Below are 72,089 nucleotides of genomic sequence, written 5' to 3'. Positions count from 1 at the left end.
GCCAAAACTGAACCGGTTTCCAAAAGCAGCCTATCAAACGGCGAGTGCGACCACACGACACGCGCGAAGGCGTTTCGCAATAGAAAGTGAGAAAGTCGGATGAAGAGGAACTGTTACATAAATTGCGTCAAATTGTTACGAAATATCATTTAAGATCATATAGAAGCGATATGGGATTAAATTAGTAATGTTTGTTGCATTTTAAGGTCGTTTTAAGGACATTATTTCGACGTTAGCAGAGCAGAAGTACCTACACTGAAAGCACTAGTTCTACTAATCAATAAGCCAACGTTTGCTAAGTAGGCACTGCCCAATTGCGATTGCCTCCCTTAGGCCTTCTTATTGCAGGTTATTGTCGATTTGCCACAGAATCGATACGTCACGAAAAACTTTGTGGCGAATCGACAGTGACCCATTATTGCATACACATTACATAGAATTAGTTAAGTCCAAGTCTGTGAAAGTAATAAGGCGATAACCACCATTAGGGTTGCTACAGTCCACAAGACAAACGATATGGAAAACAAAATCATACTTTCTATATCTTTTTAAACACCAGTCGACACGGTCAGCAGTGGCTGGCAAACTGATAATTTGTTACAACAAATACACAGACTTGTGAATTCTACAGTTCAATGCTTACGAATGTCATTTTTAGGACGAAAGGCGTGAACACACTCATTGTGTTTCACTCGGTGATTGATCCTCATTCAGTTTTCAGATCTGGTGAGTGATGACTGATGACATTGAAATACGTTTGTGTTGATAAATAAGATGGTTAGATAATATTATTACAGAAAGAAAAACTTTAGAGTCTTGGTATTAAGATTGGATGGGTTAATTTTTCTCTTTAATTTGGTCCTGAAAAACACTACCTATGACCTATTATTGCAAAAAACACGTAGGGGCAGAGCACTTTCTACGAAGAACTGCCTATATTCAGCAGTAGACCTCCTGAGGCTGAAATGATGATAATAACTTGTAGGGAATTAATTAGAGCTTGAAAGTAAACAGTTACATGGGGAACCATAATTTTTCAAGACCAACTTCATTGCAATGTTGGAAATGGAAAAAAATTTTTTTTTGATTTCGACGGCCGTTACATGCATGAGACGATGATCATAGACATTTTGTGAAAGACAGGCAAAGCCGTTGCTGGAAGCTAGTGGTAATATGCTGAAATTACCACGATTGCAGTTTATTTTAAACCGCAGCCAAAGCTAACCGTACCTAAGCCGGTATTCACAAACATTGACGCAGAGGGTGACACACGAACCAATCACAGAGCTTTATTCAACGCTGTGCGTTCGATTTGCTGCTTCACTTAAGCAAGCTTCGTTTGTGAATACGTGCGTCAATATTTAAGTCTAGTATTTATTAAATACATGTCAGTGCGCTTTTACCGTAACACACTCCGGAAGTATGTCATGTTGAAACAATAAATAAATCGAACAACCGATGACACAGTGTACGTAAAATAGATACTAAACCGTTATTTTCACACCTATTCTGTCAAATAACGTGTACATTACCCAGTTCATTGCCTTTTTCGTCCAGTTAAACAAATAAAAAAACGCTAATTTTTTTTACCAGGTTTTGTATATTTGTATACGGGACTTTTGCCTTTGACGTATAAAAATGCCGCAGTAGAGAATACAAGTACTTGACTCATTTTGTGGTCAAGGTTAGAGAAGTTAGATATCTAGGTTACTACTTAGACTTGACTAACTCGACATGGAATAAAACCAATCAAACAATTGTTATTTAAAATGCAAAATAGTATACTTCGTTGGGTTGTGAGATACTGGGTTTATTGCATTAATTTATTTTTGCGTCTAATTTTATTCTATTCTAATAACAGAATCTTGTCTTGCTATGAGAGGAAGCCATGATTAAGCATAGTCTCTAGTTATACATGGTGAAGACAACAACTAACTACTTAATTAAAATAAGCATAATGCATGATAATATAATAACCGATACTTTTAGTCATAATACATTATTATCAGATAATTTAGTTTACACTGCAGGAACACGACCCTCTAATCCATTGGTTCCCAAAGTGGGGGGCGCGCCCCCTAGAGGAGGCGCAAAGACCTTTATAGGGGGGCGCGGGCCATCTGTGTAGGTACTTAAGTATAAAAAAACCTGCGATCGACCGCTGAGAGAATGCATTCCAGACTGCTCGATACGAAAGGGGGCGCGTCTCAAATAAGTTGGGGCACCAGTGCTCTGGTAAAGGTAGCAGGGAAGCGCTGGACGCAGGCCGCTACCAATTGATCAACGTGGAAAGCATTGGGGGAGGCCTATGTTCAGCAGTGGACGTCCTATGGCTGAAATGATGATGATTATGATGACCAATGCTCTAATCTCTCTCCCAGAGGTAAATGGAGGATTTGGTCTACATTATCAGCGCTGGCGATTTGGGGAGGCTTGTTTTTTTAAAATACGGAATATTAAAAAAAAATGTATCTTATAAAGTTCTTATCGTGTCTAATTTTTGTATTTCTCACCCTGTAGAACTATTTTAAATTACAGCTCGTACTCGTACAAATAAATTATGTTTAATTGCCGTTTCCGCAGTCGTTATAGTGATAAAACATAACAATACTGATTGTTTAAACTTTAAAACAATACTGAAACCATATTAAGGTTTCACACACTGCGCCATAAATGCAGCTGTTTTAACTGCTGCAACTGTAGTCGTAGCGCATCGTAGGATTTCAGCAGTTAACCTAACATGAAAAATAAATAACCTAGGTACGTACCATCGGCAACAGTGTTAACTATCCATTGCCTGTCATGTCGTCTCGTTCTATCGCAAAGAATCACCATTTGATGAGAGCGAGAGCAAAAATGGAAATGGATAGTTAACAGTGTGGCCGTGTGTAGTCAGCGTCAAATAGTTTATGACACCCGGTAGCCAAAAAGGTGACAACACAAAAAGACGCGTTGCGAACTTTGTTTGTGGCTACTTTGGGTGTCACGGTAGTCCGTAACTTTGACGCTACTTTGTCTTTGTACTTTGACCCTGACTGTAAATACGTCTATGTCTGCTGGAATTCCAAATCACTGTAAAGCCCCATTTATGAGTCAGTGATGAGTTTAACAGATTTTACAGTACAGTTTACTCATATTGATATTGATCCGTGATTTCTTAATGTTGAATTAAACAATTAGGCAAGTCGCAGACCTCACACAAAATACAAAGAATCGTGAATGATGATGATCGATTGGATGACACATGGAGCTCATTTTCATTTCGTTTATTCCAAAAATGCTCTTTGAGTCATTGATTCTCAGGAGCATTGCTCGTTAAGTCACGCTTGCATGGCACTTTTTTGGGGTTTAACCGTTCAAAACTCAAGTGAATATTTAACGATAAATATTAATTCAAGTGGTAAGATCACTACATCAATAAAAATACCTAGTGTAACAATAATTCAGGTTTACATCATCATCACCAAGCACTTCAATTTATAACTTCTCTACATCACCGTCATCATCAAAATCAGGTCTTAATGTTCACTGCAGGAGAACAACCCATTCTAATTTACCAGAGGCAAAGGGTAGATTTGGCCTACACCGCTCACGATAGCCTGATGTTCGCATATTTGTCGCTTAGTCACCTTTTACGGCATCTAATGTGGATCTTTTGATGTGGATGATTGAACCTACAGTGCTGCTTACTAGGTCAATCAAATTAGATCCAAAAGTTGCGTTTTCAACAATTACCCAATTCTTCAAGAAAAATTAAGGTTTTTTCACTTTATAGTGACACACAACACAAAAATAAGCTGGCGATACTCCTAAAAAGACATACATCAACTGACCTGCATGACTGTGACAGCTCCGTACGTGATTGCGATCCAGTATATGGACCCCAAGAGCACTCCTCCAGCTATGAACGGGCAGATCTTGTGGGTGATCTCCTCCATAGCATCCAGGAGAGCCACGAAGGCCCCCATAGAGGGGAATACCACTATGTATTCCGCCTTGCATTGCGGGCAGAGGACTTTGCGGGTGATATTGCCGCGTTGCTTCTCGTCAACCCATCGTTGGAGGCAGCTTTGATGCACCTGGAACAAGGGACAACAGTAATGTAAGACTTCTGGTGCCTTATCATCTAGTTTTTTTTTAATTCAGCTTTGAAGTTTTCCGAAAAGTTAAAAATGGACTGAACATTTAAGTTTACATGGCTATAATTTTTTTTTCAAAAGAGATAGCGATCTTCGGATTTTATCAAAACTTCTCTAGTCTATCCCCATTCAAACGGTATACTAATCTTGTTTAAATAATAATAACAACTTCACAAATTCCTTAAATTAGTGCATTGACTCTACTCGGACTGATTTGCGAAATTTGTGTTTATAGCCCCTTTTTGTGTGAATAGCACGTTAAATACCTACAGGTAAAAATTATTTATCTTATGCAATGTAAAAACCTTTTCCCTATAGTTTTTCAATGTGGATTTCTTGAAATTAAAGACGCAAATAATTATTTTGATCGTTTTTAATTATTAAAATTTTTTTTCAAAATGTCCGCTTAGGCAACGTATACACTCACGACATCTTCTTCTAATTTCGACTGTTGTCGTATGCAGGCTCATTTCTCTTTTTTTATTACTACAAAGGCGTTTTTTATTCGTTGTTGTAGTTCTTCTATTGTTTGAACTTCCATTAAGTACACCAGTTCTTTAGCTCGTCCCCAGACGTAAAAATCTAACGGAGTTAGGTCTGGGGAACGTGCAGGCATATACAGTGGTATAGGGCCATCTCTGCCAATCCACGAATTGCCGAGGCGGACATTTTGAACAAAATTTGTAATAATTAATAAACGATCAAAATAATTATTTTCGTCTTTAATTTCAAGAAATCCACATTGAAAAACGATAGGGAAAAGGTTTTTACATTGCATAAGATAAATAATTTAACGTGCTATTCACACAAAAAGGGGCTATAAACACAAATTTCGCAAATCAGTCCGAGTAGAGTCAATGCACTAATTTAAGAACTTTGTGAAGTTGTTGTTATTATTTAAACAAGATTAGTATACCGTTTGAATGGGGATAGACTAGAGAAGTTTTGGTAAAATCCGAAGATCGCTATCTCTTTTAAAAATAAAATTATAGCCATGTAAACTTAAATGTTCAGTTCATTTTTAACTTTATGATATTTGCCAGTAAATTTAGATTTGATGCAACCCTACATCAATGCACGTCAAAACAATATATTTACTTTGAGGCTACGTCAAGCAGTTTTTTTTTAAATCGAAATTAAATGATGCGATTTAGGTATTTTGCTGAAATTACTAAAAAATTTAATATAAAAGTAGCCGCCTGGCATGGAACGTGTTATGGGGGCTGAAAATATAGGAAATGACCCATTCTATCCGCCAAATCATTTTGGCACACGATGCGCCAAACACCCTGTAGTTCCAGCATCTAACTAAATGATAAAAGGTACCTTAAGAACAGCTACATAAGACTCACTTTCCAAACGGCAGTATGTAGGACAGCGCGGGCACCTTCGCGCAGTACTTCCTAAGGAACAGCAGTACGGAGTCCTCCCAGTTGTACATCTTGGCGCTGATGAGTGTCACCGGGATCGTGGGCAGGAGGACTAGCAGCACTAGTGGGTCGGCTGACTCCATCATCTCTAGCCCTTCTCTGTGGCCGACCACCTGGAAATAACAATAAAAGTATTCATTCACACGACTCATTTAGGAAACTCAACTTTTCTTATATTCTTCCGATACATCTAGGGTTGCCAGGCGTCCGGATAAAGCCGGACATAGTTAGGCTTTTTGATTGCGTGTCCGGCCAAAATAACCGATGTCCGGCTTTTGTTAGGCTTTTTATTTGGCTGCCGTGCCAGGCGAAAGTCGAGCCACAGAATAAGGCACGCACGCATGCATCAGGACGTTAGGCAACCGATGATGATAGTACTCACTCGTGAGCTCACTAATTGCATGTCCGACTTTAAGTAAAATGTCCGGCCAAATGAAGCACATAGACCGGCTTTTGTGTTTTTGGACCTGGCAACCCTAGATACATCGGAATGGTTATGGTCGCAGGTCTAAACTACTGGACTTCACTAGTTGTTTTTTACGGTCAAGGAAAGCGCTTGTACAATCACCGGTACGTTTTGTTAAAAATCGCTCGTATTAAAATTACATTGGATACCAATGATACCATAGTTATGTCCTAAACTCAAAGGCCGTACTGCTACATCAAAATACCATTTTTATTATAATAACATAATAGCAAGAGTCAATTCCCCTTTTATCAATACGTAGAGCAACCATTCTCTGTTGCTTTTCTTTATGATTCCATAACATGACATGTAGGAGTATGTATATACCAGTGCGAGAATCCAACCAAGATCTTGGGCAAATCGAAAGAATAAATTATCTAACCTAAAGAGCATAAGACGTTAACATTTAAAATTGATTTGGTCCACTTTGTGTTGTAAAAAAGAACCATTGACTCTTTTGTTACATTTAAACATAGTGTGCCTTATTATAAAAAACTTTAACGTGTGATGAACACTGGTTTAAAATGGGACAATATTATTTGATCCTCTAAAAACTACTTGATCTTTTTTGTATGTGCACTTTTAAAAATAAATGATGTATTTTATTATATTTTATCTTTATATTAATTATTGGGTCTATTTTAGTTGATCTACGGATAAATTATGAATGATCTTCATTTAAGGTAACATAATATTTATGTTTAACATACTCTTTTAATATTTGGTAAACAAAAATAATATTTGATCCTCTTTTTTAGTTATTGATCTTTAATTTTGTTAATTTGATGATTTTTATATCAAGTTTGCCTTTTAATATTGATCACCTAATAAATACATTTCAATCTATGTATAACTTAACTTTAAAATATATTTGATCTAACTAAAAATATTATTGGTAAATATTTTTAATTAAAAAATATCTTTTAATTTACGCGGTACTTTGTGGTTGAGTGACAATCGTCCGTCATTGGTCACTGAGTTGGCCAAGGGCTTAGCGGCCAATAAGCAAGCAGAATGGTACATTGCCATGTTTGTTTAAATTACTAGCTTTGCTTAGTTTGGGACTAGAGGCGCTATGTAAAATAATTTCTTACTTCTGTCATCCCTGAACCCGACATCATAATTTTTACCTCTTTATTTTGTTTTCAAATCGCAAGGTTGATTTTCTCTTAGTATACCAGATATATCATTTTTATATAAATGGACAAATGCTAAAGCCTTTTCCAATAAATCAGTATCATTCAAGTTTTGCAAAGTGGCAGGCTGCAAGACACTAAAATTGGAAACAATTTCATTCATTCCAAGGAAACGCGATCTAAGTTGATTAATGATGATGTCTAATACACGATAGAATACGTTCACTTTAAACAAGCTTTCAGGATCTTGGAGACGTTCATCCTCACAAATTTCATCAAAATGACGTTTCACTTTTCTCTGACGAGTTTTAGGAAATTCAGGGTTTATAGACCATTTAACTGCAATACTATTTGCTTCCGTTTTTAAATCTTCAAATTCATGTCGATACTTTTCAAGTTCTTCTAGACAGACTTGCAAACGCTTTGAAGCATTTGAAAGATCGATGGCTTTAGATTGAAGTGCTTTAGAAGCCGCGTCTATGGTTTGTAAGACTTTGCAATGGAAAACCAGCAACATAATAAAATTGTATTTCTCTACCTTCTTCTTTAGCTAGATAGCTTCATTTCTCTCATCTGATTTGGAATTTAATAAAATGGTTTCTGTTAGCGCTTTTTGAACATCAACAAATCGAACCTTTGAAGCAAACATGGCATCAAAGCGTCCTGCCCATCTAGTTGGATTCATTGTTTTTAATGTTAACTATTGCGCTAAATTTTAGCTGTGAATTTTATGAATGGCAATAAGAGAAGATGTGTTTTTATGTGAATTTATTTAACCATTATCTAAAATTTAAATTATTACATTTATCAAAATCAACTGAATTAAATAAATGAATATTTTTCTGGTCATCATTACGTTCGGGTGCGGTTAGTGTGTTCACCAGATGCCGTTTCTTTTTTTACAGTTTTAGTCATTTTCTTTAAACCGTGTTCAGGCAACATAAAAGTATGGCAAATTTTCTTAAGAACTTTCAACGGATGACGTATCATTATAATTGAACTCTGTTAGTAAAATCAGAGACAGTCATAACATAACACTTTAATGTAAAAAAGAGACAAAATAATAAACACATCATTAACATTGTGGTCGGGGAATACTAAATCCTTCGGGGAATTCCCAGATCGTAATTTATGTAACGTTTTACGGCTCTGGCAATTAACTTATTGGCTTAAATTTAAGATCGTCAATATTTTTACAATTTTCTACTAGATTCCAAAAAATATTTTTTAGCGCATTGTATTGAGAAAAAAAGCGCTGAAGAGTTTAGAATTGCGCTATCTAGCGAGAAATGCACTATAACGGCAACACTGATTTTAATGCCGGCAGTATACCTACCTAGTCTCAGCGAAACATGCCCAGTGAATATAAATGTAAACCAATATACATTTTTGAGGTATGTTTGTCCACACATGTTTCCAAAATTATTACGAGTAATTGGATTTTAAACATTCTTTCTAAAACTGGGTTAATTTTTTTTTTACCAATGCATTGAAAGTTTAATACCTAGGTACCTATATTTTTTTTAGTTGTGTATGCAACTAAGAAGGTAACAAATAAATTAAAGACAAAACTTTTTTTTACTTAAGTAAGTAGTATGTGTAATAATAAATGTTGGGAATTGAGATTTCCTCTGACCGGGGGCCCCTTCGGGCTGGGGGCCCGTGGCATTTTGCCGACTTGCCACCTTATAGTTACGCCACTGGAGAGCACTTTCTACGAAGAACTGCCTATGTTCAGCAGTGGACCTCCTGAGGCTGAAATGATGATAATAACTTGTAGGGAATTAATTAGAGCTTGAAAGTAAACAGTTACATGGGGAACCATAATTTTTCAAGACCAACTTCATTGCAATGTTGGAAATGGAAAAAAATTTTTTTTTTATTTCGACGGCCGTTACATGCATGAGACGATGATCATAAAGACATTTTGTGAAAGACAGGCAAAGCCGTTGGTGGAAGCTAGTGGTAATATGCTGAAATTACCACGATTGCAGTTTATTTTAAACCGCAGCCAAAGCTAACCGTACCTAAGCCGGTATTCACAAACATTGACGCAGAGGGTGACACACGAACCAATCACAGAGCTTTATTCAACGCTGTGCGTTCGATTTGCTGCTTCACTTAAGCAAGCTTCGTTTGTGAATACGTGCGTCAATATCTAAGTCTAGTATTTATTAAATACATGTCAGTGCGCTTTTACCGTACACACTCCGGAAGTATGTCATGTTGAAACAATAAATAAATCGAACAACCGATGACACAGTGTACGTAAAATAGATACTAAACCGTTATTTTCACACCTATTCTGTCGAATAACGTGTACATTACCCAGTTCATTGCCTTTTTCGTCCAGTTAAACAAATAAAAAACGCTAATTTTTTAACCAGGTTTTGTATATTTGTATACGGGACTTTTGCCTTTGACGTATAAAAATGCCGCAGTAGAGAATACAAGTACTTGACTCATTTTGTGGTCAAGGTTAGAGAAGTTAGATATCTAGGTTACTACTTAGACTTGACTAACTCGACGTGGAATAAAAACAATCAAACAATTGTTATTTAAAATGCAAAATAGTATACTTCGTTGGGTTGTGAGATACTGGGTTTATTGTATTAATCTATTATTGCGTCTAATTTTATTCTATTCTAATAACAGAATCTTGTCTTGCTATGAGAGGAAGCCATGACGAAGCATTGTCTCTAGTTATACAAGGTGAAGACATAAAAAATTCATAAAACTCATTATTTATGCAAGTAGGCTTTTAAAAAGCACTTTTGTACGTCCCAGTATTAACCCTACCACTGCATCAGGACAATAAATGGGCCAGGTGCTGAGAAAAAGCAGCGCAAGAAACTCAGTCACTATTGTCAGCCTCTTTTTCAAGGCTTTACAGACTTTAATAGTTTACATAGTTACAAATATTTATGCGTGCTAGCTAAAAACAACTAACTACTTAATTAAAATAAGCATAATTAATATCAATCAAACATAACCGATACTTTTAGTCATAATACATTATTATCAGGTAATTTAGTTTCCACTACAGGAGCACTACCCTCTAATCTCTCTCCCAGAGATAGGTAAATGGAGGATTTGGCCTACATTACCAGCGCTGGCGATTTGGGGAGGCATACTTTTAATACATCATCATCATCTCAGCCATAGGACGTCTACTGCTGAACCTAGGCCTCCCCCAATGCTTTCCATGTTGCCCAGTTGGTAGCGGCCTTTTAATACGGAATACTTAAAAAAATGCATCTTTAAAGTATCGAGTCATATTTTTGTATTTCTCACCCTGTATAAGTATTTTAAATTACAGCTAGTACTCGTACAATGAAATTATGTTTAATTGCCGTTTTCGCAGTCGTTATAGTGATAAAACATAACAATACTGATTGTTTAAACTTTAAAACAATACTGAAACCATATTAAGGTTTCACACACTGCGCCATAAATGCAGCTGTTTTAACTGCTGCAGCTATAGTCGTAGCTACCATGAAAAATAACAAGCAACAGTGTTAACTATCTATTGCCTGTCATGTCGTCTCGTTCTATCGCAAAGAATCACCATTTGATGAGAGCGAGAGCAAAAACGGAAATGGATAGTTAAGAGTAGGCGCACACCGTTGATTTTTCGTCGGCCAATAGTTTAGTCGGGCAGTTGATCAGTATGGGCATGTATGGGAGTGCGCACACTACGCCGATTCGATTTGGCCGATTCTTCATACAATTTAAAATCGGACACAACTATCGGCCAACTAAAAATGAAAGGTGTGCGCCTACTCTAACAGTGTGGTCTTGTGTACAGTCAGCGTCAAATAGTTTATGACACCCGGTAGCCAAAAAGGTGACAACACAAAAAGACGCGTTGCGAACTTTGTTTGTGGCTACTTTGGGTGTCTGTCACGGTAGTCCTTGACTTTGACGCTACTTTGTCTTTATACTTTGACCCTGACTGTAAATACGTCTATGTCTGCCGGAATTCTAAATCACTGTAAAGCCCCATTTATGAGTCAGTGATGAGTTTAACAGATTTTACAGTACAGATTACTCATATTGATATTGATCCGTGATTTCTTCACCTATTATGTTGAATTAAACAATTAGGCAAGTCGCAGACCATACACAAAATACAAAGAATCGTGAATGATGATGATCGATTGGATGACACATGCATGAAGCTCATTTTCATTTCGTTTATTCCAAAAATGCTCTTTGAGTCATTGATACTCGAGAGCATTGCTTTTGCATTGTTAAGTCACGCTTGCATGGCACTTTTTTGGGGTTTAACCGTTCAAAACTCAGTGAATATTTATCGATAAATATGAATTCAAGTGGTGATCACTTCATCAATAAAAATGCCTAGTGTAACAATAATTCAGGTAGGTATACATCATCATCACTAAGCACTTCAATTCATAACTTCTCTACATCACTGTCATCATCAAAATCAGGTCATAATGTTCACTGCAGGAGAACAACCCATTCTAATTTACCAGAGGCAAAAGGTAAATTTGGCCTACACCGCTCACGATAGCCTGATGTTCGCAAATTTGTCGCTTAGTCACCTTTTACGGCATCTAATGTGGATCTTTTCTACTTTTTCCTGAACTAAACGATTGAACCTACAGTGCTGCTTACTAGGTTAATCAAATTAGATCCAAAAGTTGCGTTTTCAAGAATTACCCAATTCTTCAAGAAAAATTAAGGTTTTTTCACTTAATTAATAGTGACACACAACACAATGAAAAAGAAATTGAGCTGGCGGGAGATACTCCCAAAAAAACATAGATCCACTGACCTGCATGACTGTGACAGCTCCGTACGTGATTGCGATCCAGTATATGGACCCCAAGAGCACTCCTCCAGCTATAAATGGGCAGATCTTGTGGGTGATCTCCTCCATAGCATCCAGGAGAGCCACGAAGGCCCCCATAGAGGGGAATACCACTATGTATTCCGCCTTGCATTGCGGGCAGAGGACTTTGCGGGTGATGTTGCCGCGTTGCTTCTCGTCAACCCATCGTTGGAGGCAGCTTTGATGTACCTGGAACAAGGGGCAACAGTAATGTAAGACTTCTGGTGCCTTAAGTCGAACCTTAACTTCGATCGACCTCCTCTTATGTTCTTCTGATTAATTTCGTTGCGGGTCCAATGATAGCTTAGTTTAACTTTCCCCCGGGACAAACTTGGCCTTCAATGGTTGGGATTTTATTGGCGGTCAAGCTGAAGATCCAGGCTACACAAGATGCAGCGGTGGGAACGGCTATTAAAACACATTTCCTCTGCGATTTCGTGGAAACCGAGAATAAAGCCCGAGTCTGAACTAGTGTGGTCCTGTGTGGTGACTGGTGATCTCACTTGCTTCAATTCACACAATAAAATAAGTTAGATTATGACCTAGGACAAACAAACAGAGCTGTGTGACGTATTACATACTGCAATCATCTTATCGGTCACCTCATTATTACTGAATTAATGTCATTACGATTAAAGAATTTTAATACGATATTTAAATACCATTATTATCAGCTCGTAACAATTATTTTTGCTATCTCCTTATTCGAGCCATATCCGATGCTTAATGTGCAGGCAAGTGTAACAGTAAGATATTGTATCAATAAAGTCGTATTCATTTGTTTTTGTTAATAAGAAACGTCGCAAATCTATCAAGAAATAAAATATCGTCGCCCATGGGCGTAGCCGCGGCCTTCAACAGACTCTACTATCTTAGAGGCTCTTCGTTTCCACGGAGTACCCTCATACCTGGGGTCCTGGGGAGGCTGTTGGAGTTATCTCCGAGACAGAGTGGTGGCATACATAGACGAAAATGGAACACTGGTTCGTAGGGCGAGGCATTGCGGTGTTCCACAGGGTTCGGTGCTTGGGCCAACTCTGTGGAATATTGGATACGACTTTGTCCTACGTAGCCTCCGTCCTAATACGCGACTGCTCAGCTATGCAGATGATACCCTCATTGTGAGCCACAGCTCGAGGGAGGAGCCTCGCTGAAGTGCTAGGACGATAGACTGCATCCAGGCACTGGGTTTGAAAGTGGCCCCGTCTAAAGCAGAAGCACTGATCTTTCACCGCGGATATAGTTTGCTACATATTATTTTATTTTAGACGGCTGCCCCACCCTGAGCCCATAGCCTGAGACGGCTGCCCCACCCTGTATTACTGTGTTTTTGGCAAATAAACGTTTTGAATTTGAATTTGAAATTTGAATACCTCGGGAATGCATTTTTCTCATATTTATGCATTTCGGTCAATCTTACAAATACCAGTTCTGGATCTTCATCCTGATAAATTGCACACACTTAAGAGGTTTTCACTCTAAGGAAGGCGTCGTAGGTACCTATACTTAAAACTTTTATACTATCGTAGACTTGTTCCTACAGTCCACGCAAATAAATATTAGCAGCCAAATCTTTAAGCGCGAAAAATGATGAAATCGGAACAAATTTCAGTGCAATGTCATGTTTTCATGCACTTCACGCCGTGTTAGAGAGGCACTTCACGGTAAAATTGAGGTTTGCTTTATCAGTAAGTAAGGATATCTCTATAATTTCAGTAATTTATTGGGGTAGGTACATTTAAATAAGTGTGTTTAAAAAAAATATTTATTAATAAACACTTATGAAATGATACTGATTAATAAAGTTATAATAAAATTATTTATCGATATTAAAAAAGTTACGATCACAAAAACTAATTGGGTATAGGTAGGTACGCTTGGAATTCCAATACGCTAATTTTTGGAAATGGGTTCACTTGATAGAATAGAGGTCAAGGGGAAATTCCCCCAACGTCCCTAAGTTCGATTCCCCTGGGGAATCGAACTTAGGGACGTTGGGTTTTGTCGTTACCGTTTTAAACATGACCTAGGGTAGGTAATTCAAATTCTTTGCTAGTATGATGCCTCTACAATTTATAAACTCAAATATCTCAATATTAATCATTAAAATACACAAAACAATACCTTTATCAAATGCGCTAATAAAGTGGAAAAGGTTATTTCTTTATGTAACTGTGTCATAGACAGATTTATTTACTGATTAGTAATTAATGAAAAATGATAAACTCAAAATCGCAAAGTTTATCTCTGACACAGTTAATTTGGTGAATTTTAACAGGTGTATTGTTATGTAAATATTGAATTATCATAAAAAATAACCAATTAACGTTAACATATCTTTGCTAAAAATAGCGCAACCTTTTTGACTAGGGTACAGCTACAGTTTATGCATGAAATTATCAAACTAATCCTGAACTCTGCCCATGAGGACTCGGGGGAGACTTCAGCTAGCAACCTCAAGTAATTTAACATTTATGTGTGCCTGATGTGTTGGCTTTGTCTTACCTGCTTTGAACAGTTTTTAAGGGGCTTGAGGTTTGTCAAATAAGAGGAAAAAACTGTTTAAAAAAAATTGATATTTTTTTTAATGACATTTTGGAAATCCATGTGAAGAAGTGGCAGATTTTTGCACTGCAGGTAGAATACTTACTTATAAGAGAATGCGGATATAATAATATTACTGGGAAATTAAATGTTAGGGACAATAGCCAAACAGTTGGTGTCGGATTGGCTGATTCAATATTCTAGGAACGCGGGTTCAACGCTGCTGGACTATTGTGGTAACCCCACTTGTAACACAAACATAATATTTAACTTACTATGAGAAGTTTAATTTGCGTAAAATTACTTTTATAAAGGGCTTCTATTTTTATTATACATATAGAAATTCTGATGCACATCTCAGAGGTTGTCAAAGATATTGATTTGTTGTATGAGAAAGACATCAACAAAGGGCTATTGTGTGGGATAAGGTTGATAACCTTGAGAGGGCAAACACCTCGATCTTGGGAAATATTCACATTGTAACAAGGATAAAAAAACGCTTGAAATAAGTGATACAAAGTACAAACATTGTCAGAGGAAACTGTTAAGTGGTTGAGACATTGTTTTTAATTATAAACAAAATTTTATAAATTGCTAAAAATAGTAACTTACAGCCATATTAAGTGAAGCAGCAACGCGAAGTCAAATCCAGTACCACTCAAGTCTGTCTATGAACAGGTTTTTGGGACCCTGTGCGTCATCACAGTGTGATCTTAGTAATGTTTGTGAATATGGGTGTAATTTTAAAGTCAAGTCAAGTCAAGTCAAAATTTCTTTATTTGTTTAGACTAATAAATAGTTCTTACAAATCGTCATTTTGCTCTTAAGGAGCCTCTACATGTCTCATAATCTTTTTACCCTACCAGCGCTTCGAGACCAACATTTGGCAAGTGCTGAGAAGAAGCGCCGCAACAAACTCAGTCACCACTGTCTGCCGGTTAATATAAATACATAAATAATTTTACGTGCATAATTGAGGTTTTATTTATGTTGTCGAAAACTATGATCAAAGAGATGGAGCATCATCAAAGATCCTAACTAAAAATTAAGAACTGGCATGGTGTACTTTTTTTTTACTATCTAGCTGTAAATCCTATCTACAAAGGAAGTAGGATAGGAATGGTCTTGTGCTTACTAGGGGAGTCCCCAAACAGTACATATTTGAACCCTGGATCAATTCTTTCTTGATAATGATAAAAAGATAAAGCTTAATAATGCATGATTCATTTGTGTTAATGGGTTATTAGATACTAGATTATTCAGATAAAAATAAAAAATAAATTAGTCACAATTATCTTACTAATCAATTGCTTCAATTTTGTTATTTTAATAAAAAAACATTAACGCTCCTTCTGGCGCAGTTGGGTAAAATATTAACCAAACAATAATCACCAGAATCTGTCAGTTTTTTATTTGATTGTTGTCAATATTTAATAAGTTACATAAAACACAAAATATGTAGGTAGGTGCTACAAAAAATTTTAAATGGTACTTTTCTTATAAGATTTTAAGTAGGTATTTAATATTATGTATTTTGTCATTTACAATATTAACAGTGAAGAATAAGAACTGGAGAAAACCTCCTAAATACATTGGTATATCAAAATTAATTCAATAATCATATTAATTAAAATTCTATCATGTGCCGAGTTTTTTAAATGGAACCTAATCTTAAAACACACTCAGCAATAACATATTTAACTTATTTTATCATAACTATAAAAGTCAATTGAATTTTCATTTTAATAAAACTGATTGTTTTTAAACAAAAACAAGCTTATTTAAAATTGTGTTTGATTTTCCTGTTCATATTACCCTCAACAAAATCAACAAACAAATTAACTTTCTACTACGATGCAAGTACAGGCCAAAAAACAATACACATAATTCAATAACCAAAGCCGGAAGACGTTTTTGCAACAGTTCGCAATACGGTTCAACACACTCACCCATTTTGTAGTGCCAATGCATTTGCAGGGCTGTACCCACGCCGCCAGACGGTCGTCCGCCTCCGTGGCAAAACACACCCAACAAGACTTCAAGTTCTCATCATCAGCAGACTGCAATGCCTGAGAACTGCCCTCACTCGTTCCATTATTCCCACTAGGCTTCTCGCTCGACATATTAACACCTATTGCGTCTTCACAAATCAAAACACACTAAAACTCCAAAACCAAATGCTAAACCGCACAACGCAATAAATAAATGCTAAATGCTCTAGTCACAGTACAAAATAAAAGGAAAACAAATATATTTTTTTATCTAAATGATAAAAATATTTTGTAAATCTACTCCAATACAGCTGTTTCAATGTCCGTGACAGAAATGAATGAAATAGTGGTGCACGCACAGACACTGACAAGCGCAAGCAGCGGTATCGATTATCGTATCGATTCTAACAAAATCAATGCTCGGTTAGTTCGGTAACTCACTGAAATATATATATATTTTTAATTTGTCTATACTTTTGCAAATAAAACTGTACAGTGGTGGACTTAAGGCCAGGTGGCATTCTCTGTCAGTCAACAACAGGTCAATTAAAGAGACAAAGGTGGTGCAAAAAATATGACGGTTTAGTTAGTTAATATACTTAGGTACATAGTATTAGGGGCCGTTCAAGTATTACGTAAGCAGATTTCTTACCATTTTTTACCCCCCCGCCCCCCTTGTCATCAAAAGTAAGCAAAGTACTTACCCCCTCCCCCTATGCTTACGTAAACATTTTGTTATAAATGTTTTTTATATTGTCATTTTTAAAATAGGAAAATAGGTATTAGGTTTAACTTACATAGAGTAAGGAACAAAAAAATATAATCAGAAAAAAAGAACATAACAAGCATCAATTATGCATCNCATTTTTTACCCCCCCCCCCCCCCCGTCATCAAAAATAAACAAAAAACTTACCCCCTCCCCCTATGCTTACGTAAACATTTTGTTATAAATGTTTTTTATATTGTCATTTTTAAAATAGGAAAGTTCATGAAAATAGGTATTAGGTTTAACTTACATAGAGTAAGGAACAAAAAAATATAATCAGAAAAAAAGAACATAACAAACATAATTGCATCAATTATGCATCAACATAAACACAAATGATAACTTTCAATGCGCGGGAGGCCGGCCTCACGTATAATATTTTATGCGGACTACGTGCCTTTTCACACGTTCCGGTTGCCGGCTATCCGGCGCCGGGTACCCGGCAACCGGAACGTGTGAAAAGGCACTTAGACTCTCAAATTTCAATGGGCAGTGTCGGCACGAGAGTTAATTATTAGACAAGTGAATAGCGCACGGTAAATTCCCTAATGTGCGGTAATTCCCCTAATCAGTTCTCAAAGCGAGTGCCTACGCATATGTATTATTTGCGGGAATCCCCGAAAAAACGTAAATAACTAACGATGACGTAATCATCATCTAGANTGGGCAGATAGATAAAAATATATAATCATAAGAATACATTTTATTAGAGCAGACACAGACAGTAGTAGTAAACGTAATAATAATTGGCGTACTACACATAGTATAACACATGCCATGTCAGATATAGGAAAAAAGTATTAGTCCTTAAAATAATTGCACAAAGCCTTTTGAAATGTACATTTGGAGGTTGCTTTTCGCGAACTCGCCGGAAGACTGTTCCAGAGCCGTACTGCTGAGACTGAGAAGGAGTTATACATGAAGCCGGTGGTATGGCGAGGGGTGACAAGCTGAAGAGGTTCAAGAATATTGACCATCATGAATTTTTTTGTGTCAAATTAGTATTTTAAACAGCACTTTGAAACTTGAATAAGGAATGAAGTCGATATGTTGACGTAAAATGTAAATAAAACGACTGAGAGATATGTTTGTCTTTAAATAGATCTAGCAAATAAATTCATCATCATCATTTATCATTTTAGTAATTCTTGGTCTCCCCCAATGAATTCCATCCCCCAATGCTTGTTGGAAATGGCCTGCATTCAGTGCCTTCCTGTCCTGCTACTAATTAAAATAAAGTATCGATAATAAAGTATATCTTTATCGATATTCAACAATAGCTTAGGGTGGTGGTGCGAAGGGTGAACATCCATTTGTCAAAAAACATTACTCTATGGTGATTGTCTGTGGTTTCACGCCCTACTTCTTCAATGTCATGATGACAGCAGAGTTGAGCAGAGTGTATATTACTGCGGAGTGTCGTGTCGTCATTATTGATGCAGGTCAGACAGGTCAACAAGAAGGTGGAAATGGGTACCAAAGAATACTCATACTATGGGTACTCAGCGAAAATAGAGGCGATCATATTCAAATTCAAATTGTTTTTATTGTGAAATCACAGGTAAATACATAAGTCACGTCCTGACTGGTCAGGTACTGTGTTCCGCCGCATGGGCATACAATTTGAAAGATACAGAATAATAATTGGTGAAATGATAGGTAGTACAATTTTTATAAAATAGAAGAGAATAAGAATAAAGAATAAATTTATTACTTAATAAAACTTAGCCTAGATACATTTGATTTCACTTACTTAAATTAAGGTTAGTGTGCGAAGGTAAAATTATTAATACCTAAACTAAGCAAAATTGTTTGCCTGTGTCTTAGGTATTTTACTAAAAGTAGGTTAGTGCATACTAAACATTATCACAATAACAGTGTGTAACTAAATATAAATACATTTCTATTCTTAATTACTAAGCATTATTTTTACCTTGATCTAAATTAAGTTAAAATCTGTAACAGGTTTTCAGTTTCGTCATAGGTTTTATTTTTTAGCTAATCTTGTATGATTTTTTTGCATGCGAATACAATATTAATGATACAATAGTTAGTCAATGATTAATATATTGATAAGTTAGTCATACAGAAAATATTATATAGTTTATAAAAACGATTGAAATGAAATATTAATTAAATCTGCACAATTATTTTCTTCATAAATTACAATATTAAATATGTCAAAATAAAATTTAATAAATGTCAAAATAAAATTTAATAAAGGTCAAAAATTAAATTTAATAAATGTCAAAATTAAATTTAATAAATGTCAAAATTTTTAAATATTCTCACACTAACTAGTGTAATAATTATTTGAATACGGACCTTAATTTTTTCACACTTATTTACATCGACACAAGAAAACCTAAACCAAACAATATCCACCGGAAAGTGGTTTGAAATAATTCTCATCAACCGATCAACAAATTCATAGGTCAGTCAAAATCTAAAAAGAAGACTTTTCTATAATAAAGCAGCCCCGAGACGATCAATTGCGATTGTCAATGTATTTACGTTCCAATTGACGGAAACGATTGTCAATCGCTCAGCGAAACGATCAATACTAGCTTCAATGGCACCCGTCAATTGGCTTCAATTAAAATTATCATCAATTTGCTTCAATCACGTAAATTCAATTGACAATCGCTTCAATGCCTTTTGTAAACGATCAATGTCAATTGACAATCACGTATATTGACAATCGCGATTGATCGTCTCGGCACGGTAATACTATCTATACAGTATTCCAACTCGGCCATATTTTTGAAATAAATGTCAACACTCGCGCGGAACGTCACCGCATGACAACATGCGATAGGGCTACCCACTTGCAGACCATAATTATTTTCATTACATCTGCCTACTTTGAATTTTTATCTAGTACTAGCTTTCCGCCCGCGGCTTCGCCCGCGTGGAATTTTGTCTGTCACAGAAAAACTNCTAATACTTTTAAGTCTAAAGTTAAATTTCCAACCGTCTTAAAAATAAGAGAAGCTCTTTTTGATTGCCGTTCGAAGGGTATAAATATCGTTTTGGCTTGGATCCCTAGTCACAGAGGAATTCCAGGAAACGAATCTGTTGACTCATGCGCAAAACATGCTATATCCTCTGGCTCCCTAGAGCACTACTCACTATTCTCTCATGACGCTGCATCCCTCTCCCTAGCCCATCTTTATAAATCGTGGAGAACTCATTGGGACAATTCAAAAAGGATGGTTGGCAAATACTATGCAGACATTCAAAACGATATTCCCCCTAGACCCTGGTTTTTTAAACACAAATACTTACCAAAAAGTTCTGTATCAATTATATGTCGGTTGCGAATTGGTCATGCGTGTACTCCGGTTCACCTTGCGAAGATGCACATAAAGGATAGTTCCTTATGCGAATGTGGCTTAGACGAAGGCACAACTAATCACATTTTCTTCAATTGTCCAAACGTAGGTTCCTCCTTATTTGATTTCCTTCCTGAAAGCGTTCCTCGCCCTACTAATATTAAATGTTTATTAAATTCTATGGACCCACCGCTTTTGAAACTACTATCAAAATTTATTCAATCCCGCAAAATTCGTTTGTAGGTAACCGAATTTTTTTCTTTCCTCTCCCAATCCTTAGTCCCACCTACCCCCTTCCTTACATTTTAATTTCTATGTTATGTATCTATATGTGGTGTCTCAATTTGTGTTGTCTTTTTTGTTATAGGTACACAAATAATAATTTTGCTTATTATTAGAAACGTTAAATATTTTTGTTTTTTTGTAAACCCTGTTACTTTGTCAAAACTGTTTACGTGACATTGGCGAAATCATGGTTCTCAAAACCAAGCCGTTGCCATAAAAAAAGAAGAAGAAGAAGGGTACGTCAAAGTGAACTTGTATGCCGAACATGCCCGCGGGCAAGTGTTATCGACTTAGGACGGCGGCGCGACACAGCCTATAACTTCATCAAATGTCAAATATGGACATTTCTCCTCTGGGTCCCTTTCTCGGTCGCTGGATGGATTTTGGACGACTTACGAATGGATGAAAAGTTAAATGATTTTTAATGAGATTTATTAACTTATTGCTTAATAAGTGGTGAAGTTGTAGAAAAGATTAATAGACAGCTGTGTTAATTTTTGGGAATTTGCTCCAAGAAGCTAAGTTCTAACCCGTCAGAAAAGAAGAAAGTTTTTGGGTAAGTAACAAGTTATTTGTTATGAAACCACCTTGAAATTTCTCACACAACACTTATTTGATTCACTTTAAATTAGAGAATACACAGTTAATTATATCTTAAAATTTGGCCTTCGATTGAATTCTCGGATCGAAAGTTGGCTAAGTCTAAGTTAGTTTGTACGTGCGTTTCGACATGTTACCTAATTTTACATAACTGTTTTTACTTGTTGATTCCACAAACCACTGATCTTATTGTTTGGTGGTGAGTTGAGCTGTGCTTTAATTATATTATCTAAACTACTATTATTCATCTCATTTGAAAAAACCAAAGTTCTTTGCCACATGGTTGTACTGTTATTTTCATTAATTTTTCAACTGTCGTTGTATGAGCTGTGTAGTATTATGCCCACTGTATTGCCTTAGTTGATGTTATTGTTATTTATGCCAATCATAAAAATTTTTAGTATTGTTATTTAATTCACAAAGTAAGATATTTTTAAGCTGTAATTAAACTTCAACCCCCTTATTAATAAAAAGTTACACCTAGGATGAAGTCTGGATTAAAATGACATTTCCATACTAAATGACAACTTAGGCCAGAATTCAACCAGGGTGTAACTTTTATTAATAAGGCCTAAAGAGAGTGAATGACCTCTCCCCTCCTAAGGCTTAAGTGTCCCTCGGGATTTTGATTAATTTTGGCCACAATCGTATTGTAAGTAATTTCTTTTTAATTACATAATACTTTATCATCACAGGAGGTGAACTTTTTTACTGAATGAAAGTAACCTTTACTTTTCTATTTAGCATATTTGAACAATAAATGGGTTGTAACATCCATATTTATGTGTTGAAAGAAAATTGTTTGAATTAAATAATAGTAAAGTCTCCTACAATGTTTGTTACTTCATAAATTTTCTATTGAACTAGTCAATTAAAAATATATTACTTTATTCTTTTAGTTACCGATAATAATAAAGATCTTAGGATCTAGTGTAGAGAATTTCATACTAAAAACATTTAGATGTAAACTTACATAAATAAGCCAGTTTATTGCTGGAAATCATCATTATTTTTTACTTTCTGGGCAATTTTAATTCTTTTGTAAACTCTTGACTTTTGCCCATTGTGAAATACTGAACTACACAGTTAACATCATAGGCCAGCAAGTAAGTACAGACGAAGTACAGACTTGGAACAATGTTATTGACTGAAATTATAAAATATAATTATTGACAGTTTTACTTTTACAATAGTTACTAAAAGTTAAGAGAACCAAACGCATTCTGTCTTATTTTTGTCTTTTGTGTCCCAGTTTATAATTTGTTGATGTCCCAAAGCAATGGTAGGGTTAATACTGGGACTTGTAAAAGTGCTTTTTAAAAGCCTATTTGCAAAAATAAACGAGTTTTATGAGTTTTTGTGAATTTTATCATAACATTATTTCTTACTGAATTATTTTCAGCTTTATTGAAGTTGCACAGGTTCTTTTAAATAAATAAATAAATAAATATCCTTGGACATTTTACACTGCGCTTCTAGTCCCAAACTAAGCAAAGCTTGTACTATGGGTACTAGACAACGGATATAAACATACTTAAATACTTTTTTTTTTGTAAATACATACATATTATACATAGAAAACACCCAGTCCAATACAAACAAATATGTTCATGCACACAAATGTTTGTACTGTGCGGGAATTGAACCCGCAACCTCCGGAATAGTAGTCCGTTTCGAACCACTACACCAAACGGCCGACAAAACCGGCCGTTTTAGTTTCTCCAGATACTGCTTTTAGAGTACTTTCTATGTAATAGTTTAAAAAAAGCAGTAATTCATTTAAGATTTGCCTATAATCATAATTATCTGAAGCTATTTTTTTTTATTCTGATATAAATCATTCAACATGAGCATGTCTCCCATGTAGTCCACTCAGGAATGTAGTTCAGTAATAAGCATAAATCATCTGACTACATTATTATTCCAAAATATTTTTTATTTATTTTCCAAAGTTATATTTAGCATTTAAGATACCATAGCGTTAAGCTTGAGCTGTCTGTACTTCAGACCAAATCACAGGTCGTAATTAACCTCGGATATGATCGTGCCATAACAATCTATCCTACATTGCGCCTTCAATCACGCCCATTCAACAGGATAGCCTTGAGAACCGCGAGAGGGGACACCGGGAACACAGCCCGGCGACAACAGACAGCTCCGTGCCCACTGTTCTATCTGTAAGCTGTGGCAGGACCGGTTAATAATTACGACGACTAAGAAAGAAGACAAGAGTCGATATCGTGACGCAAATAACAAAGATTTATTTATTTAAAAAAAATAGTATTGGATGTGCTTTGCATGAAGTCAATCGTGTATACCACTGATGTCCAAGAGGTCTACCGGTCGACCGCGAAAACAATTTTGGTAGCCCGCGAAAGTTAAATAAACTGAACAGAATATTTAAAATGAAAAATGTTTTATTTCACTCTTCTGTACCTGAACCTTGCAGTCTACCGCAAGAAATATTATCAAGCATAAGTAGACCTCACAGGTCACAAGTTTGGACACCCCTGGTATATACTATGCATAGCCATATTCACGCTACTCATTATCTTCAGACTTCTAAACTGGTTCCTCCCTAATTCGATTCGAAGAATTCCTGCGATAAATCAAATCTGTCGATTTCTTTCGGCCTATCAGATGGATGGCCACATCGTTCCTCCTTTGGTTAATTCTAATAGGACATTCTCATTAGAAGATAGAGTTATCCCGTCTTCGTTGGATCTCGTAGTTGCACCATCACCTTTGAACCATCCATTTGGGCTAGCTGACTTCCCCAGGCTGTGCTTTCTACGTAATCCGCTGTTGCAAATGCTCGCGATCCTACGTCAGTGCTAACTCGCATCGCGTCGCGTACGCTCGTTCTCCCACGGTAGTTTGTGACCCCCATCGGGTAGTGTAGTGACTTTCACTTCGAATGCTTCTGTGTTGCATCATAACATCCCAGGTGAGCCGGTCGTGTGTTTTGATCTCTATCACGTACGCTTGAACAAGAAAAATACAAGAAATCTACAAGAAAACGTAGAGAAATAAGTTAAAAACTTGATCTAGTGTTGCCGTTAGCTTTGATCTCGAGATAAATTGCTATCTGCGAGTTGATAACGTTCCGGAGTTTGCGTCGATGTCGTTGACTTGAAGTGTGGCGAGTAACCGGCGTGATAGCAACGCGACGGGAACGCGATGTCACGTTACCTTAATTTGTCAGGCTGGCTGTTGATTGGTAAAAGTTTAATCGTACCTAGGGTTGCCAGGTCCAAAAACTTGCTTAATTTGGCCTGACATTTAGCCCTAAAAGCCGAACAATTAGTCCGTAAAAAGCCAAACATGTCCGGCTGCCGGACACCTAGCAACCCTAATGGTACCGGCATCAGTATGATTAGGGGCTTTAGTTCTTTGCCAAAACTCAAAACTACTTAAAAGTTAATAACTAAAACTAGGTAGTTTCATTGTACAAAGATAACTTAAAATAACGCAGAATAAAGAACAATCTACGGTATTTACTCTCATGGTCAGTTGCCTACTTAAAGTTAATTGTAGTTTTGCTTGCTAGTTGCTAGGTAGGATATATTGTATTATTCTGCCTGTTCAATTTTATAGAAAAGACCAATTTTATTCATTGCATAACATAGCAAGTTTTAGACTATATCGTATAGCTTTGACTGTTAGCGAGCTCATCCAGTCAATTTTCAGATAAAGGCCAAAAAATTATCAACAGAATAATGTGGAATATAAATAGGTATGTAAAACTAAAATATTATGTACTAGGTGTTATTGACTTGTACAAGGCCTACATTGTCACTACCTACTATCTATTTGTTCTCGTTTTATCGAGTATTTATTTACTAATACTTAATGGACCTGTGCTTGAAGGTTTTTGCGGATATCTTTTAAACTTCGGAGTAGCAGAGACTTTATAAATTCTCAGATACTTACTCAGACTATAACCCGAAATCGTTATCAATGTCCTTAAAGTTCCGCAAAATATTATCTTTTCTACACAATAATCTAAGATAATCTGATACATACAATGGGCGGCGTATCAAGCCAAACTCTAGCATCTAATTTGGTTATAATAAATTATAATATTTAGCAACCGAAGTGTACAGTGAAGTGCTAACTGTACGTTATGTTTCTCGAAGGCAGCTCGCGTGTTGGACCTTGGATAAGTCATTAAGGCGATGGAACGTCCACTCAGACGGATACCTGCGGCCAGCACGTAATAAAACTTAATTGAGCACCTGTATGGTAAACAACTAGGCATAAAACCGCTGCGTTCCAGCTAAATACGTCATATTAAAACCTTAGCTTTAGTCTGTCTTAAACTTATTTTTATGTGACCCCGGATAAGGAAAACCTAAATTAATCCGGATCATAATCCGCACTCAGTTCAAAATCCTCCCAGTACTTTTGGTTTTGTTAAAAACTTGAAAGTAGACGGTTAGTTTTGGGTACCAAAGTGACGTATTTCATGCTAATCACTGGCATTTTATGATAAAAAACCAAAAAACCGGTGCGTTCCGGCTAAATATGTCAATACCTTTGCTTTGTCTAAAAACCTACGTCTGACCAAAAATCTTAATATCATCCCGGATAAGGAAAAATAAGGAAACCCGAATCATCATGATTCATTACTCTGTCCAAAGTCTTCCCTGTCATTTTGGTCAGTTAGTTTCGCGAATCAAATTGCTGTCTCACCTCTACCTAATCACCAATACTGTGTAATCACTGGCATCTTAAGAGTATTCTAAATTTAAATTGTGCCCGATTTTGTAACAAAATTGTCAAGTCTCATGTGCTCGAGACAACTCCCACCTAGGGTTGCCAGGTCCAAAAACACAAAAGCCCAGACTCTGTGCTTCATTTGGCCGGACATTTTACCCTAAAAGCCGGACATGAGACTGGCGCGCCAGCCAAATAAAAAACCGGACAAGACCGTAAAAAGCCAAACATGTTGCAACTCCTGTGTAGCCAGGATCTACAGCTTGACCGCCAAAAAAAAGTCTCATGAAATGTGCTGTCGACTCTACCAACTCCACCTTTTTATTCCGTGTTACTTCCATTAGGTCAAGTTTAAGGACATTCTTGCAATAAAAACAAGCCAGCAGACATTTTAATTGCACTGGAGTAAACAATTTAATATGTAAATGTCCTCTATATTTGAGTAACCTTTATAAAGACAAACTACTCACTCGAAATGTAACTCAGTTTTCCCTTAACTGTAGCTTGCCTTCAGTAATTTACAGCTTTAACCATCGCAATCATTTAAATTGGAAGAAAACTGCTTACATTATCTTCGTAACACTTCGATACGGACGGAGTGTATACGTAAGTGAGTGTATATTCACATCGATACGGTGTGTATATTTGTTGGCGCATGATGAAATAACAAATATTGGCAGTAATGTTTGTCCAACAAACTTATTTACGCTGAGGTTTTAAATTAACGACAAATAATAATACGAATTATTACAGTTTCTAGTAGATTAGACATCATGACTTAGAATGACTGGCATATTCAATGTGAAACCTTGAATCACTAGTATTTAGCAATGACGATTAGGATTTAGCTCCTTTCGGTGTAGGAGACAAATCAAGATAGGCAGACACGGGGCTATACCTCTCGTTCCCACCGCTGCAACTCCTGTGTAGCCAGGATCTACAGCTTGACCGCCAATAAAAACCCAACCAGTGAAGGTCAAGTTTGTCCCAGGGAAAATTTAAACTGTCATTGGACCCGCAACGAAATAAATCAGAAGAACATAGGATGAGTTCGAAGATAGGCAGACAAAATCTTATGAGATGCATACAGTTATTCAGTTTTCAGTGCGGCTTCAGAAATGAAGACACCAATCATTCTCTATTGCGTTTAAGCTGTACCTTTACTAATATATCACTCAAGTATCTCACATTTTGTATTCGTCATTTTGAGTAAAGGTTCCTCTCCCTGTCGCCCTTTTCAAAAGAACAGAATGTCTAAATAACCCTCCTTCTGGCACAGTCGGGTAAAAAATAAGGCGTCATCATCATCTCAGCCATAGGACGTCCACTGCTGAACATAGGCCTCCCCCAATGCTTTCCATGTTGCCCGGTTGGTAGCGGCCTGCGTCCAGTGCCTTCCTGCTACCTTTATGATGCCGTCGGTCCACCTTGTGGGTGGACGTCTCACGCTGCGTTTTGCGCTTTTAAAAGAAGGCGTACGTGACCTAAATTGAATTCGACTTGATTGACGTAGCTAATCGAAAAAATAATCGCCGTTCCCTATGTTAATTAGGTAGAGGATATTGATTGGGAAAATCCTAGAATTCCTGTTGTAGTTTAATGATAAGAGAAGGAAAATAAAAACCTGCCACTAACCTTTAGGTATTCGCGTGCCGTATTTTGTCGTCTAATTTTTATGTGAAGTGAAGAAGAATAAATAAATAACAAGTTTAAGTCAACGACTAAACTGGTTCCAATATTGCTGACGCACTACTTACGCAAAACTCGTCGTTGAGACATAGTTAATTTTATTGCTTGCATTTAAAAACAACTTCATTTCGTGATAATATGTGACATTAACTGCAAAATGAGTCTGGTTAAGACGTATTCCGGGAAGGATGTGCTAATAAAGATACTGATTAGTCGTTATTAACTGTGATAATATGAAGGATGGGGGATAAGCTCCTTGTAATGATATTAACAATATTATAGCAGTACTTCCCATTTGTGCATTGTTTTTGTTGCACACTTCATTTTTGGAAGCCAAAGTTGTTACAAAGTCATTCGATCTTCATTAGTTTCATCCAAGCTATGATTATGATCATCATCTTCATCATCAACAGCCCTTTACAGTCCACTGCTGGACTATGAGCCTCCTCCACTATAGTGGAGGGTTTTGCCGTAATCCCCACGCTTGGCAGGCGGGTTGGAGATCGCAGTTTAAAAGATTGATGTTTTTATGATGATTATGATAGTTTAATGTAATCAAACGTATTTTGTAACATATTATATGAAATAGAACTAGCTTTGTGACACCAATTTTTAAAACGAGCTCGTTGAACTCTGTTTTTGTTGATCTGGCAAGAACTAGACTGACTTGAAACTGAAGATATTTTTCTAGTCTATTTTTCATACGTTTTATTTGATTGTTACTTAAGTACCGGCCTGTTGTCCTTGCTGTTTGTGATAAATACCAACTGTGTCATCATCATAAAAATAGTGCATATAATACATGATACCGTTTATAATCATATCATCATTTCAGCCTCAGGACGTCCACTGCTGAACATAGGCTGCCCAATGATTTCCATAATGACCGGTTGGTAGCGGCCTGCATCCAGCGCCTTCCTGCTACCTTTATGAGGCTGAGTTGTATCTTTCATTGGGTTGGAAATGGAACCCAGAACCTCTCTCTCTCATAAAAGAGGGTCCAATGACAGTTTAACTTTCCCCTGGGACAAACTTGACCTTCATTGGTTGGGTTTTTATGGCGGTCAAGCTGTAGATGCTGGCTACACAGCAGTTGCAGTAGTGGGAACGAGGGGTGGGAATAGTCCCGTATACAAGAGAGTCAAGTGGAACTCAATCTAATAAGAGATGCCAGCTCTTACCACTGGATCACATACAGGCCTTAATTACATTACATAGTTTCCTTAATACCATATTTAATTCCCACAATCCTGTTATTTTTAACCACTAAAGGTTAAGGTTAAGGAAGTTAGTTCGCGATAACTTATTATTGTACCCACGCATTCCCCAACGCCAATTTTCCGAACAATTTTCCTTATTACTACGTACGTTAACTAACTGTATTTTGCGTATTATTTATTGAATGAACTAAACCTATCTACAGTTTTATCGATGCAAGGTCTGGGTCAACATCTTTGAAAATACCTATCTGGTTGCAATTGCAATATGCACCTACAGCTACATACATAATGTTTAAAGCTATTTTAATTAAAACTAGAATATAAGAATTTAATATCAATATCAAATCAATCAATCAATGAAATCAAAGTTGTTCAAGAAGAAATTGCTGTAGATTTTTATGGGACAGGAGGCAAAAACGGATCACCTGACAGTGTCATTTTACTTTTGATATTTTATGGTCAAATAAAAACCAGACTGCAGCATTATCTTTAGATATTGTTCGCTTCAATATTAAAAGTTATTTTAATAGTAAAAAAAAACCAGACTATTGTTAGATTGGGACATTTGGGACATACATAACTGCTTGGTGTTGTAATACTGCTGCTTTTCTGGTAAAGTTGGTTTTAGTGAAATGCATCTTTTTATGCATCGTTATCGTAATAGCTCTCACGGAAATGAAGTACGGCAAATACTTATGTGGTTTACTAAAGAGTAAACCACATAAGTATTTGCCGTACCGCTAAAGAGCGGTTTCACGCACATAGTTATGTAGTAGGTATTTTTATAGGAGCATGTTTTACCTTACAGCAGACGAAATACATAAACCATATTAATTGGAAAGTAACTTTTTTTGTTTTAACACCTAATATCAATTTTGGTTAGTGACGATTCCTACATAGATAAGTCTGCGTTGTTAATTAGATTTTTTTGTTATTATCATCAGTGTTCCTTAATTAAAACCAGTTCAATTTATATTTAAATGAGCAGGAGTTTTCCTTTCAATAATCTTCAGTATTAGCATAACAATTGAAAGTTACGAAACATAAGATACAGCAATACCTAAGCCTAAGGCGCATTCTTCACAGTTCGCAAAATGTTACCGGTTGTAATTTTAATGTAATCGGTAATATCAGTTGGGTCATGATTACAATACAAAGTCAATTGACGTCGCGGTTATAATCGGAGCGGTCAAGGGTCGCCTCGGTACGGATTCAGTTCGAAAATTGACCGTGAATATTGGTCAATGTTTTAAAACATAGGGAATATTACGCGAAACTCTTCGCAGAGTCAAAAATGTCTTTAACTCTCTCTTAAATAGGGCTTACAAATCGCCAAATGTAAAAAAAATAAAAAATAAAAGATTAATAAAGAAACATTTGAAGCCTTTACGTCTTATAATCGTTTTGCCCTACCAGCGCTTCGAGTTCAACATTTGGCAAGTGCTGAGAAGAAGCGCCATAACAAACTCAGTTACCAGTTCACCACTGTCTGCCGGTTAAATTAAATAGAAAGGGAGCAAAAATATTTTCAATTACGCTATCGTGGTATCTGTGCAATAACTATAACTAGGAAAATTTCTTTTGACCATGAAACCGGCGACACGTCGTTTTTTAGCATTTAAGGCTATTCAAACACCAGTTATAAGTATTTTTGTAGCAAAATAGTGCCTATTGCAAATTCCATAAGATTTTACAGTATTTAGCTTGTCGTATCGCCGTCTGTACAGTCGCGAGAAGTTCAAACTGCCAAAAAGACGAAAGAGTTCAAAATTAACTAACTGCTTTTTGTCAGTCTGCAGGAAGGTGGTGATTATTCACACCTTACTTACATCACAAGTTAGGCAGTCTTGCAAATAAAGCCCCTGAATACCAGTTACATCGATCAAGGTTACCAAAAGTGGTTCTAGTTCTAACTAGTTAGCTGTATGGCGCAATACCTTGTTGGTTACATTACTTAATCGGATGCCGCCATCGACAGCCGTTGACGAATTGTTTTTTGCCCCTGTCAGAATCTTCAGAATCAGCACTTCCCACATACAGCTCTTAAAAATTGTGACGTAGACGACAGAGGGCAAAATTGAACTCAAATTATAATGCCAAAGTCGTCGCCGTATGGGGTAAAATACAAATTTGCAATTTGCACCATTCTTATAGAAATTTGTATTCAAATCTTGCTAGATTAGTGCAGAATTCTTCTCCTGAACAATAAATCTCCGGACCAGTTTGTAGACTCTATTTAAGACTGAGCTTTGCTGAGATAACAATCCTATTTGTTGGAAAAAGATCTTCACTTGGATCAGTCTATTGCGGGACTTCCCAACCGGAGTGGGTCCTAAGGAGGACATAGAAAAATGGATTAGTGTCATAAGTATTTCCCGCATGAAAAATATTTTTTTTGTTCAGGGAGGCTCGGCGAAATAAAGGTTGGGAAAACCTGATCTATTGGATGGTTTACCAGAATAGTCGTCAATTGTGTGGCCGTAGCATATCCGACGGCATCAACTTACACAATAGGGGAGCAATAGAATAGGTGTTCGGATTAACCGGCTATTGTACTGTAACCGATACCCGTAAAGCTTCTGGGAACAGGTGACAATCTATTGGAGCGATCCAGGCTTATTGATTGACGTTGTTCCAGTTTATAAACAAACTAGTTTTCCGCCCGCGGATTCGCCCGCGTGGAATTTTGTCTGTCACAGAAAAACTTTATCGCGCGCGTCCCTGTTTCAAAAACTGGGATTAAAACTATCCTATGTCCTTTCCCAGGACTCAAACTATCTATATGCCAAATTTCATCAAATCGATTTATTGGTTTAGGGTGGTTTAGGCGTTACTTTCGCTCGCGCGCGTCCCTGTTTCAAAAACTGGGATAAAAACTATAGTATGTCCTTTCCTGGGACTCAAACTACCTCTATGCCAAATTTCATCAAATCGGTTTATTGGTTTAGGAGGCGTTACTTTCGCATTTATAATATTAGTATAGATAGATATACATTGTCACTTCTGAGGTCACTTCTATCAAATTATCTATTCTGTGCTTCTATTTAAACAAACAGTGGTAGACATGTAGTATATGTTGATATAGCTAATAAGTTCCTTAATGATAAAATAATACTGGTCTAATATGGGAAAACCCGCGCCCATGTATTTATTATACCTACATAAATAGAAATCTTAATGAAGTCTCAATCCGGTGCACTCTTCGACCTTTGTACGACTATTATAATGCTGAAGGTTGATTCGCAATAATACCACAGAATAATACTTACGTGCATACGTGTCCGCTGTCCGGAATTTTTGTAGTTTAAGAGTAGGCGCACACCGTTGATTTTTAGTTGGCCGATAGTTGTGCCCGATTTTAATTTGTATGAAGAATCGGCCAAATCGAATCGGCGTAGTGTGCGCACTCCCATACATCCCATACTGATCAACTGCCCGACTAAACTATCGGCCGACGAAAAATCAACGGTGTGCGCCTACTCTTAATATTAACTTGAACTTGGGTTTAAAAGGCGCATGCTTATGCTAAATGTAACAACTACCAACTACCTAGTTAACTACCTTTTAATAACATTGATGTTATAAATTTAAACTGTATTGAATAGAAGCCATTCATCCTATTCAAATAACTCAAGCCTAAATAATAGCAGGAACAGGATTAAAATTAAATAGCAATTAAAATGTTTAGTTAATATATTAATTACAAGTTTGCGTGTCAGCTCAAAACTAAATTACCTATTTAGACAATTTTACAGTCATAATAAAATAGGTTTGCTTATTAATGTACTAGCTTTCCGCCCGCGGCTTTGCCCGTCAGTCACAGAAAAACTTTATCGCGCGCGTCCCTGTTTCAAAAACCGGGACAAAAACTATCCAAAGACACATNAATACGTCTCATCTCTAGTTGCAAGATAGTTTGCTCAATTTCAATAGTTTTTTGGTTGCTCTAGGGCTGAAATAACCTGCTGAAAATCGCTTCGATAGTTCTCGGAACATCAGCATAACTTCGCAGTTTTCTAAATCCGGGAAAGAATCCTTTTTTTTGTTAAAAACATATAAGTTTTACAGGAAAACCATAACTAACAGATGTTTTATAGGTAAACTGTCGCCCGTACTTATACACAAACTTTATTATGAGGTCTTCTCTTACTTATTTACTTAAGCAAACATCGTTTGTCCCACATAACCACACATTTCAATCAAATAAGCACCTACCTAAGCATTTCCCGGCGTTAAAAAAAGGTTATACTGTAATCTAGATTACAATCACACAGTTATTCTTAAACTATCCCGGCTATTATCGTACACGCTTATTCCATTGAATAAGCGTCCATTTTTCTTGTTTCCAATAAATAACATTTTTATTTACTTATTTATTTAATCTGATGGAATTCACAATGTTAAGGTGACATATGCAGTCTAGTTAGTACATATAAAAAGTTTTTTGCAGCGCTGTCATCCGTCACTGACACGACACTTTTAATTATAAAATTGCGGAAATGACTGAAAACAACATCTGCCTAGTGAATTTCATATTTAAAGCAGACTAATGATTAGATATTTGGCCACAAAAAGAGTTCCTTTGTAGGGAAATGCCGCAGTGAAGCCGAGGAGTGGAAGAGTGCCTGCCACCTGCCGCCGCATGCAAGCAGCGGTTTAGGAATGTGGCCCGCTCATTACTGGAAAAGCCATAAAATATCACTCATTCAACAGAATTCTGTTGGGCCTCTTACCGGATCTGTATTTATTATGAATGATCGCAGCAGATGGTCTCCTTCGTGACACTGTAAATTGTTCGAGAGTACACCTACAAGAAGGTTTCGTTAAATTATACTACTACTAACAGTAATATTACAATCTACGAGTACATACCCAGCTAACCCGGTGAACTTCATATCGCCTAAACATAACATTTAAGCATCATTTTACTTTAACTTTAACAACCGTCAATTAATTTTAACAGAATCATTAAAACCGACTCTAAAAAACCTGCACTAAAAAGTAGAAAAATAATTACATTATTTATTGATTAGGACAAATTATGCCTAATAACATAGTCCGGCTATAACTTCTGTCATTATGGTCACAACTTCAAAATTTTGAATGAAGGTGGATGTCTATATCAACAAGGAAGCGAGCAGCTTAATTTCGTGTGTCCAGCTAGGCCGGTTTCAAGTCACACAACATTAACTATAATAATAAAGAAATCGCAGTAAGGAACCATAGACTTGGCACGACTTTGTCTAGATTTCATTACTTTTTAGAGATAAACAAGCAGCGCCTCCATCGAGACTTGGCTAGTTTTTTACACAATGTTTTTGGTGGGTTATCTATACTTCTAGGTATACTAATATTATAAATACGAAAGTAACTCTGTCTGTCTTGCTTTCAGGCCTAAACCACTGAACCGATTTTGATGAAAGGCATAAAGATAGTTTGAGTCCTGGGAAAGGACATAGTACATATAGTTTTTATCCCGGTTTTTGAAACAGGGATGCGCGCGATAGTTTTTCTGTGACAGACAATAAACGACGCGTCTTTAGAGTTTTTGGTTAGAAAAATGTATGTCTTTAGATATCGATAGTATTTAATACAGGGTGAATTTTTTTAATGCCACCTGGTGGGAAACCTCCTCCACCTCTTGAATTCGGGGCCAGACGAGTGTAACGCGTAATGAAATACATCGTGTAATGTATCAAGCGCGTCACACACGGCTAAGCTACGATAAATTTATTAAAAAAAAATATATTTTCCTACGAGTCTCCGTCGGTGCCACACGTATTTCGACGATGATTCTGATCTAGAATATGAAATGCAGATTGCACTAGCACATTCCAAAAGGAGAAAATTTGGACATCCCATTACGCCTAAAATTAACCACGTAACAGAAAGTAACAATTTGTTAATACTTTTACACCGTGATGCAAGTAGTACAAAACAAAAGACAAACCTCCATTGTAGATGGGTACAAAGGAGTTGCAGCGGTAGCGGTAGGATCGAGTTGTGGGAATAGTCCCCGAACTTAACGCTGATAAAGTTTTAAGAAAAGTGATCACGAAGTTCAAGTTAAAGACTGTTATTTTGAACGGATTACGCTTTCTGTGTGCTAAACCACGACCGACTATTATCTCCCAAAATCGCCCAAAAAGTCGTCAACCCTATGGGCGGGGCAGTGAGGGGCAGGGAAGGCGGCGGGGGCGCGGGCCGGGACCTCTAATTGCGGCGGCGGAGCGTTTTTGCGGGGCGCAATCTGTATGCGGGCGGCGCGGCGCGGGCTTCCACGAACGCGATTACTGCGTCCGCGCGGCCATCTTGCCGTGACTTATGTGCGCGCGCACAATTATCGCCAATTAACAANGGTAAAAATGAAAATTCGGTGCCTAGGCATCTCGCAGATCCCGATGCCCTTAACTCATATTTTTTGAATAGTTTGCCACCTAAACAAACCGTCTTACACGAGACCCAAGCAAGTGGGTCAGCACATAGATGTGCTGGCGCCAAGCTTCACTTTGCAATGGCCAACGAGACAACTGTCAACAAAATAATTACCTTATCGGCATCGTCAAACTCTAAGGGTTGTGACGGGATTTCCATGCTTATGTTATATTTGACGCTTCCGTATTCAATGGGAGCGATACTTGCTATAGTAAACAAGTCCCTGACTGAAGGCATTTTTCCTGATGCCTGGAAATGTGCCATCGTAACGCCAATCCCGAAAACATCGAACCCAGAAAGTTATTCTGACCTGAGACCCATTAATATACTTCCTGCCCTATCAAAAGTAGTTGAAAAATGCGTTAAAATGCAACTGGTATCATTCCTAGAAACAAACAATATTTTGCCGTCAATACAGTCTGGTTTCAGGAAGAACCATAGCACGGTATCTGCTCTCATGAATATCACTGATGATATACTTGCGGAGTCGGATAAGGGTCGAGGTACAGTATTGGTATTGCTTGACTTTAGCCGAGCTTTTGACTGTATAGATATACCTACATTACTAGTAAAGTTGGAATCATATGGGGTTGGTGCAGACGCATGTGCCTGGTTTCGGTCATATTTTCGGGATCGCTATCAGAAAGTGCAATGCCCAGATATTGATGGCAAGGTGATGATGTCAGCGCAGCTGCCCTTGGAGAGAGGCGTAATCCAAGGGTCAATACTGGGTCCAACGCTTTTTTCAGTTTACACAGCGAGCATTGTCGATGTTGTGGAGCACTCTCAACTCCACTTATACGCGGATGATAGTCAATTATATGTTCATACTGCGCCATCCGAAAATGAAGTCAGGGTCGCTATTGCCAAGTTGAACAAAGACCTAAGAGCTATTACGGATTGGTCAATAAACCATGGGCTTTTTCTTAATCCAAAAAAAAGTATAACTATTACTCTGGGTACAAAACATCAAGTTCAAAAAATCAAGAGTATTAGCCCGGATATTTTGGTGCGTGATACTGTTGTTCCTGGTGAGGGCTGTGTTCGCAATCTTGGGTTATTACTTGATGAAAATTTAAAGTTTGAGCAGCATATCCGTAATAAAATGGCTAAATGTTTTGGAGCTCTTAAAAAAATGTACCAATTCAGAGCATATCTTAATAAAAGTATCAGGCTTTTGGTATGTAATAGCTTGGTTTTATCGCACCTTTCATACTGTGACATTGTTTACACTCCTTGCTTGTATAAAAAAACTGCTAAGAACGTGCAGAGGGTGCAGAACGCATGCATGCGGTTTTGTTTTTCTATCCCTAGAAGACATCATATTACACCTACTTTAATCGAAAAAAACATTCTCAGTATGTCCAAACAAGCCACATTAAAGTATGCATGTTTTCTGCACACTTTGCATCATACAAAAATGCCAACTTACTTATGGAGTAAACTGTTTCCTAAACATGTAAATAGATTGCTTAGAGACAGGGGGCATCAGCTACTTATACCAAAAATAAAATTGGCTAGTGCTAGGGGCTGCTTTAGATTTGCCGCTGCAAAAATTTGGAATGACCTGCCACCACCGGTTCGCGCCGCATTGGATCTTACGCTACCGACCTTCCGCAAAAGATGTCGCAACTGGCTGCTTCAAGAGCAATCTCTGGCACTGGCTAATTATAAGTTCACATAGCAATTTGTAATTTTAGGAAATTGTAATTTTAAGTACCTATAAATTAATATTTATTTATTTACTTATGTATATCTTGGCTATGGCAGAATAACAGGGTTTGTGGGTCTCCTGCAATCACTGAGTCATAGACCTTTTTGTCTCTTATGAATTTTTGTATCTGTGAAAAACTGTAAATGAAACCTGTTTTGAGACAAATAAATACTTTCTATTCTATTCTATTCTAACTTCAATTGCAAGTTTAACTTTTTGCTACAATCGTTTTCATTGTGTTCGGATACGTACAATCTACACATAGCTCGTAGAGACGATGGCCGTTGGGGCAGGAAAGTTCTCGAGTGGCGACCACGGGCTGGAAAACGTAGCGTGGGCAGGCCTCCTACTAGGTGGACCGACGATCTGGTAAAGGTCGCGGGAAGAGCCTGGATGCGGGCAGCGCAGGACCGTTCATTGTGGAAAACCTTGGGGGAGGCCTTTGTCCAGCAGTGGACGTCATTTGGCTGAAACGAACGTACAATCACCTTGTTTCTTTTTTGTTGGTAGCTATGTCTTGTTTACATTTTTCCTTCTAATATCATCATCTTGTTCTTGACTTTCATCTAATTACTGACTTGTCTAATAAATAAATTAAAATTGAGCATTTCTCTTTCCAGGCTATGAAGCAAAATGTAATACAAAACAACGTGCCATTGAAACAACACACGCAAACCGAAAACATGCAAGCTCATATGACGCAGCAAGAAGCGCATTATCTGCAGCAAAAACAGATGATGAACCCGCTCTACAATGGCGGTTACCCACATATGCCTCCAGACAACAGCCAGTACCAGGGCCAGTATCCACCAAAACACGAGAACATAAACTACAACCACGTTCAACAGGGCATCACAAACGCTTACGATCAAAAAGGCATGTTTGATCACCTCAACAAATATCAAGACTACTCAAAACAACCGCAATACAGTCCGAATAGTACAACGAGTTCGAACAGCAACCAACCCTCGAAGGAACTCAAGATAAACGAACAAGAGTTCTTGCCTGAATTCGCAGCTAGCAAATCCGATCCCAAATATCAAACGTTGCCATACAACACGAAATTCCCACAGAGCACCAATGGCAAACAAAAACCCGAAGTCAACGGTAAAAGCAACGAAGTACAAGACAAAAATCAAAACGCAGCGAACATCAATGTAAATCATATGACTGTACATTCGACGCCATTGACTGTTGTAAACAAAAGTCTAGCGACGCCTCTGAGTCAGATGGAGACATATCAACAGGAACATACATATCAGTTACAAAAATCTGACTCGTCAAGTAGATGTAACCAAGAGGGTAAAGAGAACCATGCATATCCACAGAATTCTAGATTAAGTCAAAACAATAGTCAGAGTAACGACGACTCGAAGAGCAGCGCGGGGAAGAGTCAACAGGGTAATTTGAAGGGTAGCTCACCGAGTTTGGGAACGAACACCACGACGGCGAGCAGTTCAATAGGATTCGGGGTGAGTTCCAGCTTATAACCCATCACAATCACTCACTAAACCGTGCTTGTATCATAATAGCTAACCCGCTCACCATCTGTACATAAATCATCATCATTCATTCCAGAAACCCGTATCGAGTGTAGCACCCACATCGGTTCAGGTCTCCGGGAAACCGTCACCCATTTACCAGACATCCTCCACAAAGATCCAACCGGTCCAGCCACAGACCGTTCAGACCCAAAGCGTCACGAGTCATGTAGCTAGTAACGCGGCGCCTTCCCAACCCCAGATGATTAGGAACACTGCGTCGGGGCTGTCGGCGAGCGCGGGCTTCGGCTCCAACGCGTCGGCTCAGAGCCTGCTGCTGTCGCCGCCGCAGGGCGCCAGCACGCCGCTGGCCACGCCCGACACCAGCACCGACAAGTCGCCCAAGCCGGCCTTACCTCCTAAGCCTACCATTAAGGTGAGATTCCTATGAGCCAAGTCTTCAAAACCGCCGCAGATGGAATACGTACTAATGAACTTACTTGTAAATAATGCAGACATGAATGTCTTCTTTGCCATTTCGTTTGTAATTATACAAAATCACACAATTTATCGGCTTATACAGGGTGTTTGGTAAATGGGTATATGAGCCGACACTAGCCCATGTTAACATGGGCATATAAATGGTATGGTGAAGTCAGAAAATTGATATCTTTATTTTAATTATTTTATTTTTCATACAAATCGGATTTTATAAAATTTATTTTGTATGAAAATTTAAAAAAATAAAATGATGATATCAAANATAAATACTTTCTATTCTATTCTATTCTAACATAAAGCAGCCCATTGAGGACAACGATTACTGCGTCGCCTAATCGCCCGCGAACAAAACGCCGAGTTCGCTGATCCGATGCGCCCATTACACCACTCCACTAGATGTTTACTCATGCGGCTAAACTGCACAGAGATACGGGTGCTATTAACGCCATATTATGTCAGCATGCCATACCTTTACAATAATTTGTATTGTAGGTAAATTATTAAGCATCGTAAACTTTATTCAACGTTATGTAGAGTCATTATTTTTCATTTTTTTTAACTCTTCGTCCTATATTATCGGAGTCTCTCTTAATATTTTGTTATAAATGTGACGCGAACTTACGAAATACTGTAAAATTTTGATGCGCAATTTGGAACGCTCTCTCTACCTACTAGCTAGCTAGGCTGGCAAGTACAACTAATAAAAACTTTGCTTGCATTTGTGTCTGTCTTATTGGGTGTCCTAAATAAATAAATAAATTACACTACAAATAAACTTAATTAAAATCATAACTTATATGTCCATGCCCCATTACTTAAAGAAAAGCAATAAGGCTGAATTGCACCACCAACTTTAACCGTAACTATAATGATAACCGGTGTTTTTTCTATAGAGTTTGACAGACTTTTGACCCTTATTAACAGGAATTTTGTTTTCAAAGGGGTCACTTAAAAATTAGGGATTGATGGTGAAAACGGGCATAAGTGAACCAAAAATGTGTAGATACATTTATTTGCAACTTACAAAACTTGCACACAAAAATATAATTTGCAAATGAAATGCAAAAATAAAAAAAATAAGAAAAATACTTTACCGAGGTTTTATTGAGGTATCTTAGAACTTTATTACGATTCTGTTCTAGTCATAATCCCAATTCAATCTGAAAGTTACTTGTGTCGACATAACATCAGACCAAAATTGTTTGCAAACTCGCTCTTATCATAACTATTCCTGAACATCGTAAGATGGATGAAGAAGATCTATCTAAACACCCATAGTGTTTAGATGGATCTTCTTCATCATCATACCTATTTGGAAATCTTTTCTCAACCGTAAACATCAAAAGAGGTGAGTTATCTAAGTAAAGGTGAATTCATTGATTGACTAAATGTCACAAAGTAACAACATCTGCCGTGTGTATCTTTATAGCGATCCAGCGGCAAGGGCTGTGAACTGCACCGCCGCCCAATTGTAAATAGTTAAGATGCAATCTGGGCTTCATTGTGGGCCCTCTGCGGCCCCATCTAATTAGTTTCGACTTCTTATTAAGGCCGGGTAGCAGAGAAAATGGCGAAAATTTGGTTTTCATTTTTCATTTTTGAGGTACTAAACAGTAAAATTAAAGGCTAAGATTTTTATTGGACATAGTTGAGGATATTTTCTAGGGCTATTAACGGATGGAAACACGATTTGATGAAGTTGACTCGATAGAATAAATTCCCAAAGTTACCTCTATTCGTTTTCTATTTANGGCATATAAATGGTATGGTGAAGTCAGAAAATTGATATCTTTATTTTAATTATTTTATTTTTCATACAAATCGGATTTTATAAAATTTATTTTGTATGAAAATTTAAAAAAATAAAATGATGATATCAAATTTCTGACTTCACCATACCATTTATATGCCCATGTTAACATGGGCTAGTGTCGGCTCATATACCCATTTACCAAACACCCTGTATAGTCATCAAAATGACAACCGGGACGCAAAATGTCCACAAATAATCGAAATACTGTCCTCACCATAGGTTGTCTGGAAGAGATCGCTTCATAGCGATAAGACCGCCTAATTGTACCTTGTGTGTTCCTTTTCTTCTGTTATGTTATTTGTTTGGTGTGCAATAAAGTGTATTTATTATTATTATTCCTTTATTCATCTTACTTTCTTATTTTTAATTTTTTCTTTTTACAATGTAATTATTATCAAAAAAATAAAAATACATTATAAAAACAAAAATCTTAAAAATAGTTAACCCGCTGGCAGCGGAGCAGGGCCCAGGCTACCGGTGGTCAGGGTCACAGGCTGAGGAACCTCCGGACAATGCGTGCCGTGCTGAGGATCACCGCCTTTTGAATCTGATCCTTGAGCCAACCCAACCATCTAGCGAGAGCTTCTTTAGATGTTGGTCGAAGCTCTTCGCTATTAGCCCGTTTGCCGAGATTTTATTATTTATTATTATCTATAATTTCCTTCTTATTTTTAATATTTTTTTTACAATGTAAATTATAGAAAAACTAATTTATTATTATTATACTTATCCGAAATAGACAATTTTATTATGAGAAGTTATCTTTTAGCGAAGTTGACATTTTAAGAAGTTGTAATTTCGAGAAGTGGACAATTTGCATCCCGGTTGTCATTTTAAGAAGTTGACATTTTGATGACTAAGGCAATTTATCACACCTTCATAATGTTTGAAACCCTTATTTCAGATCTATCACAGTCATGATCCCTACTCAACACATTTTGTAATTTTCGTAGAGATTTCCGAGAACGATAAAAAGTTTGAAAGGTTAAAATTATTAACCACGTTATTTTGTGTCCTCTTCCAGACACCTCCGCGACAGTCAGCAAACAACGACGCGGGTTTCAACCAAAACACGGATTCGACTCTACCCACCATACCCATCCCCGACTCATCGAGCGAGGAGCCTCAGCAGAACCAGAAGGAATCTAGCAACGGCAGCAGCAGCAACGAGATGATCATCAAAGCTCGTCCTCTCACCATCCGAAAACCCCCTCTTAGCGAGCAACCTAAGCTGCGAAACCTGAACTCCGCCAAAAACGGAATAAGCGTCAGCATCAACCGTCGCATAGAAATGCCACCGGCATTCTTATTCCCAGAAATGGACCACCTAACGTTAGATTCAGGGGAAACGCAGAACGGCCTGAAAGATAAGACGAAGAAGGATGAAGTGGATCGGGCGTTGAATAATAACATATCAATAGCGAGTGAGAAAGAAGATAGCAAAGACAACGTTGTGGATATAGCGGAGCAGATTAGCTCGGTGGATTTGAACGGTCAGGATTCTCAGGGCTCTGAGAATGTTTTGAGGCGGTCAAAGAAGGGCAACTTGAAGCAGGGCGGCAAGGCGCCGCTCACGAGGCGAGTGAGCTTCGACCCCCTTGCATTGCTACTGGATGCAAGTCTGGAGGGAGAATTGGAGCTGGTCAAGAAAACGGCGACGCAGGTAGTGTAGACTTCGGACGTTCACTGGCAAATAATTCTTAGACAGCCGCTTCTGTCCTTTTCTTAAATTCTAAAGCCTTATTTATTGGGGCACATTAGATCTCTACATGGTTACACACATGTAAAACATTCGATGCAGACGAAGTCCCGGAGAAAATATCCCAGTCTGTTCTCTCTCTCAGTTTATTCGCTTCTAAAAAAGCAGGGATTTGACAGCTTTTTGTACGAATTTCAGGTGCAGAACGCAAGTGCAGCGAACGACGAAGGAATCACAGCTTTACACAATGCCATCTGCGCTGGGCATTTTGAGATAGTTAAGTAAGTAAAATACTATACTATGGTATGTTCTTTCGACGTTCGTTCGTAGCCAAATGATGTCCACTGCTGGACAAAGGCCTCCCCCCAAGGTTTGCCACAATGAACGGTCCTGCGCTGCCCGCATTCTTTACTAGATCGTCGGTCCACCTAGTAGGAGGCCTGCCCACGCTACGTCTTCCAGCCCGTGGTCGCCACTCGAGAACCTTTCTGCCCCAACGGCCATCGTCTCTACGAGCTATGTGCCCCGCCCACTGCCACTTGATTTTAGCAATTCCGAGAGCTATATCGGTTACTTTGGTTCTCCTGCGGATCTCCTCAATTCTGATTCGATTACACAGGGAAACTCCGAGCATAGCCCGCTCCATCTTGGGTTTTATAGTATGTGCTGTAACATTTTGATAAATTTTATAAGAGCGTTAGTGCCGTTATTTTTTAAACGAAAGAAACCCTTACACATACACTTCACATGGCGACCATAGCAGATAATGGTGTAATGACCCACGTTATTAGTCGTCAGTGTACTCACTGGTCCACACCTTGTCTTGGGTGTATGTAAAGATTTACGCTATTTGTGAAATTTTGAAGGATTATTTCTTTTCCGCAACCTTCCGCGTACCGACGACATCATAAAGGTAGCAGGGAAGCGCTGGACGCAGGCCGCTACCAATCGATCAACAAGGAAAGCATTGGGGGAGGCCTACTTTCAGCAGTGGACATCATATGGCTGAAATTGATGATGGTGATTTCTTTTACTCTCTTCTAATAACATTTCCTCGGTCTTATTTTCAGGTTCCTGGTAGAGCTGGGCTGCGACGTGAACGCGCAGGACTCAGATGGTTGGACGCCGCTGCACTGCGCCGCTTCCTGCAATAACCTGCCGATGGTGCGCTTCCTCGTCGATAATGGTAAGCAAGACGAGATTTAGGTCTTTTTCCTTCACATGTGACGCTAAAGACTTTGAACCTGTGAAGTTCTTTTAACAGGCCTGTTTACATTTGCATGTCGTTTGGTCGAGAGCGACATAGCGTCACAGAATATTAGATAGGTAGTTCAGTGCTAAGAGTCTACCGTTATATGCTACTACTTGTAGTCTTTATTTCAGTAGGTCCATTTCTTTTACTAAAATAGGGTTGGCAGCCTTACTGCCTGCAGATTGACACGTCCCCTGGGTTGCGTTTACTAAATTTTTATGAATTATGTGACAAAGATAATACAAAATCAACCCAATTTGTATTTGCAGGTGCGTGTATATTCGCTACGACGCTGTCTGACCACGAGACGGCGGCGGAGAAGTGCGAAGAGGACGAGGAGGGTTTCGACGGTTGCTCCGAATATCTATACAGTAAGTCAGATATTGATTACTTCTGTTCCCGAGAATCGCCCAACCAGTCATATAGACAGGGAATGATGTTCAATTGATTGCCTTAGATTGTTGCATGAGTAGTGTATATTTATAACAAAAAGATAATGGAAGGTAGAAATGGTAAAGGTAGAAAGTAAATAAATAGTATATTGTAACACCACTATAAGCGCTCCTGCACACGACGCCGTCATCGCGCTGCTACCGCGCCGTCGCCGTGCCCCTACACTGTTCATACGCGCCGAGTAAAGCCCGCCGCCGCGCCGCCAACGCGCCATCAAAGCATAATTTTGCCAGCGGCGCGGCGGCGGCGCGGCGGCGGCTCGGCAGCGGGCTTCATGCGGCGCGTATAAACAGTGCAAATGCGCGGCGGCGGCGTCGTGTGCAGGAGCGCTAATTGTAATGTGACATGCAATAAACGATTTGAATTTTGTAAATTAAATGTCGTAGAGAGTTGAATTTGCTGGCATTCGAGAGGGAGAGTCGAGGGAAATTGCTCCACTAACAAGATCAAGATCTTGAGATCAAGAGTCCCTCCCATAGCACAAGCTTAGCTTAAGGTTCAGCTAAACTAATACGTGCAGGCTGCGTGCGCGATGACAATGGCGATAAGATGTGGCGTATAAATTTGTAGGGACAAGTTCACATCAACGCGTCCTGCCATTGGTCGCGGCGACCTATGCATCATATTGATCGCCATCGCCGACGCGAGCTGCACGCCTTGGTTTCGCGGAAGCTGTAATTTAGTACTAAATAAAGTACGGCCAACGAGAAGCGATACCAAATGTAAACAAACCTAATGTCATGGGTGAACCCGTCTGACGTCGACATATTTTGGCGGGAGAACGAGACATTACGACAAATACACAAGATGGGAAGAGATAATATATTGTCAACTCGACAGCCGTGTCGACCTTTTGTATCGCTGCTAGTTGGCCGTACTTTAGATGGCGATATCTAAACATGGTCAATATTTCAAATTACAGGCGTCCAAGAGAAGCTCGGCATCATGAACAACGGCCTAGTGTACGCGGTGTTCTCGTACCAAGGCGCGCGCGCAGACGAGCTGTCGTTCGCGGGCGGCGCGCGCCTGCACGTGCTAAGGAAGGGCGACGACGCCGAGCGCGAGTGGTGGTGGTGCCGCGATGATAGCGCGCGTGAAGGATACGTGCCCAGAAACTTGCTCGGGGTGAGAGAATATTCCCACCTTTTGTTCCCAATACACCCGGGGAGACTTCTTCCCCGTGGGTCCCAAACAAAGCTTCATTCAAGTAACCTATGGTGGTGATGCAACGAGGCGGGTGCGAAAGCTACATACCCAGAAACCTGCTCAGGTTAAGAGACTATTGCCATTTTTCCTTCCCAACATACCCGGGAAGCCGCCTTCCCTCAGGTGCCAAAGGTACAAGTAACCTGGATGGATATCCTCGCGGAGTGCTTGGAGCGTGGTGTCGTGATGATAACGCGCGCGAGAGCTACGTGCTCAGAACTTGCTCGGGGTGACTATTCCCATCTATCTTTCCCATCACACCCGGGGAGATTCCTTCCCAATAGGTGATAAACAAAGGATCGGGCGAGGCGGGCGCGAGAGCTACGCGCACAAAAACTTGCTCAGGGTAAGAGACTATTCCCTCTTCTTGTTCCCAACACATCAGAGGAGCCCCCTTTCCCTATAGGTGTCAAATAAATATTCAAGTAATCCATGGTAGTGGTGCCTAGATGAGATGGCTTGTGAGTGCTACGTGCCCAGAAACTTGCTCCAGGTAAGGGACTATTCCCACCTCTAGTTTCCACCACACCCCTCCCATAGTCACCAAACACGGGTAAGTACAAGGCGCGCGCAGACGAGCTGTCGTTCGCGGGCGGCGCGCGCCTGCACGTGCTAAGGAAGGGCGACGACGCCGAGCGCGAGTGGTGGTGGTGCCGCGACGACAGCGCGCGCGAAGGATACGTGCCTAGGAACTTGCTCGGGGTAAGAGAATATTCCCACCTTTTGTTCCAACACACCCAGGAAGGCTAGGGGTCCCGCAGGGTACCACTAGACCGCAGAGGCGGTCGAGGGTGGTGGCAGTGCCGTGACGATAGCGCGCGAGAGGGCTACGTGCCTAGAAACTTTCTCGGGGTATGTTTACTTTGATTTTATTATCCACAAATCTCTAGACTAACTGATGTGCATGTGGATTGAGTGATCCTTGCTTCAATCTTAACAAAAATCGAGGAAGTTTTACTTAAAATATGTTAAAACATTGCGATGAAGTTTAAAAATTTGTTAAACCTAAGATAAAAATGTTATGGCCAATAAATAGGAGCACTCATACCGCACGCTTTAAGAAAACGTCAACATGTTTATTTCAGAAAATAAAGCCTTTCCACTTCTTTTTATAGTATTGAAAAATTGTTAAGAATATGTTAAAACTATTAACAAATTCAGAAATTCCTTGCACGTCCCGTTCCAAAGTTATGACGATTATTTAGGATCACTCACACCGCACACGGGCCGTATGAGTGCTCTTCAAAATAATGACTTTTTATTAATAAATACGTTTTATTTCTGTTGGGAAATGTGTGCAAACTGACGAGCGAATTTGTTAAAGAATAAGTGTGACAAAACTTAAAAGCTGAAGGAAGAAATTAACCTTTATTCTTTCCTCCAATATGCCGTGTGAGTGATCCTTACTTTTACCTCTATCTGCTCATATGTAGTTCGTAGGCAGACTGAGATAGTATCTAAAATTGTTAATTGTTTTTAACAATTATTTGGCATATATTTTGCTTTTATTAAGGTCATAATTTAAGAAATATCAGGCTTAGATGATTCCTAAAGGAAAATGTTGATTAGGGTACATATGATTTTTTATTTTGTGAGACTGTTCCGATTCGTCAGACGTGACAATGCAAAACCAATGCAATCTAATATGTAGTAGGTTTAGGGGCCTCCGCTAAAACTCGCGGGGGGCGTCCGTCGCCGCGGTCGGCAGTAGCGCGAGTTTTAGTGGTTTACCCCTACATCTTGAATGATAGAAATAAAGAAACATTACAATTGTTTATAGGATTGAATTCAAATTTGACTTGTAATATGAATTGAGAAAGATACTCACGGTTTTATTTAAATAAATTACAAATTTCTCAACAAAACTTTTTTTTTTTGGTTGGACTATAAAATACGATAAAATAATATTATTAAATCTCACATGTAAACTTCTGATGAATCGAAACAGTCTCTCAAAATAAAAAATCATACGTACCCTAATCAACATTTTCCTTTAGGAATCATCTAAGCCTGATATTTCTTAAATTATGACCTTAATAAAAGCAAAATATATGCCAAATAATTGTTAAAAACAATTAACAATTTTAGATACTATCTCAGTCTGCCTACGAACTACATATGAGCAGATAGAGGTAAAAGTAAGGATCACTCACACGGCATATTGGAGGAAAGAATAAAGGTTAATTTCTTCCTTCAGCTTTTAAGTTTTGTCACACTTATTCTTTAACAAATTCGCTCGTCAGTTTGCACACATTTCCCAACAGAAATAAAACGTATTTATTAATAAAAAGTCATTATTTTGAAGAGCACTCATACGGCCCGTGTGCGGTGTGAGTGATCCTAAATAATCGTCATAACTTTGGAACGGGACGTGCAAGGAATTTCTGAATTTGTTAATAGTTTTAACATATTCTTAACAATTTTTCAATACTATAAAAAGAAGTGGAAAGGCTTTATTTTCTGAAATAAACATGTTGACGTTTTCTTAAAGCGTGCGGTATGAGTGCTCCTATTTATTGGCCATAACATTTTTATCTTAGGTTTAACAAATTTTTAAACTTCATCGCAATGTTTTAACATATTTTAAGTAAAACTTCCTCGATTTTTGTTAAGATTGAAGCAAGGATCACTCAATCCACATGCACATGACTAACTGTTCCTCTGGGTCTGAGTCAAATGGCCATACCACTAGACCACAAAGGCGGTCAAAAGTGGTGGTGGTGCCGCGACGAGAGCGCGCGCGAGTGCTACGTGCCGAGAAACTTGCTCGGGGTAAGCGGTAGAAGCAGATAAAGCCCGGTCCGTGAGCATATTGCTGTCGGGACTGTGCGACTAGCACCCGCAGTGAGTGTGCGAGCGCGATAGCAACATAATTACGCGCGAGCGATAAGGATGGGTAGCTTGGGGTCATTGGACAAAATTCTACGTGCTCCCGGACCAGACTATAGAAGCAGAACGGGTAGATCTAGGGGTCTTCCAGGGTGTGTGGGGAATGGGGAAGGCCCCATAGATGCCAAATCAAGCTTCAAGTAATTTATGATGATGACGCGACGACGCCGAGCGCGAGTGGTGGTGGTGCCGCGACGACAGCGCGCGTGAGAGCTACGTGCTCAGAACTTGCTCGGGGTAAGAGAATATTCCCTTTTTGTTCCCAAAGTATCCGGGGAGACCCTTTCCCACAGGTGTCGAACAAAGGTTCAAATAACCCTACGGAAAGGCGACGACGCCGAGCGCAAGTGGTGGGCACTACCACCTTGGCAACGACAAAGTGCTTAGAAATTTGTTCGGAGTAAGCTCATCCACAATGATCAGTCTGAAGGTAGCGAGCTTTACTCAGTTATCTCTAAGTGCCGCAACCTAACAATGCTGTGATGGCGACAGTAGGTAAGATGGTGGAAGCCTAGTTATCCCAAAACGGGACTATTTCCACCTCTCATACCCACCGCTGCAACTCCCTGTGTAGCTAGGATTTACAGCTTGACCGCCAATAAACCTACCAATGAAGGTCAAATTCGTTCAAAGGGGAAATTAAACTGTCATTGATCCGCATCGAAATGTATTACCTAATAAACCCAACCAATGAAAGTTATGTTAGTCCCAGGGGAAAAGTTAAACTGTCACTGGATCCGCAACGAATTGTTTCATCTCGTTAACATTCAAAATCAACTTGTCTAAAATTATATTATTATCTTTTGTTCCAGTTATACCCAAGAGTAACCACGCAGCAGGAATGAAGACGAATAAACAATGACCTGATAATCATTATAATAATGTAAATATCGTTGCTCTTATTATTTTTTATGTATTTATATCAACTGTAATCTAAAAATTATAGATATTGTATACAATTTTATCAGATCTAATATTTTGTAAATATTTAACTAAGTTCAAAACGAATGAGATTATATTGTACATTTTATAAATATGTGAGTCATTTAAATAAATATCGGTCATACAATTTGTATATGCTCTTAGTAATGTCTGCAAATATTGTGAGATAAACACATAACTGACAATACAAATAAATGAAGAGTTATCACGAAATTATATCTTTGTTTTATTTACTTCATGTAAATCACAAGCACAAAATAACAACTACCTACTGTCGATCCGTAATTTCAAATTCAAAAATAATGCTGACATTTTGATTTTATAATCCCCTAGTTAGAAACGACAATAAAACAGTAAGAACTCGTCATTCCCACCACCGCAACTCCTGTGTACTAAATAACCAGGGTCAAAAGCCTGGTCAATAGAATCCAATGATTTATGTTAGCTACTCGCACAAGGCCCAATCAATAGGCCAAGAGCGTAAACAGCCCATCCCAGGTAAAAACTACTGTCCACGTAGCATCGCGTCATAGACGCATATTCGTCATATTATGCTAGCATATAAAAAAACTATGAAACACTGTCGACGGACGTCGCTGCCATCGACAGTGTTTTAAGAGACTAAACATAAAATGACGAATACGCGTTTATAAAGTGAACAGTAACGCTAAGGCCTGCCACACACGGACAGCTTAAAGCAGTTATAGATTTATTTATTTATTTATTCTAGAAGGCTGCTTGAAGGCTTACAGAAAATCCAACGCGCCAACAAGTTATAGGTACAATCGTGCAAATAATATCAATTAAAAATGTCAATATTGTGTACAATTGTCAAGTAAAATGATAACAAATCAGTCAAATAAAATAAAAAATTAGATGAACTACACTGAACTATTCCACCAAACACATTGATAGGAGGGTACCACCATCTTTCAACTAAAATATAGTTTCCAATTCCAACGTGGCGAAAATCCGGAACCAGCTATCCGGTATTGACGGTGGCGCCGAAACGGGTTACCTCCACCATATCGAATTACAAATTATCGAAAATAAAAATATCGAACACGTTTCATCGAGCGATCAAATATCGAATGATTAAATTATCGCCCCCCGATCAGTGTCACGGGTGGGACGGTTCGGTGTAGTTATTCATACTGCGACTGCACAGACACTAACTACAGTATTAGCAGTCACAACTGCTTTCGTAGTTTGCAATGCAGTCGCTTGAAGCTGTCGATAGTAAGTGCTTCAAGCTCTCCGTATATGGCTAAAAATAACCTAAACAAAAACGTCATGGTTTATTAATAAAAATTTATTAACTAACTCATTCACATCTCGCCCTCGTCGGAATCCTCGATGTCGGCCAACGCCTGCTTGGCCTGGTTCTCGGCTTCCGAAGCCACCTCGCGAGGGACCATCTCATGCTTGCCTTTGGTGGCCTGGCTCACCCAGGACAGTTCTAACTCGAATTGTTTGTCTTTGAGCTCGTCGTGGACTAGGTAGATGCTGAAATTAAACAAAAATCGAATTAGAAAAATAATTGACACCAATACGCAAAAAAATTAAACTCCAAAATTTATTTAAGGCGCAAGTACACTTTGCGGTGACCTTGAGCCTTCTTATGAGGCCCATAGTAAGCGACTACGTTTCAGATCTATATATCAACACTGGCAACACACACTGCTCGAAGACTTTTGTCTTGATGAGGAGATCCGTTCATTATGGAAAACCTTGGGGGAGGCCTTTGTCCAGCAGTGGACGTCATTTGGCTGAAACGAAACGAACGAAACGAAGCAAGATATTATTATAACTCCAAAATTTATTTATGGCGCAAGTACACTATGCGGAAAATTGGTCATGACGTAATAGTGTGAACACCATCTCGGTCCTTCCTCTGCCAGTGTGTCGCCCATACTTCAGTGTGCGAGCTAACGCTTCGACTTGGACAATTTTCCGCAGTGTACTTGCGCCTTTACAAACTATTCAAGACCACACAGATTAATTAATTAACCTACATTAACATTAAAATAAGCTTCAAATTTTTTTAAATAAAAATAAATGGAAGAAGTGCATGTGGTTCCAACTTTGATTCAAGCACTGCCATCTAGTAGCGCGGCGGGGAAATGCGTGAAAGCCTTGGGCTATCTACTGAACACTGCTACTAGTACGCCCAATAACCGTAGATGGCGCTTTTGTATAAAGAGCAAATTAATAAAAAATAGCATTTTACATTTCAATGTAATCTGATTCAGCAAAATTACAACAATCTAATAACTATTATTTTTATGCACCAATGCAATGTTATTTAAATAAATTGATGATGATAAAAATATAAAAAAACTTATTTGGAATTCCAGTTTGCAAACACAGACAAGTTAAATAATGAATGCAAAGCTTTCGCAGCTTTATTTATTTTCAATATAGCCAATTTTTTTTTATACAGAATGCAAGGCATGGCAGGTATTTGACTGCAATCGCACCTGATTGTAAGTGAGATGCAGTGGATGGTACATAAACATAATCTGCTTTGTAATTGTTCACTCTTTCCTTGAAAATTTTATTGCTATCAGTGTTTAAAATTTCCAAATAGCTTGTTGTTAGAGCAAACTTACTTGGTGAGATTCAGGCCCAGAGCTTCCTCGTTTTGGATAAAAAAAGAAAAAAAAAAATGCTACTTACATCCGGGCAGCTTCCTTAACAAGATCTTTGACAGTCAAATCGGCTAGCTTCAGCTTCTCAATTTCAGTCTTAGCAGCCTGCTTCGCTTTGCCTACAGCACAGCCGAAGTAAGACTGGAATAAACAAAATATAATGTTATTGTAAATAACATTTATCTAGACTTCTTTTCTTTTTGCCTTGAAAAAATACCGTCCTTCAAAATGTAACTGCAAATTCATGCACATCAATTAACAGATAACTTTCAAATTGGTACTGAAGTATACTTCAGCATCTAATGTGAGATGATTGGAAAAATTTACTATAAATTAGGAGTGATGCCTTCTTTTTTCATGACATTATTATGATATTACACTTTAGCCTTTACACAACATCAATATCAGTAAGAAAGAAGTAAGAAAGTTACCCTTAGCTGAAAATTTTGCTGACACACCTAGCATGATAAATGTTTATTCAAAAGAAGTAGTAGCCATCATATAGGCACTTAACTCAGTGCTTGAGTTAAGGGAATGGCACGGGAGGGTGTTTTGAGACGGTCAAACGCCAGCAAGACGTTTTCAACATGCATTACTACATATTTTTTTCAGTTGAGCTTTATTCATTTAGTTACAGTAAATATAAGTACTTACAAATGACACTCCACTAGGATCCAACATGTACATCTGTGGTCCTTCGTAATCCGTCCACGTGCCCATCACGACGGAGCAACCGTAAGGACGGACAGCACTGTACAGGGTGTATGCGTGCATGTACATGGAGACACGCTCGTTAAGGTACTTCAGAGGCACCTGGATGCCATACTGTGATCTGTAGTTGGATGCTTCTGTACGGGCTGTTTCTACGATCTGTCTCGCATCTGATATGAGACCTGCTACGGCCTGGAAATTGCAGTAAGAAGTTATTGTTGGTCTACGTAAATAGTGTTTAAAATATTAATGATAGTATGTGTGTGCTAAAAGTTTGCAAATTGTTTAGCTTAAACAGGTAAATAAAAGAATTGTATATGAAATGAAAATTAATATACCATTTTTCTATGAATTTAGTTTCAAAGTCAAGTTGGTAAGTACTCAAAAGCATTGTTAAGTTTCATATCACCTACCTTACCACAGAGGATTTCAAAACACTCTGGATACATCAAGCATAGTAGTACAAAAATATTATTATGAAACCAAATTAAAGCTATAGCTTCATCAAGTAGTTATAAAAGATATACTCACCATTCCAACATGTTCGTCTACATGAAAGATCCTCTTGTTAGCACCAGGTTCATACAACTTTGATGTCACCAGCTTTTCAACCCCAAACACAACTCCATCTTTCCCTCTCAGCCCAATGACTGTGCCGGAATTTTCTACAGCTTTCGCGGCATATTCCACTTGGAACACACGACCGTCCGGCGAGAATTGTGAAGCCGAAAGATCATACTGAAATCATAAAAAACTGTAGGTTTAGGACAAAAAAAGATGACTTTGTTGATTGAAATAACTGAATTTTAACACAGAAATCTATGTAGGAAACCTGTAATGTACAATCTATTCAGAAAATAATACAAAAAATGCGTTTACGGGAGTAACAAAGGTATTTGGAAGGTAAATTAATGTTAAAATGGCCAGTAAATAGTCCTAACCTAAGATGCTTAATTTTAAGATAATACTCACTCCTGTACCGATTGAACTCATGGTCTTGAGTTATTATAAAACTGTAAAAATAGGTATTCAGCAAATAAACAGTAATTGCACTTATTATAGTGTAAATAACATTAAAATATTGGTTTACGATTTTCTGTCGGCCGCGATGACAAGCAAACTTAGAAATTCATCAGCACGTTTTCATTGCGCACGAAGACGCGCGTCATTTGTTCCGTTTGACGCAATAAGGGTGCCACTTGCAACACTAATAAATATTTTTGATGACCTAGAAATGCGTTTTATTTCTTTACGAAGATTTATTAAAATATGATTATCATCTATCTATCGCGTTTTTTTTTGGAAAAGTTAGTTACATTATTTCGTGAGTGGATATTGCGTGAAAATGATTACATGCATTATTCAATTTGATTTTTGACCAATCAAAATGAAGAACGCCTAACAAAGAGAACATGCTTTTAACCAAACTGAGTAAACTGACAAATCATTCTCATAACTTGTTCCGTTTCTTGCCAAATACGTTTTCTCAAAAAAAAATAATTTGACCGTGAAGTAAAACTTTTTACTTCAATAAAAAATCGTGGGTTTGATTCCCGCCATAAGCAATTCAATTTTTTCAAGTTATTTATAACAAACTTACAATTAAAATTTTTAAGGTTACAAATTAATAAATTCTGGTCATGAAAATTAATTAATGTAATTAAGATTTTAACAAATTAATCTTGTTTAGTTAGGTTAAATGTGCAAAGTAAGTATGACCTATAACTTACTTACCTACATAATAAAATAGAACTTATAAATCCAGTTATAATATGCATTCATTCAAAAAATTATAAAAGGGAAAAAATCTTTTCACAAAAATATAATTTATAAACCTCGGTAACTTACTTACATAATATTATTATTTTGTAGAAAAGTAGGTACTTTTTTACATTACATAATAATTTAGTGACAAGAGTGATTTTTTTAAATCTTAGGTACATCCTTCACTAAAAGTAGGCAACTTTTCGCGCCGTATTTGAACCGCATCGGAAAACTTTCCGTAAACTTACCATAACTACGTACGGGTACTTGATTATGCGTTTTCTGTAAGTACCTATATTTCTCATCCAAAATGAGATTCCCTGTACAGAAAAGTTATAACGATTAATAAATAAAATAAAATAAAAAAATAAGTCAGGTACTTAGGTTGATACTTACCTTATTATAATAATTTAGTGACAAGAGTGATTTTTTTAAATCTTACATCCTTCACTAAAAGTAGTTAGGTAACTTTTCGCGCCGTATTTGAACCGCATCGGAAAACTTTCCGTAAACAGTTTACGGAAAGTTACTTACCTTAACTACGTACGGGTACTTGATTATGCGTTTTCTGTAAGTACCTATATTTCTCATCCAAAATGAGATTCCCTGTACAGAAAAGTTATAACGATTAATAAATAAAATAAAATAAAAAAATAAGTCAGGTGTAACTTAGGTTGATACTTACCTTATTTTAGTTTTTCGATGGAATTTTCTATTTCAAGAAACACATACATAAACATTGGTCTATTAAACCACTTCGGTAGGCGAAGGCACTACCAAATCCACTCTGTAGCACTATTTGTTCCCACTCTAATTGCCCCGTGCCCGCTTCTTCCTCGAACTGAATGCTGGTGGAATATACGGGGCTATTTTTTGCACGCAAACGCCGCGGTTGTAAACTTTTGTTCGTTCGTTCGTTTCAGCCGAAAGACGTCCACTGTTGGACAAAGGCCTCCCCCAAGGATTTTCACAAAGACCGGTCCTGCGCCGCTCGCATCCGCTCCCACTAGGTGGACCGACGATCTGGTGAGGGTCGCGGGAGGTTCCTGGATGCGAGCGGCGCAGGACCGGTAAACTTGTTACTCGAACGAATTATAACGTAAGTAATTCAGGTGCCTCCGGGACGAACTGTCAGTCAAGCTGTAGATCCTGGCTACACAAGAACACAAGAGTTGCAGCGGTGGAATGAGAGGTGGGAATGATCCGGTTATTCAGGTGCCATATTTAGACACCTTCCAGATGCTAGATTAATAGCAGACCAATCGGCTATGAAATGTTACCAACCCACAGTTTTTAATGTCCTTAGAATCCAGATAGGACTCAAAATCACAAGTGTAAAAGAGTCCAACGGGATGATTATTATCACAATAATTAATTTCCTAAATTTTCCTATCATTATTTAAATAGTGTTACAGAATCCTACCTCCTGTCTAGAGAGTGTACCTACCTACTGACATTTCTTGGTGCAAATTTGATCCTGTATATTTACAATCTAAGTAAACAGCCATTGAAAGGGTACGCCCTAGAGTGTTGGAATAAAACAAAATGAGTTCTGCTATTGATCCGTGGAGCCCAGTTTATGTTTAGCAAACCTGCCAATATGAATGTGCGGGATAAAAAGATATTTTGTAACTGTATTTCAGCTGTGCCCATCTAAACCATTTTGGTCTCTGTCCCTTCAGGATACTGTTGAATTTCGCTGGACAAAGGGACAAGGGGACGACCCGAAAACGTCGTAAAACTGTGGTTTTAATTTGCGTTACTATTTGTTGAGGCTGTACGTAATTGACTAGATAGTAAAACGTGGGAGGTATTTTCGGTCAAATTGTTCGAGGGAATCAGAAAGGAGGCACTTTTGAACCGTATTTTCATAGAAATAAAGAGCAGAAAGGGGATGGGGACTGACGGCGATATAAAAGTTCAGCCAAGGGTGTAAAGTACAAGTCGCCTGATATTGTGATATTGTTACAAATTCAACCAATTTACGCCCCTCAATATAGCAGATATGAAAGGCAAACCAACCGTTATTTTGAGAAGTATGAAAATTGCAATTTATTGTTTCGTGCAAATTCTAGTTTTTTAAACAAATTAACGACGAGACACCAGATACTTTTGAAGTAGTTAGGTGCGTACTTACTAAAGAATCTGGCGTGGAAAGTGAGCAGACGGTCGCAGAGTTATTCTCCACGGGAATCAAACCCGGAACCACAGTGGGCCAATAAATTACTTTATTAACCTGCCAGATGATTGATGATGAAGGCTTTTAAATAAGGATTAAAATCATCTACATCGCGTAATCTGAAGTAATTCACTCCAAATCACCTTCAGCTCCAACTTCAAAACTTTTAACGACTCGAAACTTTGTACTTAAAATGTCAGCAGAGAACTTATTTCTAGCGCCAAATCCTTTGAAATCCGCTACAAAATACGTCACAAGTGAAATGTCAAGCGATGTAAGATGAAAGAGTCGGCTCTTTAGCCCAACTTGAGTCTACCTAGACAAAAGTAGACACCGTGAGCGGACTATTTTTGACTTAGACCCGGTGTACATGAGTGGCGATCACTTTTTTGTTTTTGACAGCAAAATACAAAAATAGTTAGATAAGGTTTATAAGAAGGAAGGTAGAAAAGGCATTTACCATGCCCAAAATGTTAGTAAAGTAGGTTAGATACTTATCTAATTATTCGGTTCGGTAGGTAGGCATGCAAGTAGTTGTTAAGGTGTTCTGAAGCCTAATTCTATGGAATAACACACAACATTTTAGTCAAACTAACCTTAGATTAAAACCTGCAAAACTGAACTAATCCCACACATTTACATGTACCTATTAACCTATAACAACACAATCTGCCTAAGTAGATTTGAGATCATAATCCTCCATGCGACAACTGAGTTTAATCAATATCGGTCAAACACTCCCAATAACAATATTGTTTAATAAATTACGCCAGCACTCCGAGGATCAATAGGCCCAATTACTTACTGACCATCCATTATGCAGGCTGCAGATTGATGACTCCAATCCAGCTTTGTGCATAGCCTATCATTTAGACTGATTGTTATCACTGATATCTGAATAGTTAAGTTTATATTAAACCAGAGTGCCTAATGTATAAATTCCCTTGCCATTTTCAAATACCTAGTTCTTATAATGTAAGAGTACCTACGTTAGTTAATTAACGTAGGTTACCATCTACAGACAGAAGTAACGTGTCCAAGATTCAGCGGTCAGAATGCCGAAATCTCTCGATTCGAACAGAGAGGTTACTTACTACGAAAAACGTTATCTGAAGTTTCGAGTGTTGCCATCCCTTTCACGCAAAGCGAGGTGCTAGCATGAGCGACGGTGACAGTAGCCCTGCAGATTTGATGCAGGTTCGATTTCCGGGTTAGTAGTAGTTTGCGAAACGTCCCCTCCCTTTCAATATTTTTTTTTGTAGGCGTTTTGCCCGGATGTTTTAAAATTGCGTGTGAATTGACTCCTTCGAGAACTAGTAATCTCATACTACTAATTCTCGAAGAAGTCGATTCGCACGCGATTTTAATACATCCGGGCAAAATGCCAACTAAAAAAATGTTATTATTGAAGGGGACGTTTCGCACGTTCGTGCGAAACTACTACTAACCCCGATTTCCAGATTTCAGTGTGGTAAAATGTGGTTTTTGTTCCAAAATAAGTAATTACAGCCTCGAATCACATTATTGCCTGAATAGAAATAAGGATTCCGTACTTGAATGATAATCGTGTCATCAGGATCATTGTTGCAGAATGGATACATACATGTTTTTTCGACTAGTTTCACGTTTGTCTACATCCAGCCTTACAAGCAGTCAAGTATGGATTCCGTGATAATAAAGTTCGTCGGTTTTGGGCGCAAAACGTGTAAACAGTGGCGCGGCCGTAAATTCTTTTGACATGGTAATCTGCTACTTGTGTCGCGACGAAATTTACATTCCTGCAGTAGGCTCATTGACATCTATAGGACAAGCATGAAACGGTGGCAGACATTAGAACAGATAATTAAGACAAGTGTAAAAAATACCAATACGCAAAGTACCGCAAGTAAAGTAAGTGACAATGGGCAGGGCACATAGTACGCAGAACTGACGGCCGATGGGGCAGCAAGGTTCTGGAGTGGAGGCCGCGTACCGGAAAACGCAGCGTGGGACGTCCACCCACAAGGTGGGCAGACGACATCATAAAGGTAGCAGGAAAGCGCTAGACGCAGGCCGCTACCAACCGGGTAACATGGAAAGCATTGGGGGAGGCCTATGTTCAGCAGTGGACGTCCTATGGCTGAGATGATGATGACGCAAAGTACCTACCCATTCAACCGACACTGACGAGATGTTCGATGGAGGAGATTTTGCATAAAACTCCAGCCAGTGCTTAGCTCTGGAGACAGGAGAGAAGAGAAGCCACATTTAGTCAATAATGGAGGGAAGTCGAAACTTAATTTCGAACTCCTCCTATGTTCTTCTGATTAATTTCGTTGCGGGTCCAATGACAGTTTAAATTTCCCCCGGGACAAACTTGACCTTCATTGGTTGGGTTTTTGTGGCGGTCAAGCTGTAGATCCTGGCTACACAGGAGTTGCAGTGGTGGGAACGAGAGGTGGGAATAGTCCCGATTTAGTCAATAATGGCCGTAATATTATAGTGAGTCAAACATCGGTAAACCTACCTACCTACCTACTTTCCTGAGCAGATGTTAACAGTTTTTCAGATGCTTTGAATCAAAAAATCTAGGATCTAGGTTTACTCAATTTACTCGTAATAATAATTTACCTTTAAGTAAGAATACAGTAATTTATTGTTAATGTTAACAGACTTCATTCTTTAGTAAAATTTCCTAAATCGATCGCTGCTAAATACTGCTTTAACTTTCCCCCGGGACCTTGACCTTCACTGGTTGGGTTTTCATTGGCGGTCAAGCTGTAGATCCTAGCTACATAAGAGTTGCAGCGGTGGGAACGAGAGGTAGGAACAATCCCGTGCTAACTACTGTTGAGTAGATCAATTCACATTCGAAGTGGGCCTACTGTGTCCACTTCTATCAAGGCTTAGCATTTTTCGCATTATTCATGCGGCCCGTGATGGATTGCGTGTGCTGTATTAAGCGATTACGTTTTTGTTTTGGGGTCTATCCGCGAGGTGAGGCTTCAACCCCTTTACCAGACATACAGGTTATATGTATAGACTGCCTAAGTACTCTACTTGTTTACTAATAGGTGATTTTTAGCGTCGACGGGACGTCAGTCGGCACATCAAGTGAAAACAAACGGCGTGTTATCTTATGTGGTTATGTGCATTTTGGGACATAAAATAATACTGTGTTGATGAGGGGTTAACAAGCTTAGTGCCCAAAAAATAAAGTGAAGCATGTTTGCATCTTTCTGTTTTCAACTATTTAAATAAGAGTACGCACTTAATGATGATTCCGTTCATAAGGTTTTGGTGATGTGACTCGATAATAGTAATATCTATAAATACCTGTCAGCATTTCTTTAAGGTCCCTTGGGTTTTAAGATTTCTTAAGTTCATGTCATGTTAGTCACAAATAAGAAAAAACAAAGTCACTAAACTGAAACTCTCTAAGTATTATCAGTACCTAGTTACCTAAGTCTTAAGAGCGAAATCTTGTAAGAGTTTACTAAAATCACTAGTAGTGTAGTGACTACAGTCATTACCGTAATATTAAACTTTGGCTGTAGGTAGAGCCACATAAACCACCTCAAATGACACTTGCGAGTTGCAAAGCCGTGAAACTACTTAAGTTTTTTACCCTTTTTGCGTAAATTCATGGTTACAAAATAGTGAGATGCAGAAGGTCCAAGTCCCATTAAAAACGGCCAAGGACACATTAAAGTAACTATAGCATCTAATAAATGCGATTTTACAGCAGGATTGCGTGCGCGTCCCCCAAACAAATCTCTTTATTTCTCACCAAAAGTAGTCCTATATCCCCCGCGTACCCTTCAAGGGGTTACCTACACCATATGGAATTACAAATGATCGAAAATCAAAATATCGAACACGTTTCATCGAACGATCGATATTATAATCATTCGATATTTTGATCGTTCAATGATTTGTAAATTCGATATTCTGAACGTTCGATATTTTGAGCATTCGATATTTTGATCGTTCGATATTTTGATCGTTCGATGAAACGTGTTCGATATTTTGATTTTCGATCATTTGTAATTCGATATGGTGTAGGTAACCCCCCTTCAAGTTTCATAAGACTACTTATTTCCTTATCCAGTCTTTCTCTATGTCATCAAAATTGGTTTTGTGTTGGATCAGGTGTGAAAATCAGATATGCAGACTTTCTTATCTTAGCATTTATAATACATTCGGATGATTTTTATCCTGCCTCTATTTTCTGTGCATCGCTGAGTTCTCCAATCTCTCTATGTTTTCAAGGTGTTTGAATCTTGAGATGGTCAGGCATAGTTCTAGAATTTATAATTAAAGTCTGGATGGTCTTACCCTGCCTCTCTATCCTATGCATCGCAGAGTTAGCTCTTAGTACATAACCAATCTGTTTACTCGGCGGGGCGTTACACGAACTCGTTAATACACGTCGTGTACGAGCAAAATATTGCCACGGAACATAATAAACGGATTTCGTTAAGGTTCCGAGGCGATTGCTATGACGAAAATGTGTTTTAGCGACCATTTTTGGGGCGGTTGTCAATTATATTACAGACAGGTCACAAATAGTGGATATTGTACGCGTCGACAAAACCTTTAAAAAAATGTACCTGTCTTTCTAGATAATGGTCGCTGGGGACGGTCACATCTGCCCCAAATAAAAAGGTAGACTAGGCAGGTAAAAAAGTTCTATACACCTTAGTTTATTTTTTATATCAGACATGTTTATACATAATGGCTATGACCATTTATCACATAATTTTGGTCCTTTGATTAGTATTTAGTAAATAAACAATGAATCTTTTGGAAATAAGTGGTCATCATCAACGCCGTCTAAAAATATGAAGCTTTATTAGTTCACAGTGACACAGCTCAACAGAATTACCATTGGACCTTAAATTTTGAATGAAATCACTTAGGGAATGAATCTATCATATTTGAATATAATAGAAAAATCCAAACAAATATCTTTATGCACCAAAAGAGAGTTGTTAAGTAAAAAATCATTCGACCGTTTAGGTATCTGCTATCAAAATCGAAAAATATTCAGGAAGAACTATCCCGCAAATAAGAAATTCATTCACTTCAACAGTCCCCCGTTTCCAGACACTCAAGTAAATATAAAAGTAAGATTGTCATTTGGGACTGAAGACCGATCAGACTGCAGGTCTCAAGGGTTCTTGGATGGAAAACTTTAAGGTGAATTTTGCTATGATGTTTAATTGGAGAAGTTCTGAATATCGGAAGCGTGGGGAGAAAAATTCATCCATATTTATGAGTATTCTTCTATTATGCCCATGACTTTTGGAAGAGTTCATCATTTATGTTTAGAAAATATGTCAAAACGTAAAATTACTTCAAATTTCAAGAGAAATATTGAGAAAATTAAAGAAAATGACCAAAATAACTTTTCTTAAGACAGTCCTAGGACGTCTGTCGGGACAGCTAGTTACATAATTATGAAAATTAATATAGGTACCTGAAAAGTATCACATTTTCCATATGTACGAGTATTTGCTAACAGCAAGCATTAATGAAATAAAGTTTTATGTCTGCCTTCGGTTAAAAGATGTGTCACCGGCGACAGTCTCCATTATTCGTTGGTTGTTAATTAAAATAAGTATTTTATCTCCTAGCATCTAGCAAGTTTAAACAACATAGATCACTTTTCTTATTGTGTTTCTTACTAGCCAAGAATAACCGTTTTTCAGCAGAAAAAAATCTATTTCTATACAAAAAAGAATGGCCTATTATAACTGAAATTACACAATACACAGTAACGACCGCCATACATATTTAACTAGAGCAAATCCCACCTGTACTATACAAAATTAAACCGGCCACCGACATGTTTTTATCCATCTACCCTGACATTAAGTAAATACTCTTGTAATTGTGTTGTCTAAAAAATCCGGATGACATTTTTCGCTGAGCTCAAGCCCGCATACAAAATGAGCCACCGGAATTATTATTTGCAGGACGACATCCTAATTAACGTGAGTTTTTCATTGTCCCAGCAGAATTATTTGCTTTCAGATAATGGAGTATGACGTAAGTTGAATAAATAAGCCGTGCCATTGTTACGGTGGAAATAAAAGAGTTTTTACTGTAATGTATGCGGCGCAAGTGGGATTTCCTAAGCTTAAAACTTATTCATTGCTTAAATAACAGGTCTGGTTGCCTGAATTTGTACTGAGAACAATGAAATCAAATCAAAGGTAGGTAATCAAACCTACCAGGTTATTGAGTAATTACAGTCATCTTGAGAATTCACGGATAAAGGCATTTTTTTAGGGAATCAGGCAGTGCCTACCTAATAAAGGTGATTTATAGGTTCCTATTATTGAAAATGACATGCAATAAGTGCCTAAGTACCTCCTAATAAAATGATAGGTATTATAAAAAGGTTTTAGTAAGATTTGATTTGGAACTCCATCCACTGGCATCCGCAGAATACCAGTGGTCGTGACGCGCTCTCTGCCGTCACGGCGTATACTAAGCTGATGCTATTTTGGTGCTTGTACCCGTTCCGTTGTCTAGTTTTAGTTATTATCTTACTGTGTACCTACTTGCATTTGCATCGAATAAATATTTTTCTTTCTTTCTTTCTTTCTTTCTTTCAGTGTAGTGGTCCGAAAAGCGAACCACCAGGCCAGGCTTGCGTCATACTCGCGTAGCTCTCAATTGACTCTCATTGAGTATTTATAACTCTATTATTTTCTCGCCAAATAAAGCTGAACTTCAAAATCAACGCTTCACAACTTGTAAGCCATTTGATACAAACAAAACTTCGTCCGCCATTCAAACATAAAACAGGGAGTAACTTAATAATACCTCCAAAGCCTCCGGAGTTATCTAAAACAATACAGAGACGTTTCAAAAGAGAAAAAACTTTCAACTGGGTCACTACTTCCCATTATTAATACTTTGCTTCAACTTTCTTTCAAGACAAAGAAACGGAAATGATAATTTTGAAGCAAATTTAAAGCTTACAGGAACAATTAAACCGCTGGGCGTCAGAAAAGCTGGCTGAAGCTCGCTGCTGAATTTTGAATACAGAATAAAAGCAGACAGCCCAGTGTGCTTAATACTTAGTAACTATCTAACATTGTTTTTCAGGTTTGATATCAACAACATCCGACTGCAATATGATTAATTTCATGGTTTCCTTTCGAAGCTTGGGTTTTTCAGAATGTGCTTATAATAATTTAAGGCAGAGCTTATTCTTTGGTGATTAGTAATGATAATAAACCTTAAGTTTTGTGACCTGACTGTTTACTCGTAAATGGAGTCTCTACGGTCTCTACAAATCCACGAAAACGTACTAAGAGTAATATCCCAGAAAAAGACTGCTTAATATTTTAGTTCCCTTACTATTCTATAGAGTCCAGTTCCATATATTTTCTTGCCCTAACAGTAAGTTTGTAGGGCTTACAGCATTGATTTGTCAAGATGACTTCTAGATTAGTTTTTGTTTGGTGTTGAGACTAAGCCAAGTGGACAACTTTTTGTAGTTTAATTACTTTAGTTTTGGAGTCACATCCATGCCGTTGACACTGACACGTGTAGGCACAGTAAAAGTTAATGGTAATACTACTTGCAACTTGCAATGCTTGCTGATACAATGCTTATAATGCTGTTTTGTTACTTTTAATAGTAGTTCATACGAATTCCATATTCGGCTGGTATAATGTTTATAACGCCATTTCGTTACTTAATAATAAACGCTGATTAAAATATTCTCCTTACACCCATTTTTCTATTTGACAGGAGGCAAACGAACAGACGGATCACCTGATGGTGAGTGATTACCGTCGCCCATGTAGTGAAACGGTCATGCCACATATTTAGACTAAGGCGTAGATTTTGTGAAGTTAGGGCGAGTAGAGTTAGATACTTCTACTTCGTTCTAAGTGAGATCTGATAATTTTTACTCGACTGCGCCAGAAGGAGGGTGTTTTTTCACGATGCGAACTTTATGGTTTTATGTTGGTAACCTTTTACATGAAAATATTTTTGATGGGCTACAGAACACACTGATGTTCACAAACTAGTCACTAAAAAGTAGTTTTTCTGTTACTTTTTACTATGGCTTAAGTAAACTTACACAGAAGAAAAACTTAAGGGCAGATATGTTCACGTGTTCTTGAAAAGGGTGTTTAATATTAAAATGCCATTAGGATTTCAGCTTAAGAAGTCTAGGCACAATATTGACTTTTAAAAAGGGACAGGTCGGCAAATTCTTAGACAGTGAACTCAGTACCTCAAGCATGAACAACTTTCGTCTTCGAATCGTTTGCGTATTCGACAACATTCGATACTCAACCTTCGAATTAAACGATAACGTGACAATTTTGATTCACAATACATATAAGTTTCGTGAAACCATTTCTCATACTAAGTTCACTTTACGACACGTTCACATAGGGCGCTGTTGTAGTTTTCGTACTAAATCTTTTGATGGCGATTCGAATACGCAAACGACTCGTACCCGCGAAAGTATTTCGTGCTAGCCGTTCTGTACCTCTAGTACGAAAAACTTTCGAGTTCGTTTCGTTGCGTATTCAAAGTGTCATCGAAAAATTTTGTATGAAAAATTAAACAGCGCCCCCTATATTATAGCCGCCCTAGGGGGCGCTGTTTAATTTTTCATACAAAATTTTTCGATGACACTTTGAATACGCAACGAAACGAACTCGAAAGTTTTTCGTACTAGAGGTACTGATCGTTGTTCCGAACTTATCCCAAAGATAGTCAGAATAAATATTCATAAGTTTGTTGAACTAGTCAATCAATCAACCGATACATTAAGTTGTACCTACTAAGTAAGTAGTATTTTTAGTATTTAGATGTACCGGCTACCTATACTCTTTTCGGTCATGAATAACCTAAGAAACCCTCGTAACAGGTCGTTTAGAAATCGATTGTTTCACTTACAAAGTAGATGCCCTAAAGGGCAATAAATAACCAATCAAGCGACAACAATGGCGCTAGCGCACAAAGCTGGGGCTTTGCTAACTAGCCAGGAATTTTGTAACAAAAAGGTATTTGTGTTATGTGGAAAGGACCAGGTAAGTGACGTATGTAGCACTATTAATGCTAATGAGAGTTTAGTGCCCGTTTTCGCCATCAATCCCTAATTTTTAAGTGACCCCTATGGTAACACAAAACAGGAATTTTGTTTTTATAGGGGTCACTTAAAAATTTGGTATTGATGGTGAAAACGGGCATAGGTCTACTGTATAGCACTTTAATAAACTTACGAGTATTTAATGTATCTAGCCGCGCTTAAATTATGTCAATTTTACAATCCTACTACATCTATAAAAGTGAAAATTGACTGACTCACTCATCACGAAATCTCAGAAACTACAACTATTATGAGTCTCAAATTTTAATTTTTGCATGGGGGTTCTAGAACGAAGGTGCTCACTAAGAACGGATTTTACGAAACTCCACCCCTAAGGGGGTAAAACGGAATCCACGCGTACGAAGTTGCGGGCGGCCACTAGTAAAAAATAAACGTATTTATTGTTAACTTGGAGAAGCACATCTTAAAGTAAAGAAATATAGTTCAGATAATATCTTTTTCAGCGTCAAGTCATTTGGTCTCTAGTGTAGGAGCACGACCCACCTTAATTTACCAATTGCAAATCGTCGTTTAAGTTCTATCACCACGTAGGTAAGTCATTTTTGGCGGTTTTGAAATTTTGATGCCATTCGCTAGAGAATCGAGAGACGCGACGTTTCGTCCAATCTCGTGAAATGTTGCTGAAAATGACTTACGTGGTGATAGAACTGAAACAACGAAATGGAAAAAGCCTAGCTAAACTTCGGTCTATCTAGTGGTCAAGACGATTTATTAATTAACAAATGTAAAGTAATTTGTCTATTTATGAAGATACTACAAGATTCAGTGGGAAAGAGAATCATTTGGATCACACTTATAAAATACTGAAGAATCGTCGCTATTCTACGTTTCCTTTTACTCACAAAACGTCTAGCAACATTTTAAATCCAAATCGAGTCGCAAATGTACCGTTTAGGTAAATTTCTGTATCCATTGATCGCTTTAAAGTGCAGTCACTTGCGTGGGTAGTTTGAGAGGTTATCCACACTTGCGACTTTATTGCCTGCAAAGCACTTCGGTGATTTTTCAGGCTGTTCGTTCAACCATGAAATGTTCTATATTTAGGGCAGGGATGGATAAAAATGACCGACTACACTTTACAGTAGTCGAGAATATTTTTCAATTACAGCGGGGAAGCTTTTGGCCTGAATTACATCTCTCTGATGGAAAGGGATTAACATGCCGAAGCTAGAAACTAGTTTGAGTTGTAGCCCTTGAACACAGAAGAACATAATTCATAATATCTCCAGTGGCTAAAATACTGCTTTTTTACATGTCTTTTAGTGTCGTCTTGTGTAAAAGGGCAAGCGATTTAATCGCAGTCGCGATTGTGAATCGCTCGTCTGCTTTGGCTAACTCGAGGCCATTACGGGTCGGCCCGTTCGCGCGGAAAAGTGCTATAACACAGTAATGGGTCTTGCTCCGAGTGCGTTTCAATGGAAAGCGAAAGCGTTGAGATTTTGTGAATAATTCAGGCGGACTGGACGGAAGGACCAACAATAGTGAACGTTAACAAACATAAAAAGAAAAGAGAGGAAAACTAACGACAAAGTGGTGCTAATGCATCAAAAGTGTACTGTAGATTACTTGAAACATGTGCCTCAAAAACACACTATTCTCCCAACCCAACCGACCAGTTTCAGGGCCACTCTGAAAATCAGCGCTGAGTTTGTAGCTCAGCATTATGCTGAGACTGTTACCTTTTGCTTACCTATAAAACTGTAACATCTTAAGGTTCAACTTTTTCTTTATAAATTTTTCTTTTTCTTTATTTCTGTGTAGCCATTGACATGTAAGTAATTTATTTTTTAGTGTAGCAATAAACATTTTTCATTAATATTTTTTTTTCATTTTCAAACAAATTGACTTAGAAAATACTAGTTTCAACTTCATTCCGTTCACTACTGGACTATCCTACTAATTTCCACAATGACCTGCGCTATCCGCATCTGCGTCCTTAACCAGAAAGTCGGTTTATCAAATGGAGCTTTTATTGCAAACTAGCTGACCCGGCGAACTTTGTTCCGCCTTAATGGCAATAAATACGGGATAAAAAGTATCCTATGTCCTTCTCCTGGCTCTAAACTACCTCCCTGACAATTTTCAGCTAAATCGGTTCAGCCGTTCTTGAGTTATAAGCGAAGTAACAAACACGACTTTCTTTTATATATGTAGATATAGATATTAATCTTATGTGATTTCAATGATGAAGGTTTGTATTGAGATCCAGTCTTTTCTCAAGTAAGGCAATTTACATTATGCTCCTGTGAAGTACATATTTTTATTGCATCGAAACGAAAAGTCGAGCAAAGCTGCAGACACAAGTTAGTTCTGAAATAAAACTTAAAAAGCTCATTGCGTCACATTGTGAGGGTAATGAAAGGAGACCCGGGGCGGAGACTCATAGTCTCATATATTACCCATAATGTGGCCACTGTCCACATTGTCCGAACAGTTCTCGTATAAAACTTCGGTGGCTTGAATAATACCCAATTTCAATTTGATATTCCATTTTACGACTTATACGAGTATACTCTGTAATATCATTAGGTGTCTTCGGTTATTACCTACTATGGTATTACTGTGGTGTTACTTTGTTTGCAGTGTGAAATGGATTTGAAATATTCATACGGAATTGACTGGTTAACAATGTTCTCTCTATGCTCTACGTCGTAGAGTCTACGATAAAGTTTTGGTGTTTTTTGTAAACCCATTCAAGCTGGGTTGCGTCATCTCACTTTAACTATGATAAACGTCAAAACTCTGTCAAACTCCATATAAAAAACACTGGTTTTATCGTTAAAGTTACGGTTAAAGGAAGTTGGTGCAACTCAGCCTTAGTCCCTGATTCATTAATTGATACAATATTGAAAGATTCGGGTAAAATTAATTTAAATTTACGTATTGGGTAGAACAATATTTATTGGTGTTGATAATGGTTAACCGTGAAAGCTACTAAATTGTACCTATTACCACCTTTTGTAGCAAAATCAGCCTCCAAATTCAACACAAATGGCGCCTATAATGTTGTACATACCCGTATACCAGCACAGACAGCAGCAGCAATATTTCCCCAAGTTATGTCAAACATTTTGAGCAGACGATAAATTTTATTTGCGAAAGCTAATACGTTTCATTCGCAAATCCCGAGCCCGTCGCTTCGGCTCGCAGTGTCAACAAATCGTAGTCATTCGAACGTTTCATTTCGACGGATCTTAAACGGACACGTGGCAGAGAATAAATTACTATCGAAGTGCAGAAGGATCACTTGATAATATAATAAGTATACTTTAATAGCAAAATATTTGAAACGACCTGAAACTGAACCTAATGTAGTGTGCCTTCATTGTTGTACCTAAAAATTACGGGAAAACCACAAAAAAAAAATTATGTCAATCAACAACATCTCGATTTCTATGTTTATATATTGAACAATGTTGCAAGTTGCAACATCACGTAGGTACAACGTTGTGCGTTCATGTTGGGGTGCATTAGTGTAAAGGGGACTAAATAAATAAATAGGTTATATAAATCATAATACATTACACTTGCAAAAAAGTAGTACTTATTGAAACCCCGCCAGCTAGGAGTTGATAATAATATGTATGTTATAACTCAATTATATTTTAAGACATTCTACGCGTTCATAATCTATGAAACGTCTTTCAAAATATTCAGGGGATTTCTTTCGTATTCACGCATAATTTAACTTGTAAGGTAAAGAAATATCCATTAATTTTGAAGATGGCTATTTTCCGCGTCCCTGGTCGAGAGATGTTTCAGTTTTGGGTGGCTTTTTGATTTTAAAGATTTCATATTGTATCCCTTATAATGCTTGTAAAATAAAATGTCCCTTTGTGTTACGATTGTGGACGCTTCTTTGGTCATTGTTCTGGTTTTTAAGAAAATATCTGTGCGGAAGAATGAATTTGATATCACATAATGCTCGTTAAAGTGGGCTTAGTTTAGTACTTGGTACTTTATTTAGTAGATGCTAAAAAGATATTATAATATAATATAACATATAAGTATATATAAGTACGGCTCATTTATTTAAGGAAAAACTGTAATAAAAGCCTCTGCAGGTCGTATATTTGGTAGTTTAAGGGACATACACTTTTAAAATAAAGTAATAGTCATTGATCGAATCACTAACCAGATAACCGCACCCAGACCGGTAGATTTAACATTTAATTAAGTAAAAAAGTGCCTAAATCCTATATTTTAGAAACCATTCAAAATTTGATTACAAAATGCAAACATTCTGTCCAACGCTGTAAGCGCTATAACAGCTGCTATAAAGCCGAATGAAATATAGCAGAAAACACTCAAGAGAAGTACTTTTGCAGAAACTAATATCACTGTTTGGCAAACAGTTCGCATTTGCCGAATTGGGGTGACAGGCTAGACCTGATAATCTACTACAACTGTCACACAAAGTTTTTGTGGCTCGGGGAAAGTTTCCTCAGAACTGTTCGAGGATATGTTGAACTTTGTGTTATGTGGCTAATAACATCAACAATGTTGTCGTGAACGTAAGGTTACAGTTATGATAAGTTTTTTACATGCAATCGAAGATATGGGTCGCGAAGTTTTCACATACGATGTAATAGATATTTTCAGGGAAGTTGATAGTTACCTAAACTTTTCTTGTAAGGGTTATATGTCGTCCAAATTTTAACGCGATACGCGGATAGATAACATTGGAATATTACCTGTATTTGCCTGGCGTTTCGACCGAGTTGCACCGGCCGTGGTCACAGGCTGACTGGAGCATCCGAAATTAATTCAATTGTGCAAAGCGAAAGATTAAAATTAATTATCAAACATTCTGTTAATTATTTTAAGTAAACCTTGTAAGTAGCATGAAATATTTTACAGTTTGTTCTCGTCGTTTTGGTGTCGTTGTGTCTTGAGAGAAATGAGAATGAAAATTCATATTAATGTTTACCTTACTCCACTGACCGAAAGATAATATAATTGATCGTTTTATTTTGTTGTATCTCGAGAGGATAAGAATAAAATTAAATGAAGTTATACCTTATTTCATCGACTTTGTAACGAAATTACTCTAGCAGCTCTAGTTTTCCCTAACTCTATAAGAGCCGCACAATAGTGCCGCTTATCGGTACAGCACAACGTTATTAAATAAACAGTCTTCAACCCTTCGCGACTGAGTCCTGGATTACTGTACAAGTAACTTATCGGAATTACTCCAGTAATGGTAATGCCAGATATCTCGGAGTTTGGAATATGCACGTGTGAAATGGGCTTGAATATTCATATGATTTAGGTAATGGGTAACTGCTATTGTTAAACGTATGCTTAGATAATGCCTAGATTTTAGGGTTAGAGACAAACGCTATACGTGGCTTAGTACAGAAACTAAAGGGAGATGGGACAAGGGGGCGGGGGCGGGGCCGGTGTCGCAGCAATATGCCCAAAAACAGAACATATTGCTCGTGAAAGCAATGATGACAGCAGCGACGTCATAATGTAAACAGCTTACATTACTTGTGTAGGTAGTACTAAAGATTATTCGAACGTTGAGTATTGATACTGCAGTGGATAATGAGCACATATTTTGCTTTGTGTGTGTGAATTTCTAATGCGACACTGAGTTTCGAACTCAACGCGTTATCTATCGTATCGTATAATTATCTCTATGCTCAGGATCAATCCATGGTATTCCCTCCTTGCAGCCTATACATTGGACAACTAATCCCTTGGTATAAGTTTTGAGTGGATGAGATGAGTTTACCAAAGCCTCTGTCACGCTGCGGTACACAACCTAAGTACGTAGCGTTTTGTCGCGTCGGATCTTCGCATCACGTAGCGTTTTTATCCGTTTTATTTTTGTTTTTCGGAGACTTATTTAAATAATCCTTGGGACATTTTACACTGCGCCGCTAGCCCCAAACTAAGCAAAGCTTGTACTACTTTTCACGATAATTTATTGAAAGTTATGAATTTTAAGCTCTTTTGTGACCTTAGATATATTTTTATTCACATTGTTGAGAAAAACGTCGATACATTGTTGTTAATTGTATTATTCACTGACTTCAGTTTACTAAAAGAAGCCAGTTTCAAGAAAGTGTTCGAAATAAG

The 72,089-nt window shown here is 37.9% G+C and overlaps 3 protein-coding genes across 6 annotated transcripts in view; 1 reads left to right on the top strand and 2 right to left on the bottom strand.

Annotated features, from left to right (window-relative positions):
- Positions 1-16,902, bottom strand: part of LOC114357835 (E3 ubiquitin-protein ligase MARCH5) — a 21,171-nt gene extending 4,269 nt beyond the window's left edge. For 2 of the 4 annotated variants that reach the window (XM_028311620.1, XM_028311621.1), the window contains exons 1-2: positions 16,523-16,902; positions 3,834-4,079 (exon numbers count right to left, since the gene is read on the bottom strand). In XM_028311620.1, coding sequence (XP_028167421.1) covers positions 3,834-4,079; positions 16,523-16,696 — 420 coding nt within the window. In that variant the 5' untranslated portion in view covers positions 16,697-16,902. Of the gene's footprint in view, positions 1-3,833; positions 4,080-5,491; positions 5,683-11,972; positions 12,219-16,522 lie in introns of all 4 variants that reach the window. The other 2 variants (XM_028311618.1, XM_028311619.1) reach the window with 2 other exon arrangements.
- Positions 16,903-35,981: 19,079 nt separating this feature from the next.
- Positions 35,982-49,780, top strand: LOC114357843 (apoptosis-stimulating of p53 protein 1-like). The gene is made up of 9 exons (XM_028311628.1): positions 35,982-36,128; positions 37,934-38,800; positions 38,907-39,245; positions 42,148-42,786; positions 43,021-43,103; positions 43,893-44,008; positions 44,344-44,445; positions 45,450-45,652; positions 49,435-49,780. Exons 1-9 carry the CDS (start codon positions 35,982-35,984, stop codon positions 49,465-49,467), a joined length of 2,529 nt encoding a protein of 842 aa, XP_028167429.1. The 3' UTR covers positions 49,468-49,780.
- A 1,080-nt stretch (positions 49,781-50,860) lies between these two features.
- Prosalpha7 (proteasome alpha7 subunit) lies at positions 50,861-54,065 on the bottom strand. Its single transcript, XM_028311614.1, has 5 exons — positions 53,899-54,065; positions 53,458-53,664; positions 52,870-53,118; positions 52,244-52,356; positions 50,861-51,070 (listed from the first exon to the last, which is right to left on the bottom strand). The coding sequence occupies exons 1-5, from the start codon at positions 53,917-53,919 to the stop codon at positions 50,893-50,895; spliced, it is 768 nt and encodes a 255-aa protein (XP_028167415.1). The 5' UTR covers positions 53,920-54,065; the 3' UTR covers positions 50,861-50,892.
- Between the last annotated feature and the right edge of the window lie 18,024 nt (positions 54,066-72,089).

This window comes from Ostrinia furnacalis, unplaced genomic scaffold (assembly GCF_004193835.3).
Source record: "Ostrinia furnacalis isolate ACB-3 unplaced genomic scaffold, ASM419383v2 OfSCF3507, whole genome shotgun sequence".
Lineage (NCBI taxonomy): Eukaryota > Metazoa > Arthropoda > Insecta > Lepidoptera > Crambidae > Ostrinia > Ostrinia furnacalis.
The sequence above is the reverse complement of the archived record's forward strand: the minus strand, read 5'-3'. Positions and strand labels throughout refer to the sequence as shown.

Excerpts from the sequence above, each read along its gene's own strand:
- LOC114357843 (XM_028311628.1), top strand. The coding sequence starts at position 35,982 with ATGCAACTGGTATCATTCCTAGAAACAAACAATATTTTGCCGTCAATA. Across the intron at positions 39,246-42,147 it reads CTCCTAAGCCTACCATTAAG|ACACCTCCGCGACAGTCAGC; the intron begins GTGAGATTCCTA and ends GTCCTCTTCCAG. Across the intron at positions 44,009-44,343 it reads GCGCTTCCTCGTCGATAATG|GTGCGTGTATATTCGCTACG; the intron begins GTAAGCAAGACG and ends TTGTATTTGCAG.
- Prosalpha7 (XM_028311614.1), bottom strand. The coding sequence starts at position 53,919 with ATGAGTTCAATCGGTACAGGA. Across the intron at positions 53,665-53,898 it reads TGAGTTCAATCGGTACAGGA|TATGATCTTTCGGCTTCACA; the intron begins GTGAGTATTATC and ends TTATGATTTCAG. Across the intron at positions 53,119-53,457 it reads TAGACGAACATGTTGGAATG|GCCGTAGCAGGTCTCATATC; the intron begins GTGAGTATATCT and ends TGCAATTTCCAG.